At 48.3% G+C, this 72,089-nt stretch overlaps 1 protein-coding gene across 1 annotated transcript; it reads left to right on the plus strand.

The window, feature by feature from the left end:
- Positions 1–15,244: 15,244 nt before the first annotated feature.
- On the plus strand, positions 15,245–53,478 carry LOC144946729 (iroquois-class homeodomain protein irx-4-A-like; the record flags this gene model as incomplete). The annotated part of the gene is made up of 7 exons (XM_078875859.1): positions 15,245–15,472; positions 26,688–26,797; positions 44,298–44,577; positions 44,608–44,701; positions 52,265–52,434; positions 52,744–53,021; positions 53,466–53,478. Coding segments are annotated over 7 exons (1,173 nt in total), but the record flags the coding sequence as incomplete, so codon positions are not given.
- Between the last annotated feature and the right edge of the window lie 18,611 nt (positions 53,479–72,089).

The raw sequence follows: 72,089 nt of genomic DNA on the forward strand, positions 1-72,089 counted from the left end.
TCCCTTATCTACGCTTACGAAACGTGGACCCCCCTAATGGAGCATCTTCGCCGGTTGGAAACATTTAGGCTGGCCTGCCTACGATCCATCCTGGGTTTAACCTGCAGGCTGGATTGTGTGAGGAGCTCACAACTCCTTGAAAGATCTGGGCAAAGTCCCATCGGTGAGCTCCTCCGGCAGGCAAGGCTGTGTTGGCTGGGTCATGTAGCCCGCATGCCCAGCCACCGCATGCCTAAACAGCTTTTGTTCGGCCGGATCGAGGGGGCTAAACGGGCGTGGCACGGGCTAGAGAAGAGATGGAGTGATGTGGTACAGGAAGACGTGGAGCTGAGTGGACTTGCCGATGACTGGTACCAGCAGTGTCAAGATCGGCCTCTGTGGAGCAGGCTCGTGAAGGACGCTACTGGGCAGTTGGAGGCAGTCGCCCTCCAACAACAGCGGAGAGCGGAGGAGCGACGCTCACAACAACGAGCGGAGCGCCGGGTGGCTAAAGCACAGCATGTTGGTACAGTAAGGGGCACAGGTGGTGCATCAGCCAGTCATCTCGGTCATCTCGGTCAGTCGACCCGTGGCACCTGGGTCTGCCCCGTGACCTCCTGCCAGCGGGCGTTCGACACTTCACGTGGCCTCAAGGTGCACATGACCTGGCACAAGCGTCGTTGTGACGTCACCGCCACTTAGTGGCGAATGGCGGTTGTTGTTGTTAGTGTGTGTGTTAGTGTGTGTTAGTGTGTGTTAGTGTGTGTGTTAGTGAGTGTGTTAGTGTGCGTGTTTGTAGTGTGTTAGTGGTGTGTTAATGTGTGTGTTAGTGTGTGTTAGAGTGTGTTAGTGTGTGTTAGTGTGTGTGTTTGTGTGTGTTAGTGTGTGTTAGTGTGTGTGTTAGTGTGTGTTAGTGTACGTGTTAGTGTGTGTGTTACTGTGCGTGTTTGTAGTGCGTTAGTGTGTGTTAGTGTGTGTGTTAGTGTGTGTGTTAATGTGTGTGTGTTAGTGTGTGTGTTAGTGTGTGTGTTTCTAGTGTGTTAGTGTGTGTTAGTGTGTGTGTTAGTGTGTGTTATTGTGTGTCAGTGTGTGTGTTAGTGTGTGTTAGTGTGTGTGTTAGTGTGTGTGTTAGTAATGTGTTAGTGTGTGTGTTAGTGGTGTGTTAGTGTGTGTGTTAGTGTGTGTGTTAGTGTGTGTGTTAGTGTGTGTTTGTAGTGTGTTAGTGTGTGTTAGTGTGTGTTAGTGTGTGTGTTAGTGTGTGTTAGTGTGTGTTAGTGTGTGTCAGTGTGTGTTAGTGTGTTAGTGTGTGTTAGTGTGTGTGTTAGTGTGTGTGTTAGTGTGTTAGTGTGTGTGTTAGTGTGTGTGTTAGTGTGTGTTAGTGTGTGTTAGTGTGTGTTAGTGTGTGTTAGTGTGTTAGTGTGTGTTAGTGTGTGTGTTAGTGTGTGTGTTAGTGTGTGTTAGTGTGTGTCAGTGTGTGTTAGTGTGTTAGTGTGTGTTAGTGTGTGTGTTAGTGTGTGTGTTAGTGTGTGTTAGTAGTGTGTTAGTGTGTGTTAGTAGTGTGTGTTAGTGTGTGTTAGTGTGTGTTAGTGTGTGTTAGTGTGTGTGTTAGTGGTGTGTTAGTAGTGTGTTAGTAGTGTGTGTTAGTGTGTGTCAGTGTGTGTCAGTGTGTGTTAGTGTGTGTGTTAGTGTGTGTGTTAGTAGTGTGTTAGTAGTGTGTTAGTCGTGTGTTAGTAGTGTGTGTTAGTGTGTGTTAGTAGTGTGTGTTAGTAGTGTGTGTTAGTGTGTGTTAGTGTGTGTCAGTGTGTGTCAGTGTGTGTTAGTGCGTTAAGGGGAGCGGTAGTGTAGCTGTTAGCGCTACGCTGCACCACGAACCTGGCGTCCCGAGATCGATTCCCGCTCACGGCCAACACCAGTGACGATTATCTGAACTGGTCCTGGGTCTCCCTTAGGTCGACTCAGCCTCAAATGAGTACCCGGTACGGTGTGTAAACATCGCCACGTGGTGCTGGCCACCCACCCAACCCCTCGTGTACCGTTTCAGCCTTCATAAGTACTCGCTAACAACACTTGCCCCCGCAGTCTGTTAAGGCTACACGGGGGATCTTTGGCTTTGTGTGTACGAGTCTGTGACCACAATCGCTATGACCACAACTTCATTCACACCGTGCGACGCGTTTGCTGTGTGCGTCTTATTTTCAGGTGCGTCTTATCATCCGGACAGTCGGGTATCTGCGAGATCAATAATATAGGAACAATTGCTGTGGCATCCCCACAAGGCAAAGACAAAGATCCCCCGTGCAGCCTAAGCAGACTTGAGGGACAAGTGCTGTTAGCGAGCAGCATCTAAGCAGGCAGGCACGACACACAAGGAAGTTGGGGGGGGGGGGGGGCAAGCGCCACGCCCGACCGCCTTTGTCTCCCCAGTGGCGATGTTGACACACCGCACCACAAGACACACACACACACATATATATGCAGCTGCACATTTTGGGCTCGCTTCGGCTGCCACTTGCATATGCGATTAATAAATAATACTGAGCTCCCTTTAGCTCCCATCTCCGTGCCGCTCTAAATACAGAGTTCCAGACAACTAAAGACGATATCACTAAATGTGTGGATATGCAATCCATCTGAAAATGTGCGCGCGCGTGTGTGTGTGTGTGCACGTGGAGAGCGGTGGTGCAGCGGTTAGCGCGCTGCGATACGAACCCGGCGATCCCAGTTCGATTCCCGCTCATGGCCAACGCCAGTGACGATTCTCGGAGCCGGTCCCGGGCCTGCCCTAGATCGACTCAGCCTCAAACGAGTACCTGGTGCGGTGTGTAAACATCGCCGCTCGCGAGACAAAGGCGGCCGGGCGTGGTGCTGGCCACCCGCCCCCTCGTGTGCCGTGCCGACGGCACACGAGGGGGCCGTCGGCACGGCACACTCACTCACGGCTGTTGTCCCAACAGTCTGTTAAGGCTACACGGGGGACCTTTGTCTTTGGAGGGGAGCGGTTGGGCATTCCGTATTGTGAGCTATAAACCCGGTGCCTCTGAGTTCTATTCGCAGCCCGGACTGCACATCAACTCACGAATCATCTCCACCGGGTGCTGGGTATCTCCTAGGTCGGCTCAGCCTCAAATGAGCTCCTGGTGCGGCGTGTGTAAACACTGGGGAGACAAAGGCGGCCTTGCGTAAAGTTGGCAAGCAACACCACCTCCCTCGTGTGCCATAAGCGGTCTTAATAGGCGCTCGCTGACAGCGCTTTTCCCTAAAGTCTGTTAAGGCTATTGGGGGTGGGGGGGGTCTTTGTTTTTTTGTATAGGTACGTATGCACGTGTCTGCACGTATGCATGTATAATGCATACGTGCAGCTACAAAAAAAACCCCAATGCAACGGCTATACCCCGAATAGCTTATAGAGCGAATATAAGGGGCGACGGGAGGGAGGGAGAGAGAGGGAGATTGAGGTGGGGGGGGGAGATGGAGGGAGGGAGGAATGGGTGAGAGCTGTGGATGCATTGTGTCCCGAGTGTATGTACGCACGGATGTGTGTGTGTGTGTGTGATGGAGTGTGTGTGTGCGTGCGCGAGTGTGATTCGGGCGTGGTGCTCGCCACACCAACGCCCTCTCGTACGCCGTAGGTGCGGACTTAATAGGTGCTCGCTAACAGCACTTGCTCCGACAGCCCGTGTAGGCTACACGGGGGATCTTTGTCTTTGTGTATGATGGAGAGCCGCAGGGGAGACGTGGAGAGATCGCGCGTAGGGGCCCCGCATCTCGCATGCGTGCGCGTGCGTTACTGTATGCATTGCTGTGTACACGTCCGCGTATTCACGTGTCTGAGTCCGTGTATGAACGTGTACATGTCTGTGTATTAATGAGCGTGTTCACGTATGCACATCCACGTGTCCGTATCGATACAGTGTGTGGAAGTGCATTTTTGCCGCTTTGGTATTCGCGCGCGCGCGCGAGTCTGGAGCGGTGTCACATCGGTTGGCGCGCTGCGCCGAGAACCACCGAATGATCATCGGAAGGTGATTCTCTGAACCGGTTCCGTACCACCGCTGGGATGACTCGGCCCTCGTTGGAGTAACTTGTCCGTGCGAACGTCAGAAGGTCAGTACTGCGTATACACGCCACATCTGTGCATGCAAACGTGTGCGTGTGCGTGCGTGCGCGCGCGCGTGTGTTGAAACTCCAAGCTGGAAGAGAGCGGTGGAGGATGGAGAGAAAGAGGTGAGAATGAAGACGGGACGGAAGGAACGGAGGAGGAGGAGATGGAGCAAGAGGAGGAGGAGGTAGAGAGAGCGGGAGGGCTGAGAAGGGGGAGGACGGGACGGAGCCGAGGAGAGAGGGCAGCAGCAGAGGAGGAGAGAGCGGGGACAGAGGTGGAGGAAGGGAGACAGAGGAGGAGTGAGGAGGAGGAGGAGAGAGGGGAACAGAGGTGGAGGAAGAAGGGAGACAGAGGGAGGGAGATGTTCAGGGATGCGGGAGAAGGGGTTTGGAGAAAGTCAAACTCGGCAACCATTGGCGGGGGTGACGTCCCGGTGAGGTGGAGGGAAGACGGATCGAGTTAACACACCACACACACACACACCACGCGCACACACACACACACACCACACACACACATCACACACCACACGCACCACACAATTTTTTTTTTAGAACCGTGACGTCATGGCTCGCTCTCTCTCCTACCGTGATCGGCCGCGCGTTCGGAAAACTCCACCGTTCCACCTGTGTGGTGCTGGTGGTGTTGTGATCTCAAACTCTTCCTTAAACCTCCTCCTCCTCTAACTCACAGGGGTCGCGTCGGAAAAAATAGGGCACAAAAAGCCGCTACCGGCTATTGCAATCCATCTGGCTTTCTGAGAAATATTTTACAGGTTTCAGTTTTTTTCTAGCCAGTGGGGGGGGAGATTTTTAGTTTCTCGCTTGGATGCCAATAGAGAAGATATATTTTTTCAAGAGGGGGGGGGGGTGGAAGGTTTTTTATAATACATTTTTTTTTTAGTTCACAGATTAATTTCGCGCGTTGTGTGTGTTTGTGTATGACTTACAGCTGCGTCGGAGTTGGTAAATATATTTTAGTGTGTCCGTTTAATTATTTTTTAGCATATTATCCTTCATAACGAGAATCCGTGCTTACTTATATACACACACACGCGCGCGCGCCTTTGGCTGGCATGCCGAATTGAACAGCGTTCCAACATTTTTTTTCTCTCTTTCCGTGAATATAAATTATAATTTTTTTTGGTGCTTCTAAATATCCCAACTGGCAGAGTGGATTCGAGAGACATTATTTAGTAGCAAGTCAGCGCAGCCCCCGCTGTGCCTCCCTCTACTCTCCTCTCTCTCTCTCTCTCTCGCCGCCTTTGCCTCTCTCGGTTTTATTTTGCGAGTCTTTAAACTCAACAACAACAACAACGACGACGCGTTGTATAATGAGCTAAGCAATCTGAAAAGACGATGTCATATACACAGTTCGGATACCCCTACACCACTACTACACAGGTAAGTGTAATCGAGTTTTCGTATGACTTCGCGCACCGCTACGTCTGATTGTTTACAACGGGGTCGTAATCGTCTCTAGAAAAATCATTGCCAGCATCGGCATCACGGCATCCGTGTTCACTCCACTGCTGGATGAAGGCCGCTCGTCACGCCGTCTCTCGCGATCCTGCCATGTAACGATCCTACCGTGCGCGCACACACACGCACACACACGCGCACACACACGCACACACACGCAAACACAAACACACACACACGCGCACACACACACGCACACACACACACACACACGCGCGCGCGCCGATTTCATCGCTCCGTCTCCACGCGGGTGGTTCCCGTCCTCTCTGCCTCTCTCTCTCACGCGTCCCATACCTTGGATTGCACTCCGTCATCATCCTCGGAGCCCCTTGAATCGTCGTCGTTGTCATCATCATCAACATCCTTTGCAAGACCGCTTACTTTTCTTAACAGTCGTAATTGTGCACGTAATGTGATTAGCTAATAGTACGACGATGATGATGATGATGATAGTCATAATGAGAGTTGATGTTGCTGGTATTAGCAGTTGCTGCTGTTAGAATATTAAGGGGATTGATGGAGCAGACCCAGACGGGACCTGCTCAGAGAACCACTCGACACTGATGCTAGCCGGGAATCGAACTCGGGTCCCACCGGGTATGTGCAAGGAGCGCGCTCATACCACGGCACCACCACCGCTCCACATTAATTAAGCCAATTAACATCGCACCCCGAGCAATGAATCGTTTCGACGAGAACCATAAATGGTTAATGATTAGCTCCGGCGTATGTGCACGCAACGTTACAACCCTTTGTTCTACCCACCGCTGGATGAGGGCCTCTCTCCGCTCAGTGCCGGGGGGTCTTTTGACCATACTTCACCGCGATTAGGTCAGCGCGGATCGGTGACGTTGGAACTGCGTGCGGCACAGCAACGGATTTAATTTGGCGGTTCCGTGTCGCGTTCACGTTGATGGACTTGGAGAGATCGCGAGACTGTTTGGGATGAATAACGCGAGACGCGCCTCGACCGCTTTGTGAAGCACTTTGCAATGACGTCTTGACATTATCTGTGCGCGCGCGCGCGCGCGTGTGTGTGTGTGTGTACGTCTGTCTGTGTGTGTGTGTGTATGTATGTCTGTAGGTGTTTTTGTGTATGTAAGTCTGTGAGTGTGTGTGTGTACGTCTGTGTGTGTATGTATGTCTGTAGGTGTTTTGTGTATGTAAGTCTGTGAGTGTGTGTGTGTACGTTTGCCTGTCTGTGTATGTCTGTAGGTGTTTTTGTGTGTGTAAGTCTGTGAGTGTGTGTGTGTACGTTTGCCTGTCTGTGTATGTCTGTAGGTGTTTTTGTGTATGTAAGTCTGTGAGTGTGTGTGTCTGTCTGTGTATGTCTGGAGGTGTATTTGTGTATGTAAGTCTGTGAGTGTGTGTCTGTGTATGTCTGTCTGTCGGTGTCTTTGTGCATGTAAGTCTGTGAGTGTGTGTGTGTACGTCTGCCTGTGTGTCTGTAGGTGTATTTGTGTATGTAAATCTGTGAGTGTGTGTGTCTGTCTGTGTATGTCTGGAGGTGTATTTGTGTATGTAAGTCTGTGAGTGTGTGTGTCTGTCTGTCTGTAGGTGTCTTTGTGCATGTAAGTCTGTGAGTGTGTACGTCTGTCTGTGTATGTCTGTATAAGTTTTTGTATGCGTGTGTGGATGTGCGTGTGTCTGTCTGTCTGTGTATGTATGTCTGTAGGTGTATTTGTACATGTAAGTCTGTGAGTGTGTGTGTGTCTGTGTATGTCTGTAGGTGTATTTGTACATGTAAGTCTGTGAGTGTGTGTGTGTCTGTGTATGTCTGTAGGTGTATTTGTACATGTAAGTCTGTGTGTGTACGTCTGTTTGTGTATGTATGTCTGTAGGTGTATTTGTACTTGTAAGTTTGTGCGTGTGTGTGTCTGTCTGTGTATGTCTGTCTAAGTTTCTGTATGCGTGTGTGTGTCTGTCTGTGTATGTATGTCTGTCTGTGTATGTATGTCTGTAGGTGTATTTGTACATGCAAGTCTGTGAGTGTGTGTGTCTGTCTAAGTTTTTGTATGCGTGTGCATCTGTGTGTGCATGCGTCTGTGTGTACATGTGTTTGTGTACATGCGTCTGTGTGTGTGTCTGTCTGTGCGTATGTTTCCGTCGTGGGGAGCGGTAGCGCATCGGTTAGCGCCCTGCGCTACGAAACCGATGACCCCGCTTAGATTCCTACTCACGGCCACCACCAGTGACGATTATCGGAACCCGGTCCTGGGCGTCTCCTAGGTCGACTCAGCCTCAAATAAGTACCAGTTGCGGTGTGTAAACATCGCCACTGGGGAAACGAAGGCGATCGGGCGTGATGCTGGCAAAACCCAGTCCCTCGTGCGCCGTGCCAGCCTTCATAGGTGCTCGCTAACCAGCACTTGCCCCCAGAGTCTGCTAAAGCTACACGGGGGATCTTTGTCTTTATTGGTGCGTAAGTGCGCGTGTGCGTGTGTCGAGCGCGGTGGAACAGAGGTTCGGCGCAACAGCTACGAACCCGCCCCACACCTAAGTTCGGCTCCCGGTCACGGCTAACATCAGTAGCCCATGGTATTCAAGCAGGTAGGTCCTGGTCGAATCAGCATTCAATGAGTACCCGTCTGTAATAAGCATCAGCATGGGGGAGACAAAGGCGGCCGGGCGTGTTTCTACACCATAATTGGTGCTTGCTAACAGCATTTTCCCCAACAACCTCTGCAGACAATACGGGGATTGTTTCTTGTTGTGTGAGTAATGCCGCTGATGCTTATTGGTGTGCGTCTGTGTGCATGTACGTGTGTATATGCGTGCGTGTGTATATACATCTGTGTGTGTGTATATATGCATTTGTGTGTGTGTACATGCGTCTGTGTGTACATGCGTGTGTGTGTGCATGCGTGTGTGTACACATGCGTGTGTGTACATGTGTGTGTGTACATGCGTGTGTGTGTACATGTGTGTGTACATGCGTGTGTGTGTACATGCGTCTGTGTGTACATGCGTGTGTGTGTTTATGCGTCTGTGTGTACATGCGTGTGTGTGTACATGCGTCTGTGTGTGCATGCGTCTGTGTGTGCATGCGTGTGTGTACATGTGTGTGTGTACATGCGTGTGTGTGTGTACATGCGTGTGTACACATGCGTGTGTGTGTACATGCGTCTGTGTGTGCATTCGTGTGTGTACATGCGTCTGTGTGTACATGTGTGTGTGTGAATGCGTGTGTGTGTACATGCGTGTGTGTATGTGTGCATGCGTGTTTGCACATGCGTCTGTGTGTGTACATGCGTGTGTGTGTACATGCGTCTGTGTGTGAATGCGTGTGTGTACATGCGTGTGTGTGTGTGCATGCGTGTTTGCACATGCGTCTGTGTGTGTACATGCGTGTGTGTGTGTACATGCGTGTTTGCACATGCGTATGTGTGTGTACATGCGTGTGTGTACATGCGTGTGTGTACATGCGTGTGTGTGTACATGCGTGCCTGTGGAGCGGTGGTGTAGCGGTTAGCGCTGCGCTACGAACCTGGCGACCCGGGTTCGATTCCCGTTCACGGCCAACACCGGTGACGATTATCTGAACCGGTCCCGGGCCTCCCCTAGGTCGACTCAGCCTCAAATGAGTACCTGGTGTGGTGTGTAAACATCGCCACTGGGGAGACAAAGGCGGTCGGGCGTGGTGCTGTGTGTGTGCACATGCTTACGTCTAAGATTTTAGCGGCGTATTAACGGGAGCCACAGCCAGGCTTGCTGTGGGGACGCGTGTTGAGCCGGCGTGCTCTGTAAAAGCCGCGTGCAAGTGAGAAGCCTTGCGTCCTGTTTGACATTGACTTCGTGTTGACGCGGTGTGTGTCTGTGTGTGTGTGTCTGTGTGTGTGTGCGCCCTTGAGTGTGAGTGGAGATGATGATGATGATGATATGTTCATTATACTTATGATGATGATGATAATTGTAAAAGTAATTGTGCGTTGATGATGATGACAGTCTTACGATGATTATTAGCGTCTTATATGATGATTGATGATGAATATATGATGATGATGATGATTATACTGTATTATCGTGATGATAATTATATGATCATGATAAAGCTAATGGTGAGTTCATGATGATGATGACAATCTTACGATGATTATCATCTGATGTGATTATGATGATGGATGATGATTATATGATGAGTATACAGTACGATCATGATGATGAGTGTATGCCCGTTATACTTATGAAGATGATAATTGTAAAGGTAATGGTGCGTTCATGATAATGATGGCAATCTTACTATGATGATTATCATCTCAACTGATTATACAATACGATGATGATGATGATTATATTATCATGATACTTATGATGATGATGATAATTTATAGAGGTAATGGTGAGTTCATGATGATGATGACAGTCTTACGATGATTATTCTTGTCTTATATGATGATTATATGATAATGATTATTAAAGTTTTATAGTGATTTGGTGATAAATATATTTTGATGATCTGATCATGATCATCTGATGATGAAGATTTAATGGATTTAATGATGATGGTGATGACGATGATGATTGTGACAATCTGATGACGTTGATGAAGAGTTTATGATAATGTATGGTAATGTATTATGTTATAAAGATAATGATACCATGATGGCAATTAAAGTATTATCATAATTGACACAATGAACTGATAATGCTGATGAACATTTACTTTTGATTGATTATGCTCGTGATGATGATCACGATGAAATTATGTTATCATTTGATGATCATGAAAATTAACGGCTCTCTCTCTCTATATATATGTGACCCTATTGCCAAACGTCTCGCTATGATTTTCTCCCTCGCTCACTCTCTCACACAAAGACAAAGGTCCCCCCTACAGCCTGAACAGACTTCTGGCCAACTAACTTGTAGTGAACAAATTTCGATTTAAAGCTTTCGTGACTGCAGGGATTCATATCATTGGTTCTTTCGGTAAAAGTCACGTAGAAGGGAAATAATGTTTTATTTTATTATTTTATTATTTCCCTTCTACGCGACTTTACCGAAAGAACCAAGAATATAAATTTGGAGTGAACACTTTACGAAGGCCGGAACCACGCCCGGCCGCCTTTGTCTCCCCAGTCGCGATGTTTACACACCGCACCAGGTACACATTTGAGGCTGAGTCGACCTAGGAGAGGCCCAGGACCGGTTCAGATAATCGTCACCGTTGTTGGCCGTGAGCGGGAATTGAACTCTGGTCGCCAGGTTCGTAGCGCAGCGCGCTAACCGCTACACCACCGCTCCCCACAAACACACACACAGACACACTATACGCACACGCACACATATAGAGACAGACACACACAGTTACAGGCAGACACATACAGACGCACACACACACACACGGCACGATCGTAACGTTGGGATGATTGCTTACAGAAAGGGGAATGTGAGTATGCATTTCTCTTCGTTGTGTAGCGTATTGTACGTGTGCGCGTGTGTCGTATGTGTGTCTATCGTGTGTGTTGTCTCTTGTTTATGTGTGTCTATCGTGCGTGATGTGTTTAACGTGTGTGTGTGTCTAAGTTTCTGTGTGCGCGTGTGTCGTGTGTGTCGTGTGTGTGTGTCTAAGTTTCTGTATGCGTGTGTGTGTGATGTGTGTATCGTGTGCGCGTGTGTCGTGTGTGTATCGTGTGTGCTGTCTCTTGTTTATGTGTGTCTATCATGTGTGATATGTTTAACGTGTGTGTGTGTCTAAGTTTATGTATGCGTGTGTGTGTGTGTGTGTCTATCGTGTGTGTGTGTGTCTAAGTTTATGTCTCCATGTGCGTGTGTGATGTGTGTTTCGTGTGTGTGTCTAAGTTTATGTCTCCATGTGTGTGTGTGATGTGTCTATTGTGTGTGTGTCTAAGTTTATGTCTGCGTGTGTGTGTGTGATGTGTCTAACGTGTGTGTGTCTAAGTTTCTGTTTGCGTGTGTGTGTGATGTGTGTATTGTGTGTGTGTAAGTTTATGTCTGCGTGTGTGTGTGTCTAACGTGTGTGTGTGTCAAAGTTTCTGTGTGCGTGTGTGTGTGATGTGTGTATTGTATGTGTGTCTAAGTTTATGTCTGCGTGTGTGTGTGTCTAACGTGTGTGTGTGTCAAAGTTTCTGTGTGCGTGTGTGTGTGATGTGTGTATTGTATGTGTGTCTAAGTTTATGTCTGCGTGTGTGTGTGTCTAACCTGTGTGTGTCTAAGTTTCTGTAAGCGTGTGTGTGTGTGTGATGTGTGTATCGTGTGTGTGTGTATGACTAACGTGTGTGTGTCTAAGTGTATGTATCGTGTGTGTGTGTCTAAGTTTATGCCTGCGTGTGTGTGATGTGTCTATCGTGTATGTGTGTGTCTAAGTTTATGTCTGCGTGTGTGTATGACTAACGTGTGTGTGTCTAAGTTTCTGTAAGCGTGTGTGTGTGTGATGTGTGTATGCGTGTGTGTGTGATGTGTGTATCGTGTGTGTGTGTATGTATAACGTGTGTGTGTCTAAGTGTCTGTATGCGTGTGTGTGTGTGTGTTTGTCTAAAGTGTGCGGCTCGGGGCGTCACGGTGGCTAGGAGATGTTAACTCCCTCTCCTCTTATACGGAAGATCGTGGGTTCGATCCCGACCCTGACAACGCCTGCTGCCGCTGTATATTTGGAGTTTGCGGTGTCTCTCTCCCCGTGGTCGCGTGGAATGTCCTCCGCCTCCTCCGGTTTTTGCCTCCACATTTATAATATGTGTGCGTTTAGAAAACCTGGCTGCTATCAATGTCCACGTGATAAGCCACTTCGTTGAGCTATCATCTGTGGCCAGGTCGCTTCTGAAAAAAATAGCTACACAGCTTAGTGGGCTTTATCTGGTAAAATAAAAAAAGAGAGTTTAAGCCAGTTAGTGTGCGTGTCGTGCGTGGTGCTGGCCACCCACCCCCTCGTGCGCCGCGCCCAACTTCATAGCCGCTCGCTGACAGCACTTGCCCCAACAGTCTGTTGAGACTATACGGGGGCTCTTTGTCTTTGTGTGCGCAGTGATCGGTTAGCGCGCTGTGCAATAAACCACCTGGTCACCTGAGTTCGAATCCCGGCCACGGTTAACGTCAGTGATGAGTGGATACGTGAACCGGTCATGGGCCTCCACTCGCATCACTTGGTGCGGTGTGTACACTCATCAGTACTGGGGAGACAAAGGTGGCCGGGACTGGGGCTGGCCACACCACCCCCTCGTACCGGGCACTCTGCCGGCCTTCATAATTGCTCGTTTACAGCACTTGCCCCAACAGTCTAATGTGGCCTATATGGGTATTCTTTTTATGTGTGTGTGTGTGCAATGTGTACGCGCCCGTGTGTACACGCGTGTGTGTCTGTGTGTTCTTGCCCATAACCGTGCGTCTATTAACTTGTCTGTGTACATGCACACAACGGGGAGCGGAGTGCAGCGGTTAGCGCGCTGCGCTACGAACCCGGCGACTCGAGTTTGATTCCCGCTCACGGCCAACACCCGCTGACGATTATCCGAATGGGTCCTGGGGCTCCCCTAGGTCGACTCAGCCACAAATCGCTGCCTGGTGCGGTGTGTAAACATCGCCGCTGGGGAGACAAAGGCGGCCGGGCGTGGTGCTGGCCACCCACCCCCTCGCGTGCTGTGCCGGCCTTCATAGGTGCTCGCTAACAGCACTTGCCCCAACAGTCTGTTAAGGCTGTACGGGGACTATTTGTCTTTGGTTATAAGCGGTTGAGTCGCGGTTTGCGCAATCAACTACGAACCCGGCAACCCGAGTTTGATTCCCGCTCAAGGCCGACACCAGTCACGTTTATCTGAACCGGTCGTGGGCCTCCCCTAGGTCGACTCAGCCTCAATTTGGTGCTCACTAACAGCACTTGCCCCAACAGTCTGTTCAGACTATCCTGGGGATATTTGTCTTTGTATGTGCGTATGTTCTTGTATTTACTAATGTACCCCTACGTTTGGAACGCGTCCGTGACCGTCTATATGTACATGCACTCGCGTGTGTGTTTGCTTGCTTGCATGCGGAGAGCGGTGGCGCAGTAGTTAGCGCACTGCGCTGTCCGAACCGGGCGACCCGAGTTCAGCTACCGATCACGAAGGATTAAAGTGGTGAATAATTTGAACCAGTTCCTGGGCCCGGCCTAGGTCTACTCAGCCTTAAATGAGTGTCTGGTGCTGCGTGCTAGCATCAGCGCTGGGAAGACAAAGGCGGTCGGGCGCGGGGTTGGCCATCCAACCAATCACGTGCCGTGCCGGGCTTGATCGGTGTTCGCTAACAGCACTTGCCACCAGTATGTTAAATGTATATACGGGGGAACTTTGTATGTTGTATTCGTGTACGTACATTTTACAGGTACTACACAGGGAGTCTGTGTACCCAAGTACATGTGTGTGGATTATTCCTCCGTCTAATACATATTGCCTAAAAATCTATATAATCATCATCACCATTATTAGTACTTGCTCATAAAATCACTAATTGATGCTATCATACATCTAAAATCAATACCATCATCCATTATCATCGCCAGTTTTCATAATCATCATCATCATCACAATTGTACATTGCAAAGTATCCCTTTCGTAATCATTGCATTCAACATCATTTCAAAAGCAAGCCCACCATGTGTTATACAATCATCACGATCATTATTACTACCACCTCATCATAACACTCCTACTCATCACATAAATCATCATCATTCTGAAATCAAGTGAATCATCATTAGTACAGCGACATCATCATGATCAATAATGATCAACAATACTTCAAATATCATCAACAGGAGTACTACCACAGTCACCACCATCACCATCATCCTCACCACCACCTCAACCACCATCACTACCATCTTCACCACCACAACCATCACCACCATCTTCACCACTATCACCATCATCCTCACCACCACCTCAACCACCACCATCACCACCATCCTCACCACCACCTCCACAACCATCACCACCATCCTCACCACCACCTCCACAACCATCACCACCATCCTCACCACTTTCACCATAAATCTCACCACCACCATCACCACCATCCTCACCACCACCTCCACAACCATCACCACCATCCTCACCACTTTCACCACCATCCTCACCACCACCTCAACCATCACCATCACCACCATCCTCACCACCACCTCCACAACCATCACCACCATCCTCACCACTTTCACCATCATTCTCACCAACACCTCAACCACCACAATCACCACCATCCTCACCACTATCACCACCATCTTTACCTCCACCTCAACCACCACCATACTCACCACTCCGACAATCAATCAGCACCACCATCACCGTTAGTATGATAACTTGCATAGTGCTCTTTGTTGCTGTCCGCTTGGCGTTCCGTGCCGCCCGACCGCGATTTAAGAACGAGCATCTCCACCATGACGAGCACCATCAGCACCCACACCTCATCATGAAATCTCTCTCCTCCTCCTCCTCCGCACACTCAGCTCCTCGTTTCCTCGCCTCCCTCCTCCTCCGTCATCCCGGGCATCATCAGCGGCATCAGCAACAACAACAACAGCAGCAGCAGCAGCAACAACAACAGCAACAACAACAGCAGCAACAGCAGCAGCAGCGGCGGCGGTGGCATCATTAGCCCTCCCTGCTACGACAGCAACAACAGCAGCAACATCAACAACAGAGGTTCAAATTCCGCCCCGGTGGGCGGCACCACAGGTTCGACTCCGGGTTCGCGAGTGGCCACGGGACCGGCCACACCTCCTCCGCTTCACCCGTCGGCCGTGGCTGCCCCCACGGTCTGCTGCTCCCCGTACAACAGCCGACTGTTGGCCTCGGCGGCTGCCCGAGGAGACCTCACGGCCCTCGGGGTCTATGGGGGTTCGTACGCAGCGGCAGCCGCGGCACAGGGATACGGGAATTACGTCCCCTACGGAGCGGAGCCGTCTGCCTTCTACTCGCCGCTGGTGAGTGGTGCAAGGGCCGGGCGGGCGTGAGAGCGTGAGTGAAGGACTGGGTGAGTGGTTGTGTGAGTGGATGAGTGAAATGGTGAGTGAGTGGATGGCTAGGTGAGTGGATAAGTGAGTGGATGAGTGAATGGCTGGGTGAGTTGATAAGTGAATTGTGGCTGGGTGAGTGGATGAGTGAGTGGATGAGTGAATGACTGGGTCAGTAAATGGCTGGGTGAGTGGATCAGTGAATGGCTGGGTGAGTGGATGAGTGAGTGGATGAGTGACAGGGTGGGTGAGTAGATGAGTGACTGACTGGGTGAGTGGATGAGTGGATGTCTGGGTGAGTAAATGGCTGGGTGAGTGGATGAGTGAGTGGATGAGTGAATGGCTGGGTGAGTGGATGAGTTAATGTCTGGGTGAGTGGATGAGTGAATGACTGGGTGAGTGAATGAGTGAGCGAATAAGTTAGTGGGTTGGTGAGTGAGTGAGTAAGTGGTTGAGTGAGTGGCTGCGTGAGCGAATGAGTGGGTGAGTGATTACGTGGATGAGCGCATGCATGGATGGGTGATTCAGTGGGTGAGTGAGTGTACACTTTATGTGTGTGTGCGCGCTCCCTTGACATGTGCTGTTACTCGCTAACAGCACTTGCCCCAACAGTCTGGTAAAGGCTACACTAGGGGTCTTTGTTTGCGTTGGGAGGTGTGAGTGAGCGGGTGAGTTTGGTTAAAGTGCAGCCGTGTAATGTATGCGCATGAGTGAGTGCGTATTAGTGTGTTCTGGGCCTCCCCTGGGTCGAATCAGCCTCAAATGAGTACCTGGTGTGGTGTGTAAACATCGCCACTCGGGAGACAAAGGCGGCCGGGCGTGATTCTGGCCACGAAACCAAATGGTGTGACATTGCTGCCTTTCATAGGTGCTTGCTAACAGCACTTGCCCTCCCAGCAGTCTGTTGAAGGATATACGGGAGAGCTTTGTCTTCGTGAATTGCGGTGTGCAAGTGGTTTGGGTTGTGTCTTGTCAATTTGTAAGTTTGTATGAAGGGAGCCGTTGAAACAACGGCGGAAGTTTTTGTACCGTCGCAATGTTCAGCAGCAGTTGGCGTGAGATAGCAATTGCAGGGCTGCGCCTCTACCTGGTTAATAAAAACAACACAGTACCTTCTTCTTGGTTCTTTCGGTAAAGTCACGTAGAATGGAAATAATGAAATAATAAAAATAAAACATAATAAAATAATTCTCACGACGTTTCATTCAGACGCTGTCTCCCCGACAGACCTGGTCTTCACCTGAGGACGGCTGCTTGCGTTGTGGCCGAAACGTCGTGAGAATCATTTTATTATTTTTTATTTTTATTATTTTATTATTTCCATTCTACGTGACTTTACCGAAAGAACCAAGAAGATGAATCCCTGCAGTCACGAAAGCTTTAAATCGAAACACAGTACCTGTATAACCACAGTTGCTTGATTACCGGCTGGATCATTCAAGGAGCGTTGTCATTGTTGCTACGACTCAACCATCTCGAGTAATTCACGTCCAACGCGATGATCCGCGATGAGCTCATCTCGGGGTGAGATCGTCTCGTGTATCGTGTGAAAGCAAATACGTGAATGTCCATGTCGGGTGGTGGAGGGTTACAATGCAGTATTGGAATTTTACGACCTCACGATCTCACCAGAAAAGAAACGAACTGTGAATGCGTTGATAGAATTATCGGCGTACAATGTAAGGTGCAATGATGTAGGATTACACTGGTCAACAACAACAAAAAACATTTTATTCTGGCCTGGACTTTTGCAGCTGTTTTAGACTAATTTCAGGATGCTGATTCCAAATTTGATCTCAAATTTGCTCCATCACATCTCATTTTTATGCTATCGACATACCCCATTTTCATTGATTTTACCCGAAATTAACTCTGTCACTTATGATTGCAGGTTGTTGCGCGTCAGTGACTGCTTTAGTGTTAAAATATGGTGCTGTGTTTTTTAGGATAGTGTGTTTATAATATGATTTTATGTAGATATCCACATTTATTTAATATTTTTCTTCTGCAGTTTTTATTGAAAATGCAACATTTGATATCTCAAAATATATCAAACCTGATGTGATAGACAAAAACTGATTCCAGATTTGGAATCAGCACCCCAAAATTACCTTAAAACCATTGAAATACCTTATGCCAGAAAAAAGTGTGTTGACCAGTGTTATGGATAGGTGTAGACATTGTACTCTAATGTCAGTAGTGGTATCTTACGCCCTTAATCCGAGTGAGACATTGTAAGCCGGGCTATAGGCGGTGGCATGGCCCAGCGGCAGTGCACGGTTCGAACCGAGGGGCCGCCCTGATCAACACCGCTGACGAATGTGTTCAGTTATTTTGGTTCTGGTTGAACTGAATTGCAGAGCCATCCGAATGTAATCGCATTGACAAGACGTGACTTTGATGAAGAAAAACGCTAGCGATCACGATTCTGTCGATTATTCTGCGTTATTGATTACAATAGCAGGTGGGCCATTGCGTATGAACACGTGACGGTTCACCCGCGTGGGTGTTAGCAAAGCTTGACTCTGCTGATGAGTTACTGAATGTCGAAACCGGTCAAAGGTTTCGCAGTTTTGCAAAACCAATGCGGCTTCAGGAACAAGAGGGACTTGCAGAGGGTCGTGCGGCTGATGCAATGTGTAAACAAATGCACTACTTCGCAGGGAAACGCATTGACAACTCGTGTCGTTGCTAACATAAAGCAACACGTTTGACGCTGAGAGCCGTGAACAATGTTGAATAGTTCGGCGGTCACCGCCTCACTGCCATCTGCGAGTCGGTAACGCGACGAGATATTGCAGCACCACGTGATGGGAGGCGGGGAGCACCACGTGACGCCCTGCTGTGGGCGAGGCGACGAAACGTCGAGTGGGGACTGAGCGGCGACACTCGGGAGTTCGACGTTCGATCGAGCGATTGGTTGTTGTTGTTGTTGGTGGTGGTGGTGATTATTGAATTTGTTGTTGATTATTGGAATGTTGTTGTTGTTGGTGGTGGTGATTAATCAATTGGTTGTTGTTGGTGGTGGTGATTAGTGGATTGATTGTTGTTGTTGATGGTGGTTTTTCAATTGGCCGTTATTGTTGATTATTCGATTGGTTGTTGTTATTGTTGGTGGTGGCGGTGATGATGATTGAATTGGTTGTTGTTGGTGTTTGTTTGATTGGTTGTTGTTGTTGGTGATTATTGGTCGTTGTTGTTGTTGTTGGTGGTGATTATTGGATTGATTGTTGTTGTTGTTGATGATTATCCGCTGGGCACCTCTTAACGGACGCCTGACTGACGGCAGTTTTTTGTTGTTAAACTCGAATAGACACTGTCCACTTACTCGTTCTAAGGCCGAGCCGACCTAGGGGAAGACCCAAAAACCGGTTCGGACAGATCAGTCGTCACTCGTGTTGCCGGTGGCCGAGAATCACGGCTCAGATCGCCCACCCCCTGTTAGTGGTGGTGGCAGTGCGCTAACCACTGCGCCACCACTCCGCCGTCCCTTCGCTCGCGAATTGAATTCAATATCCGTCGAGAAACGACGCCAAGGGGCCCAGTGAAGCATTTCGCTTGGGACGTTTTTTTCTTTCTTCAGAGTAAAATAAAGAACGTAATGCGTTGCCTTTTTAAAGTACGCGTGCGGGCTTGTTTGTATATATACTCGTATTTGAGTGTTTGTAATTGTGTATACGTGTGTGTGTGTAAGTACACGCGTGTATGTGTGTGTGTGTGTTAAGTATACGTGCGTGTGTGTCAAGTATACGTGTGTATGTGTGTTAAGTATACGTGTGTACGTGTGTGTGTGTTAAGTACACGCGTGTGTATGTGTGTGTGTTAAGTATACGTGTGTGTGTGTAAGTATACGTGTGGATGTGTGTATGTATACGTGTGGATGTGTGTGTGTGTGTATGTACACGTGTGTATGTGTGTGTGTTAAGTACAGGTGTGTGTGTGTGTTAAGTACACGTGTGTACGTGTGTGTGTGTTAAGTACACGTGTGTATGTTTGTGTGTTAAGTATACGTGTGTACGTGTGTGTGTGTTAATTATACATGTGTATGTGTGTGTGTGTTAAGTATACGTGTGTATGTGTGTGTGTGTTAAGTATACATGTGTATGTGTGTGTGTGTTAAGTATACGTGTGTACGTGTGTGTGTGTTAAGTATACATGTGTACGTGTGTGTGTGTTAAGTACACGTGTGTATGTGTGTGTGTGTTAAGTACACGTGTGTATGTGTGTGTAAGTATACGTGTGGATGTGTGTGTGTGTGTTAAGTACACGTGTGTGTATTAAGTACACACACACACAGTTAGCGCGCTGCGCTCCGCACTCGGCGACCCGAGTTCGATGTCCCGCTCACGGGTACTCAAAAGGGTACTCGAGTACTCAAATGAGTACCCGGTTTGATCCTTCGACGCCCCCGTCCCGTGTGGTGGGGTACAATGTGAGTACTCTCACCTCTTGCCAGCGTGCTGTCGAGTGGCGTGAGATGGAAATTGCAGGGCATGCGCCTTCACATTCCCCACGTAGACTCGAATTATTAGAAAGGTTTCCAAGAAAACAAATAACGCCTAGGGGACCCCTGATGGCAGCGGTCCCTGTGCGGCACAAGGTGAACACAGCGACGAGTGAGAGAAGCATTAGTCTACTGGCAGGGCGCGTGGGCGATGTTGCTCATTGGGGTGTTCCAATGAAGTCATTGTACGTCGAGTGAAAGAGCTTCATAGCTCGTCGGATTCCTCCAGTGAACAAAGAAAAATTCATGATTTTGTCAGAATACACGGGGCAGTATTAATCAGGGCGGCCCAAAGTTGGAACCGCAAGTTCCTAGAACCAGCGGCCGGCGCGTCCCTCGAAACGAGTTTCAAGCCGCTGCGTTCATTAAGAGCCCTTGGCTTTTTGTCGTTAGCTGAATGTAATGCATTACTTTATATAATTTCTGCCAATATATACACACACACGCACATGTACATGTTGTGTATTTTAACTGGAGTGCTACCATCACACCGGGTCATGCATCGTCCGCGTGCCACGGCATATTTATTGGTTCTGTGTCTTGATTTTTTTTTCTGTGTCTTGATTTTTTTTTCTGTGTCTTGAGTTTGAAATTGGCATTTCTATTACAAAAGAACGAAAACTTCTCGTAAGCCAGAGAGAAAAAAAAACGCAACGTGAAATGTCAACTAAAGTTCTACAAATGCATTTAATTGTTTAATAACTTATTTTAAATATACACACACACACACATTTATCGAAAGACAAAGATCCCCCGTGTAGCCTGAACAGACTGTTGGGGCAAGTGCTGTTAGCGAGTAGTACCAATGAAGGCCGACACTGTGACACACGAAGGGGTGGGTGAACAACGCCACGCCCGACCGCCTTTGTCTCCCCAGTAGCGATGTTTACACACCGCACCGGGTACTCGTTTAAGGCCGAGTCGACCTAGGGGAGGCCCACGACTGGTTACAATCGTCCCTGGTGTTGGCCGTGAGAAATAATTGAATTCGGCACGCTGGGTTGTCGTGCAGCGCGCTAACCACTACACCACCGCTCCCCACAGTCCACCTACACATGAAGACATACATCAACATGCATACGTAGCCATGTAACCAGGGCCATTTAAGTTCCCTTTCCCTGGTCGTTTGTGCCGTCGATTACCAGCCCCCTTCTCTTATCCTGTGACTGCCTCCCTCCCTGTTTAACTTCTGTCATGTACGCATGTCATTTGCCAACCGTGATATAATCATGCCCAATGTGTCTGCACAGCGCCTTGGGATCTGGCTGCGTGCATACGCCGTGTCTCTGCAGTTGTGCATAGACTCGCACAGAGACCCATAGACTCGCACAGAGACCCATAGACTCGCACAGAGATCCATAGACTCACACAGACACCCATAGACTCGCACAGAGACCCATAGACTCGCACAGAGACCCATAGACTCGCACAGAGACCCATAGACTCGCACAGAGACCCATAGACTCGCACAGAGACCCATACACTCGTACAGAGACCCATAGACTCACACAGAGACCCATAGACTCGCACAGAGACCCATAGACTCGCACAGAGACCCATAGACTCGCACAGAGACCCATAGACTCGCACAGAGACCCATAGACTCACACAGAGACCCATAGACTCGCACAGAGACCCATAGACTCGCACAGAGACCCATAGACTCGCACAGAGATCCATAGACTCGCACAGAGACCCATAGACTCGCACAGAGACCCATAGACTCACACAGAGACCCATAGACTCACACAGAGACCCATAGACTCGCACAGAGACCCATATACTCGCACAGAGACCCATAGACTCGCACAGAGACCCATAGACTCACACAGAGACCCATATACTCGCACAGAGACCCATAGACTCGCACAGAGACCCATAGACTCACACAGAGACCCATATACTCGCACAGAGACCCATAGACTCGCACAGAGACCCATAGACTCGCACAGAGACCCATAGACTCGCACAGAGACCCATACACTCGCACAGAGACCCATAGACTCGCACAGAGACCCATAGACTCGCACAGAGACCCATAGACTCGCACAGAGACCCATAGACTCACACAGAGACCCGTAGACTCGTACAGAGATCCATAGACTCGCACAGAGACCTGTAGATTCACTTATAGACCCATAGACTCGCACAGAGACCCATAGACTCACACAGAGACCCATATACTCGCACAGAGACCCATAGACTCGCACAGAGACCCATAGACTCGCACAGAGACCCATAGACTCGCACAGAGACCCATACACTCGCACAGAGACCCATAGACTCGCACAGAGACCCATAGACTCGCACAGAGACCCATAGACTCGCACAGAGACCCATAGACTCACACAGAGACCCGTAGACTCGTACAGAGATCCATAGACTCGCACAGAGACCTGTAGATTCACTTATAGACCCATAGACTCGCACAGAGACCCATAGACTCACACAGAGACCCATACACTCGCACAGATATCAATGGACTCACACAACGACCGATATACTCAGAAATCAATACAATGTTGTACATTTATAGATGTTTATTACGACAGCAAATAACTTTTCACGATCGAAATGGGGTGCTGATGTTAAGGCAAGCAGTTGGATACTATACTGGTGCGCCTGAAAGCGACTTCAAAGTGTTTTATGTTCTTAACTAAGTTTTATTCGGGAAACACACATCGACCCAACGGCGCCCAAAACGCCAGGCGGCCAGCAACGGACAGTACGATGAAATATGTGAATTCATGGGTGTGTTCAATATCGCAAGGTTGTACGAAGTTGAGAAAGAGAGGATAGGAGGGGAATTCCAAAGCAGAGCGGTGCGGGGAAGAATCAGAACGAGGAGTGAGGTGAACTGGAGTGGTGAGCGGGTGGGTGGGTGAGTGGGTCAGTGGGTGAGTGAGTGGGTGAGTAGGTGAGTCAGTGAGTGGGTGAGTGATTGAGTGGGTCAGTGGGTGAGTGAGTGGGTGAGTGATTGAGTGGGTCAGTGGGTGAGTGAGTGGGTGAGTGAGTAGGTGAGTGGGTGAGTCAGTGAGTGGGTGAGTGATTGAGTGGGTCAGTGAGTGAGTGAGTAGGTGAGTGGGCAAGTCGGTGAGTGGGTGAGTGGGCGAGTGGGTGAGTGAGTAGGTGAGCGGATGAGTCGGTGAGCGGGTGAGTGATTGAGTGGGCGAGTGAGTGAGTGAGTAGGTGAGTGGGTGAGTCAATGAGTGGGTGAGTGAGCGCTTGAGTGGGTGCGTGAGTGGATGAGCGAGTGGGCTCGTGTTTGAATGGGTGGGGAGTGGGTGATTGAGTGAGCGAGCGAGTGGGTGAGTGTTTGAATGTGTGGGTGAACGGTGGTTGTTCACAGTGTGATGGATGGCAATCATCGAGTGAAGCTCACAGCTCCATGAACCATGGTCCTGTAATCGTAGCAGAGGTGTGGACTCGAGTCATGTGACTTGGACTCGAGTCAGACTCGAGTCATGAATTTGATGACTTGCGACTCGACTTGGACTTGCATAACAATGACTTTGTCCCACCTATGAGATGTGGACTCGAGTCATGTGACTTGGACTCGAGTCAGACTCGAGTCATGAATTTGATGACTTGCGACTCGACTTGGACTTGCATAACAATGACTTTGTCCCACCTATGAGATGCGGACTCGAGTCATGTGACTTGGACTCGAGTCAGACTCGAGTCATGAATTTGATGACTTGCGACTCGACTTGGACTTGCATAACAATGACTTTGTCCCACCTCTGAATCGTAGCGGTATGAAACTATACGAGGCACGGTATATACAGAGCACCAACACTTGAACCCAGCACACTGACCCTGCGCTTCAACTGTGGTGAACTAAATTGCGTTGCTGCGTGGACAGAGAGGACGGGGGGAGGTTCGTTGTTTCGATTGCCGCGTCGGACATCGCTTCGCCTCTCCCTCTGTATGCTGTAGACGCCCCACTACAATAACCGAGATTAATTATAATTGAATTACAAATTAATTATACACAATAGAGGGGTTTTTTTTAGTTAGATCGCGTAAATATATAAATGTGTCGTTAAACCCGCCACCACCCGACACAGCCAACGAATGAGGTTTGTGTCACGTAAACAGAACGTGTCCAATTCGTCACTAGTACAGCATCACCGGTGTGTTGGAGAGCCAAGCCACAACATTTACAATGTGTGGACGATGAGTGGAGTGGATATGGGTAGCCGAGGGAGCAGGTAAGTGGGTGTATGTGGAGGTGTTTGTATGGGTGGGTGGGTAGATGGGTGGGTATATGGATAGGCAGGCGTGTGGATGAGTGGATGGGTAGGCAGGGGATAAAGTAGGTCGGTGTATGGGTAGGTAGGTGAGTGTGCGGTTAGGCGGATAGGTAAGTAGGTAGATACGTGGAAGGGTGGCTGTTTAGAGGAGCAGTCGTATCGTGTTGATTCGAAACTTTCGTGACTGCAGGAATCCATGCTCTTTGGTTCTTTCGGTAAAGTCACGTAGGTAGAAAATGAATAGATCACGACGTTTCGATCGCAACACAAGCAGCCGTCGTCAGGCGAGACGGACGCAGCAGGAGAACGGCTGACGCCGGAGCTAAAAAAATACTTCGATTTAAAGCTTTCGTGACTGCAGGGATTCATCTTCTTGGTTCTTTCGGTAAAGTCGCGTAGAAGGGAAATAATAAACTAATAAAACATGTTTTATGTTTTATTTTTTCACTTACTCACTCACTAAAACATGCTTTATATTTAATTTTTATTATTTTATTATTTCCCTTCTACGTGACTTTACCGAAAGAACTAAGAAGATTCAAAAAAATACTTTTAATTTCCAAGCCTCTACGCATATCCCACCGATCTCAACATCGCCACGGCGAACAGGCTCACCGCACTCCCCCACTCCGTAAAGATGCACGGCGTAGACCTCCTTCGCTGCTATGCACGAACATTCAACTCAGCTGGTGAAAAGAACGCGTCCACTGGGCATTTAAAACAAGAAGAGACGAGTGTTGCATCTGCCGTTGCGTGGAGCGCGCTTGCCAGTAACTTCGGCTCATCCTGCGACAAGCTGATGAGAGCCAGGAGGTGGAAACTGATCCACAGCTCGCTTGCTTGAGCACAACGCGGCTTGATAACGTCTTTGTGGACAGTCGGCGAAGGCTGTAGGGCAAAATGCATTCACGTTACTACGTGGAGAGGGTACGTCACGTTAGTTGATGCGCACTTGACTGTTTCGTCTCATCGACACGTTGTGTTTCAGCCACCACACACTGTGGGCCACAACGCATGCTCACCCACTCACTCATCCAATCACTCACCCACTCATTCACTCACCCACTCACTCACTTACTCACCCACTCACTCACTCATTTAATCACCCACTCATTCACTTATTCACTCACTTATTCACTCACTCACCCACTCATTCACTCACCCACTCACTCACCCACTAAATCACTTACTCACCCACTTACTCATCCAATCACTCACCCACACACTCACTCACTCACCCACTTAATCACCCACTCACTCACTCACTTACTCACCCACTTACTCATCCAATCACTCACCCACACACTCACTTACTCACCCACTCACGAAATCGCTCACTCACTCACTTACCCACTTACTCAATAATTAACTTACTCACCCACTCACTCACCCACTTACCCTCCCACTCACTCACTCACGTACTCAATAACTCACTCACCCACTCACCCACCCACCCACTCACCCACCCACCCACTCACCCACCCAATCACCCACCCACTGACCCACCCACCCACTCACCCACTCACCCACTCACCCACCCACTCACCCACCCACCCACTCACCCACCCACCCACTCACCCACCCACCCACCCACTCACCCACCCACCCACCCACTCACCAAATTGCAGATGTGGTCACCTCACCTCTTTAGTCTGATTCTTCCCTTGGCACCGCTCGGCTTAGGAATTCCCTCTCCATCATCACCATCGCCTCGCTCCGCACCCAAACCCTTACGTTCAATAGCCTCCCGCAATTCACGACACGCGTTTACACGTTCATCATCGATTGCAATTCCATGAGTGCAGCGTGTTGCTGGCCGCCTGGCGTTTTAAGCCTCTGGGGGGGGGGGGGGGGTGGCACTGTGCTCGGCAATTGTAAAACAAACCAAACGACAACATTCATGAGTTCTTCTTGAAATTATTTTCATCGGCGACACTGCGTCGTCAGAATTTACGAGTGAATCCAACCCGAAAGGGGTTCTATGCAAGCTCAGAACGAGACAACGGGTTTATTAAAGAATCATCTAATCAATCGATTAATTCATATATTAATCGATTAATTAATTACTATCAGACCCCATGTGATATATAAAGTTCCGCGTCCAACTCTACTGGCCTCTGTCTGGTTTATGAATAAGGGTCGTCGCCCGAAACGTCGTTCATTATAGATGTTATTGTAATTCTCTTAGTAAAGCCATCGCGTTATTGGCGGACGTGTTGAGTTGCACTGTTACATCTCTACAAACAAAGACATACACACAAAGACAAATATCCCCCGGGTAGTCTTTAGTCTTTAGCAGACGATACGGGGAGTGGGGTGGGAGGGGTGAGCGATGATGATGATGATGGTGGTGATGGTGGTGGTGGGGGCATTGCACTCATTGTGTTGTTGTGCTGTTGTGTTGTTGTTGTGTCACTCCGCCCAGACCTCTCCGTATGAGATCAAAGACTCGAACGGATCTCTGCACACGGGACTTCCCCAGGCCACGGGATACTATCACTACGACGGGGCGATAAACCAGTACCAGTATAGCAGGTACACACTCCACATACACACAGCGCACATACACACACACACCACGTGCACACACAACACGTACACACACCACGTACACACACACCACGTACACACATACCACGTACACACTCCACATACACAGCGCACATACACACACACACCACGTGCACACACAACACGTACACACACACACCACGTACACACACCACGTACACACACCACAAACACACACACCGCAAACACACACACACCACATACACACCACGTACACGCACACACCACGTACACACACCCTACATACCCACCACAAACACACCACAAACACACCACCGCATACACACACCGCATACACACCACGTACACACACACATCACGTACACACACCACATACACACACATAGCAAACGCACACACACCACAAACACACACACCACATACACACGTCACATACACACTCACACCGCATACACACACCGCATACATACGCAACATACATACGCCACACACACACACCACATACACACACACCGCAAACACACACACACACCACATACAAACACAACACATACACACACACACCACATACACACGTCACATACACACATACACCGCATACACACTCCACATACATACGCAACATACATACGCCACACACCCCGCAAACACGCAGGACATTCACACACTCCACACACAGACAAAGATCCCCCATATAGCCTTTAACGGCGTTGGGGCAAGTGTTGTTAGCGGGTAACATCTATGAACGCCGACACGACCCACGAGGCGATGTGGTTACCAGCCCAACGCCCGGCCGCCTTTGTCTCCCCTCGTGTAGAAGTTTACACATCGCAACCAGGTACTCAAGTTGAGGCTGAGTCGACCTAGGGGAGGCCCAGGGCCTGTTCAAATTTGAATTTGATGCGTCGTCGCATACAAATTTCGACACACCCAATGTTCAAGTAACAATTTGTAATCGTCAATAATCATCGTTAGGATACGCATTTTAATAATTAGCACGCATTATTATTTTATAACACACGCAAATGTAACGCGTTCATATTGACACAGCACCGATATACAGACCGTACCGATACACGCGCGCGCGCACAGATAAAGACAAAGATGCGCCGTATAACCTGCGCAAGTTGTTTGGGAAAGTGCACACTCGGGGGTGGGTGGCCAACATCAGGCACGACCGCCTTTGTCTCCCCGGTGCCGATATTTTGACACTGCCTACCAAATACTCATTTAAGGCTGAGTCGACGCAAGGGAAATCCGGGACCGGTTCAGAAAATGTCGCACGGTTTGTAACGCACTGCGCCAACTACCACCACCACCACCACACATACCTCCAGATGCGCACGCATACTCGTGAGTAGGTACCAGAGGTGGGACAAAGTCATTGTTATGCAAGTCCAAGTCGAGTCGCAAGTCATCAAATTCATGACTCGAGTCTGACTCGAGTCCAAGTCACATGACTCGAGTCCACATCTCATAGGTGGGACAAAGTCATTGTTATGCAAGTCCAAGTCGAGTCGCAAGTCATCAAATTCATGACTCGAGTCTGACTCGAGTCCAAGTCACATGACTCGAGTCCACATCTCATAGGTGGGACAAAGTCATTGTTATGCAAGTCCAAGTCGAGTCGCAAGTCATCAAATTCATGACTCGAGTCTGACTCGAGTCCAAGTCACATGACTCGAGTCCACACCTCTGGTAGGTACACACACACACACAGACAAAGATCCCCCGTATAGCCTTAATACTGGGACAAGTGCTGTTATCGAAAACCCTATTAAGGTGAAAGAGCCATTGCTATGCACACACACACACACGTACACATGTAAACGTACATCATCATCATCATACAACTCATGTAGGGTGAAATGAATTGTAGAATATTAAAAAATATGATTCACTAACAAGCGTGATGATCACTACTCGGGAAATGCAGCTACCCTCTCTCTAGCGAAATACAAATCACTATAAACTTACACACACAGACACTAAACAAAGACACACAGGCGCAAATACAAAGATCCCCCGTGTAGCCTTAACAGACGCCTGGGGCAAGTGCTGTTAGCGCGCATATGAAGTCGGGCACGGCACACGAGGGGGTGGGTGGCCAGCACCACGCCCGACCGCCTTTGTCTCCCCAGTGGCGACGTCCACACGTCGAATCAGGTTCTCAATTGAGGCTGAGTCGACCTAGGGGAGGCCGAGGTCCGATTCAGATAATCGTCACTGGTCCTGGCCGTGAGCGGGAATCAAACTCGAGTCGCCGGGCTCGAAGCTCAGCGCGCTAACCGCTGCGCCACCGCTCCCTACACACACGCACTCAGACCCACACGAATGCACACAGGGAGACTGTGGGTTAATGCATCAGCCACGGATATCTGAACCGATCCTGCGCCTCCCCTAGGTCGACTCAGTCTGAACGGAGAACTCTAATTCCGGTGTATAAGCACCGGAAAGACAGAGACGACCGGGCGTGGTTTGGTTTACATTGCCCACACTGTACCAGAGTGGTGAAGTATGGCCATTTGGCACTCGCTCAGTCGCTCACTGCACCTGTACTCACAGCCTGCGGGCTGTCAATGGTATTGGCCAAACATCTGCACGTGAAAATGTGGTCATCGGATTCCTGGGTAAATCAGTCATTTCAATTATTTGTATTAACCCAGCAAACCCCAAGACATTCGCCAATAAAAAAACTACGGTCTTGAATGAACACGCAAAACGCCGTGTAAAATAGTCGACGTTTCGGGCAATGGCCCATCTTCATAGCACACGAAGAATGGCGATGCGAATTAAGCAGAGCCATTGCTCTGTACGTATCTATGGACCACAGCACGCGTGCTATGAAGAAGGGACGTTGCCCGGAACGCCGCCTGTTATGTATTCATCCCTCTTCTTGGTTCTTTCGGTAAAGTCACGTAGAAGCGAAATAATAAAATAATAAACATTTTACATAATAAAATAATTCTCACGACGTTTCGGCCACAACGCAAGCAGCCGTCCTCAGGTGAAGAACAGGTCTGTCGGAAAGACAGCTTCTTTGGCCGAAACGTCGTGAGAATAATTTTATTATGTTTTATTTTTATTATTTTATTATTTCCCTTCTACGTGACTTTACCGAAAGAACCAAGAAGATGAATCCCTGCAGTCACGAAAGCTTTACATCGAAATGTATTCATCCCGTGAAGGCCACGCTGTTGGTAGCGACTAATGTGTTGCGCTGTCGTACATTGTCCACCACTGCCAACGCAGCAGCAGCAACAGCATCGCAAAATAAGTTGTATAATTTTAATTCAAATTATCGTTATTCTCTGGCCAATGTGTCGTGACGCGTACCGCAAGATCCGACCGTGCCCGCTGCATTTGCTTCCGTTTGCCGAACGGATTCGTGATGAGGGTCGCACTCGTTACACACACGCACGCAGCACACACGCAGCACACACGCAGCACACACACGCACACGCACGCAAAGTGTTCGCCACAAGTGAACCACGATACCTCGCTGATCTCGTCGAAGGGCATCGAGCATCATCACGCGGACTCCGCTCAACAACGCAGCAGCTGCAGCAGCAGCAGCAGCTGCAGCAGCAGCAGCTGCAGCAGCTTTTGGCTGCTGGGCCATCGAAACAAAGGCGGCGGTCACCGCATCACCGCGCGCCGCTTTCAGACGCGCTTCTGCGGCCGTCTGGAACGCTGTGCACTTTTAAATGTAGATCAGCGGTCGACAGCGCGCGTCTCGCTAAGGACCGCCGCTCCGTTCTTTATCGAGGACCGCCACCGTCTCGTGTTCACCGTACGGTGCATCGCGCCTCTTGAAATATTGAGGGTTTTTTTTTTTTACCAAATTCGCAAAAAAATTCCTCCGCCTCTACTCAGATTTCTTCAGAACGAGCTCGCCTGTGCGTCTCGTTTGTTGTACACCCCCCCCCCCCCCGTCGCCACAAACTCCGATTAGCACGGTTGGCCACGTACGGTGCGAAAGAATTCCAATGTACATACAAAGACAAAGATCCCCCGTGTAGCCTTAACAGACTGTCGGGGGCAAGTGCTGTTAGCGAGCACCTACGAGGCCGGCACGCCTTTGTCTCCCCAGTGGCGATGTTTACTGCACATTGCACCAGGTACTCATTTTAGGCTGAGTCGACCTAGGGGAGGCCCAGATACCGGTTCAGATAATCGTCACCGGCGATGGCTGTGAGCGGGAATCGATCCCGGGTCGCCAGGTTCGTAGCGCAGTGCGCTAACCACTACACCACCGCTCCCCCAACGTGCATGCAACATACAAACACACACACGCAACGTACACACACGCAACACACACACACGTAGCTTACACACAACATACGCACGCACACACGCAACATACACACAACACACACGCAACATACACACACACACGCAACATACACACAACACACACACACGCAACATACAAACACACACACGCAACGTACACACAACAAACACACACACACGCAACATACACACAACACACACACACGCAACACACACACAACATACACACACACACGCAACGTACACACAACATACACACACACACGCAACACACACACACACGCAACACACACACACGTAACTTACACACAACATACGCACGCACACACGCAACATACACACAACACACACACACGCAACACACACACACAACACACACACAACACACACAACATACACACACACGCAACATACACACACACACAACATACACACACACACATACACACACACAACATACACACACACAACATACATACACACACACAACATACACACACACAACACACATACACACAACATACACACAACACAACACACACGCAACATACACACAACACACACATACACAACACACACACAACATACACACATACACACACAACACACACACACAACACACACATACACACACACAACATACACACATACACGCACACAACATACACACACATGCACAACATACACACATACACACAACATACACACACAACATACACACACACACAACATACACACAACGTACACAACACACACACAACATACACACACACACACACAAGATACACACACACAACACACACACAACATACACACACAACACACACACAACACACACACAACACACACAACATACACACACACGCAACATACACACACACACACAACATACACACATACATACATACATACACAAACACAACATACACACACACAACATACATACACACACACAACATACACACATACAACATACACACACACAGCACACATACACACAACATACACACAACACACACGCAACATACACACAACACACACATACACAACACACATACACAACACACACACACAACACACACACACAACATACACACACAACATACACACACAACATACACACACAACATACACACACAACATACACACACACAACATACACACACAACATTCACAACACACACACAACATACACACACACATACACAACATACACACATACACACAACATACACACACACACACGCAACATACACACAACATACACACACACAACATACACACACAACATTCACAACACACACACAACATACACACACACACACAACATACACACACACACACAACATACACACACACACACACGCAACATACACACACAACACACACACACAACATACACACACACACAACATACACACACACAACATACAACACACACACCACACTCAACATACACACAACACACACACACAACATACACACACACACACAACATACACACACAAAACACACACAACACACACACACAACATACACACAACACACACTCAACATACATACACACACACAACACACACACAACACACACTCAACATACATACACACACAACACACACATAACACACACACACACCACACACAACACACACACCACACTCAACATACACACAACCCACACACACAACATACACACACACAAACACACAACACACACACACAACATACACACAACACACACTCAACATACATAGACACACAACACACACACAACACACACTCAACATACATACACACACAACACACACATAACACACACACACCACACACAACACACACACACCACACTCAACATACACACAACCCACACACACAACATACACACAACACACACACAACATACACACACAACACACACACAACACACGCGCTGCTTTGGGTCACCGCGCCCGTGACCCCCCACCGTGACCCCCGGCCTTTGCGCCCGCGCCGTGCCGAGGGGCTTCGCACCTGCAACTCATTACCCCACAACCACCACCACCACAACCACCACCACAACCACCACCACCAGCAGCAGCAACAGCAGCAGCAGCGGGCACAGAGTCTCGCGAATTCGCCCCTCCCGCCCGTTCGCTTCCGCTCCTTGACAGCTCACAACGGTGGGAAGGGAAGTCGCGGTGTCTGGGGAGGTTGGGGAGGGTGGTGGTGGTGGTTGGTTGTGGTGGTGGTGGTGGTGGTTGTTGTAGGGAGTGTAGGGTGGTGGTGCATCTGTCGGTGGCCTCAGTCAGCCAAGCCCATGGCACCTGCTGGGTCTGTCCCGTGACCCCCTACTGCACCTAGCCTGGCACAGCAGTCAACCCACGGCACCTGCTGGGTCTGTCCCATGACCTCCTACTGCACCTAGCCTGGCACAGCAGTCAACCTACGGCACCTGCTGGGTCTGTCTCGTGACCTCCTACTGCACCTAGCCTGGCACAGCAGTCAACCCACGGCACCTGCTGGGTCTGTCCCGTGACCTCCTCCTCCTCGTGTCAACGAGGCTTCGATGCTACGCGTGGCCTCAAAGTGCACCTAGCCTGGCACGGGCGCCCTGGTGGCATCACCGTCACTTGGTGGCGAATGGCGGTTGCATTGGGATTCGTTGGGAGTGTGGTGGTGGTTGGTAGTGTGGTGGTGGTGGTGGTTGTGAGTGTGGTGGTGGTGGTGGTGGTTAGGAGTGTGGTGGTGGTGGTGGTGGTGGTTGGTAGTGTTGTGGTGGTGGTTGTGAGTGTGGTGGTGGTGGTTGGGAGTGTGGTGGTGGTGTTGGTTGTGAGTGTGGTGGTGGTGGTGGTTGGGAGTGTGGTGGTGGTGGTTGGTAGTGTGGTGGTGGTTGGGAGTGTGGTGGTGGTGGTGGCGATGGTTGTGATTGAGAGGTGATGCTGGTGGTGGTGGCGATGTGAGGAGCAATGGATGATGTTAGCGGTGGGGGGAGTGGTGTGGGTGGTAAGGGTGATGTGGATGGTGAGGGTGATGTGGGTGGTGAGGGTGATGTGGGTGGTGAGGGTGATGTGGGTGGGTGGGTGGGAGGAGTGGTGTGGGTAGTAAGGGTGATGTGGATGGTGAGGGTGATGTGGGTGGGGGAGTGATGTGGGTGGGAGGAGTGATGTGGGTGGGGGAGTGATGTGGGTCGGGGAGTGATGTGGGTGGGGGGAGTGATGTGGGTGGTGAGGGTGATGTGGGTGGTGAGGGTGATGTGGGTGGGGGAGTGATGTGGGTGGGGGGAGTGATGTGGGTGGTGAGGGTGATGTGGGTGGGGGAGTGATGTGGGTGGGGGAGTCATGAGGGTGGTGAGAGTGATGTGGGTGGGAGGAGTGATGTGGGTGGGGGGAGTGATGTGGGTGGGGGGAGTGATGTGGGTGGGGGAGTGATGTGGGTGGGGGAGTGATGTGGGTCGGGGAGTGATGTGGGTGGGGGGAGTGATGTGGGTGGTGAGGGTGATGTGGGTGGTGAGGGTGATGTGGGTGGGGGAGTGATGTGGGTGGGGGGAGTGATATGGGTGGGGGGAGTGATGTGGGTGGGGGGAGTGGTGTGGGTGGTGAGGGTGATGTGGGTGGTGAGGGTGATGTGGGTGGGTGAGTGATGTGGGTGGGTGGAGTGATATGGGTGGGGGGAGTGATGTGGGTGGGGGGAGTGGTGTGGCTGGTGAGGGTGATGTGGGTGGTGAGGGTGATGTGGGTGGTGAGGGTGATGTGGGTGGGGGAGTGATGTGGGTGGTGAGGGTGATGTGGGTGGTGAGGGTGATGTGGGTGGGGTTAGTGATTTGGGTGGGGGGAGTGATGTGGGTGGTGTGGGTGATGTGGATGGGGGAGTGATGTGGGTGGGGGAGTGATGTGGGTGGTGTGGGTGATGTGGGTGGTGAGAGTGATGTGGGTGGGGGGAGTGATGTGGGTGGGGTGAGTGATGTGGGTGGGGGAGTGATGTGGGTGGGGGTGTGATGTGGGTGGTGTGGGTGATGTGGGTGGTGAGAGTGATGTGGGGGGAGTGATGTGGGTGGGGGGAGTGATGTGGGTGGGTGAGGGTGATGTGGGTGGGGGGAGTGATGTGGGTGGGTGAGGGTGATGTGGGTGTGGAGAGTGATATGGGTGTGAGAATGGTTGCTAGGTGGTGTTTTCTGAAAGTGGTTAAGTGCTGATGATGCTGTTGGGAGAGGGCTTTGCAGGCTTCACTGCTGACGATATCGCTTCTGACGCTGCTGCTGCTGCTACTGAGAGTGATGTTTATTTGCTGTGAATGGTAGCCAGGTGGAGCTGGTTGCTGCGGATGCTATAGGTCGTTGCGAATGCTATGTTGGTAGTGGTGGGAAGCGATGTGTTGCGCTCATTACATACAAAGTGCGTGCCACAATTGAACCGCAATCGCTTGCTCATCTCGTGAAGGAGCAGACATCAGGCAGGCTCCTATCGTCTTCGCAGCGGCGGCTTCTGGCTGGGACATCGAACAAAGACGGCCACTGCACCGCGGCGCTTTCAGATGCGCTTCTGCGGCCGTCTGGAACGCTCTGCCTTCCGATGTTCGGAAGCCCCGTGGCTATGCAACTTTAAAATCGTCATCTCGATTGAAAACTCATCTCCGATTAGCACAATTAGCTACGCACGGTGCGAAAGAAGTGTTACACGTACATATACCCACACAAAGACCCATAGACTCACACGGAGACCCATAGACTCACACAGAGACTCATAGACTCACACAAAGACCCATAGACTCACACAGAGATCCATAGACTCACACAGATATCTATATAACCACACAGAGACCCATAGACTCACACAGAGACCTATATACCCACACAGAGACCCTTAGACTCACACAGAGACCCATAGACTCACACAGAGACACATAGACTCACACAGAGACCCATAGACTCACACAGAGACCCATAGACTCACACTGATATCCGTATAACCACACAGAGACCCAAAGACTCACACAGAGACCCATAGACCCACACAGAGACCCATAGACTCACACAGAGACCCATAGACTCACACAGAGACCCATAGACTCACACAGAGACCCATAGACTCACACAGAGACTCATAGACTCACACAAAGACCCGTAGACTCACACAGAGACCCATAGACTCACACAGAGACCCATAGACTCACACAGAGACCCATAGACTCACACAGAGACCCGTAGACTCACACAGAGACCCATAGACTCACACAAAGACCCATAGACTCACACAGAGACCCATAGTTTGTTGTGCTTCTCCCCGCACCTCCGGTTAGGTCGCTTGGCTACGTACGATGCGAAAAAAGTTCATCATACCTACATACATGTGGTAGTAATGGTGAGTACTATGGGGTGGTGGTGGTGCTATGGGTAGAGTGGTTGTTGGGGGTTCACGATGCTAAAGGTGGGGGGGGAGAGGGGGGTGACTTGGGAATTAAAGGGGAATATCGGAGCTGACAGCTCAGACTGCCGATCGCTTCAATATGCCCCACGTGGGTCCTTACGCACGTGTTTGTACACAGCCTTGCGTATCACACACACACACGCACGCACCGCACTGCACATTGCAATGCATACCTAGTGTAGGTAGGTGTATGGATGGATAGGCAGGCGTGTGTGTGTGTGTGGATGAGTGGAGTGGATATGGGTAGCCGAGGGAGCAGGTAAGTGGGTGTATGTGTAGGTGTTTGTATGGGTGGGTAGGTGGGTGGGTGTATGAATATGTAGGTGTGTATGTGTGTGGATGATGAGTGGAGTGGATATGGGTAGCCAAGGGAGTAGGTAAGTTGGTGTATGTGGAGGTGTTTGTATGGGTGGGTGGGTAGGTGGGTGGGTATATGGATAGGCAGGTGTGTATGTGTCTGGATGATGAGTGGAGTGGATTTGGGTAGCCAAGGGAGTAGGTAAGTTGGTGTATGTGGAGGTGTTTGTATGGGTGGGTGGGTAGGTGGGTGGGTGCATGGATAGGTAGGGGTGTATGTGTGTGGATGATGAGTGGAGTGGATATGGGTAGCCGAGGGAGCAGGTAAGTGGGTGTATGTGTAGGTGTTTGTATGGGTGGGTGGGTAGGTGGGTGGGTATATGGATAGGTAGGTGTGTATGTGTGTGGATGATGAGTGGAGTGGATATGGGTAGCCAAGGGAGTAGGTAAGTGGGTGTATGTGGAGGTGTTTGTATGGGTGGGTGGGTGGGTAGGTAGGTGGGTGGATATATGGATATGTAGGTGTGTATGTGTGTGGATGATGAGTGGAGTGGATATGGGTAGCCGAGGGAGCAGGTAAGTGGGTGTAGGTGTTTGTATGGGTGGGTAGGTGGGTGGGTATATGTGTAGGTGTTTGTATGGGTGGGTGGGTGGGTAGGTAGGTGGGTGTATGGGAGTGTAGGTGTGTGGCCGAGTGGATGGGTAGGCAGGGGATAAAGTAGGTGGGTGTATGGGTAGGTAGGTGAGTGTGCGGTTAGGCGGGTAGGTAAGTACGTAGATACGTGGATGGGTGGGTGTTTAGGGGAGCAGTCGTATCGTGTCGATTTGAAGCTTTCGTGACTGCATGAATCCATCCTCTTTGGTTCTTTCGGTACAAGTCACGTAGGTAGAAAAATAAAAGAAAATAAATCACGACTGTTTCGAACGCAACACAAGCGCTTGTCTTCAGGGGAAAATCGCGACGAGGGAGCTGCACGAAGCAGACGTCGCAGCTGTAGTGATTTTCACCTGAAGACGGCCGCTTGTGTTGCGTTCGAAACAGTCGTGATTTAAATTTCGATTTAAAGCTTTCGTGACTGCAGGGATTCATCTTCTTGGTTCCTTCGGTAAAGTCACGTAGAATGGAAATAATAAAATAATATAATAAAAATAAAACATAATTCTTATATTTTATTCTTATTATTTTATTATTTCCATTCTACGTGACTTTACCGAAAGAATGGAAATAATAAAATAATATTATAAAAATAAAACATAATTATTATGCTTTATTCTCATTATTTTATTATTTCCATTCCACGTGACTTTACCGAAAGAACCAAGAAGAGTCGTGATTTATTTTATTTTATTTTTCTACCTACGTGACTTTACCGAAAGAACCAAAGAGTATGGTAGTAGTGTCGTGGTTTAGCGTGCTGCGCTATGAACCAGACGACTCGAGTTGGATGTATGTTCACAGCGAACATCGCTGACGAATATCTCAATCAGTCTTTAAAATCAGTGCCAAGTGCGTTGTGTAAACATCGCCACTGGGGAGACAAAGGCGATTGGGCGTGGTGCTGGCCACCCACCCCCTCACACTATGAGATCTCTTTTACCAGTGGCAAAATATAATGGTAGGTTTTTACCCTTTTAACTGGTACAAAACTGACACCTTTATTCAAGGCATCATGTTTGCAATGACCACAACACAAGTAGTCAATAAAGCAAACAAAAAGAAGCAACTCTGATAAGGATAATAATATGCACTGTCATTGAAGTTGATTAGCCCACACCCGAGACGGCTTTCTTTAGAGCCTAGTCCCCATTGGTGTAGGGCCAGATGACACCAGAAGGCGTACAACTCAAAAACAGTGCAATATCAGAGTATTGAGAGTTCGGGGTAAACATTTACACTATGAGATCTCTTTTACCAGTGGCAAAATATAATGGTAGGTTTTTACCCTTTTAACTGGTACAAAACCCACCCCCTCGTTTGCCGCGACGGCAAAACAGCACTTGTCCAAACAGTCTGTGAAGGCTATATACGGGGGATATTTGGCTTTGTATGGGTGCACTTATTGAAAGATGCGTTTACAATGAATGCATGTATGTGGAACTTCTTTCGCACTGCACGTAGCCAACGGTGCTAATCGGAGGCGCGGGGCGAATGACAACAAACGAAACGCAAACACAAATTCTAAAGACACGAAGTTTTCAATCTGGATGATTTAAACGCGCACAGCTCTAATGGCATCGTAACATCGGAATGGAAGAGCGTTCCAGACGGCCGCAGAAGCGCATCTGGAAGCGCCATTCGATGCGGTGACCACCGCCTTTGTTCGATCGCCCAGCAGCCAAAAGCCGCCGCCGCTGCAGTGATGATGAGCCTGTCCTAGCTCATCCCCCCTCAACCAGTATATATACGGGGTAGTATCTCTTGGAATGTCTCATTTACTTGATACAGCAAGCGTGCTGTGACGGTTCCACCTGAAGACGGAAGCTTGTGTTGCCTCCGAAACGTCGTGATTTTTATTTTTATTTTATTTTACTTTTATTAATTTAAATATTTTTACCTACGTGACTTTACCGAAAAAATCCTAAGAATGGGACGAGCGGAGTTTCGCGCGACGATGGCTTCACGCTCCTTGGCGACATCAGCGAGGTATCGTGGTTCATTTCGTGGCGATCGCGAGTTTTCGACCTTGTGCGGTGTTCGTTCGGCAACCGGGAGCCAATGCAGCTTGGCGAGCAATGGGCAGACAACGTGCAGTGCCCGTGCCGGAGGACAATAATATTATTATTTTAAATTATTATTTTAAATGAAATTAAAATTTAAAAAAAAATCAATAATAATTACTATTTTATTTTTTCTTAATTTTAATTTCATTTTTTTACCTACGTGACTTTACCGAAAGAACTAAGAGTATGAATCCTTGCAGTCACGAAAGCTTCAAATCTAGAATTATTATTTTAAAGGCCATTTAACACATGAAGGCACGGTCCCCTGTCACGTGTTCCATTCTTATTATTGCTATCTCTACATTGAGGTATTTGTCAATGTACTCTATTATTGGATGAAGTTCCTTACCGGTTGTGTGGATTGCACGACCATTCTTCACCACGCTGGTGTGCGTGTGTTCGTGAAGGCCTTTTTGTGTCACCCCGCCACCCACACACCCACCCGATCTGGACAAGAGGCTTCTGGGAGGCACGCAGCCCCCGAGTAACTGCGGTACAGAATCAGAATATTGATTCATGCTGGAGGAATCCGATGAGCTATAAAGATCTTCTTCATAGTCATGTCCAGTCACCGGATAGAAGCCCCCCGTATCAGCCACGTGTCCAGCGAGACGTGTAACAACAACACGTGCACCCACGCGCACTGACCGACGTGGTGAAGTATGGTCAACCCCCACCCCACCCACCCCCCTACCTCCCCGATAACACTGGTCAACAAACAAAAAATATATTTTTTTCTGGCCTGGACTTTTGCAGCTGTTTTAGACTAATTTCAGGGTGCTGATTCCAAATCTGATCTCAGATTTGCTCTATCACATCATTTTTATGCTATCGGCATACCCCATTTTCATTGATTTTACCCGAAATTAACTCTGTCACTTATGATTGCAAGTTGTTGCGAGTCGGTGACTGCTTTAGTGTTAAAATATGGTGCTGCATTTTTAGGATAGTGTGTTTATAATATCATTTAATGTAGATATCCACATTTATTTAATATTGCAATATTTGATATCTCAAAAACCTGATGTGATAGACAAAACTGATGCCGGATTTGGAATCAGCACCCCAAAATTACATCAAACCAGTTGGAAAACCTCATACCAGAACAAAGTGTGTTGACCAGTGTCATCGACGGCGCTTTAAACCACAATCGCCAGTTAATTCTTGATCCACCGCCCGGGCGATCGACTGAGAATGTGAACGAGCAGCTGCGTTGGCCGCCAGGCATCACCGGGGTACGTCCAACCGATAGAGACGGAGCGCTGAAATCAATCCGCGTGGCAGGAGGTGCCAGGTGGATTTCAGCGTCTCGCGCTAACAGGCAGCGCGCAAACAGCTCACTGACCCAGCAACAGCAGCACGCGATCGTGATGATCACCATCATCATCATCCGCCGCGTCTGTCTGTGTGCGTGGGTGGGGGGGGGTAGATACGAACCCGTCGTCCCACGACTCCCTTCTCACGGCCACCAACACCAGTGACGATCATCTGAACCCGGTCCCGCGCCTCCACTAGGTCGACTCAGCCTCAAATGGGTGCCTGTCGCGATGTGCAAACTTTTACACCACTCGGGAGAGAAAGGCGGCCGGGCGTGGCGTTGGCCACCCGCCCTCTATTGTGCGGCCTTCATAGGAGCTGCTTGCTAGCAGCACTTTGCCCCGACAGTCTGTTTAGGCTACACGGGGGATCTTTGTCTTTGTGAGCAGCGCACGTCTCAATGCTGTTCGATCGTCTTTGTCAGCCCGCGCGCAGCACGGACGTGCGCGGTTGCCACCTTCTCGATCGTGCACACAAACCCGGACAAGAGGTCTTGATGAGCACGATGGGGTTGTTTTGGTTCAATACTAAACTAAGCTATTTTTATTTTAGCAGCTAAGGCGCACTCAGTTATATACATACGTAGCGTATTTTTCTGAAGCGACCAGGCCACAAATGATAGGTCAACGATGTGGGTTATCATCATGGGGGAATTTACATCAGCCAAGCACTCTAAACGGGTGATTCTAAATGTGGAACGGAAAAGACGGATACGCGCAAACTCCAAATATACAGCAGCAGGTGACAGGGTCGGGATCGAACTGATGACCTCCTGTATACCAGGCGAGGTAGTTAACATCTCCTAGCCACCGTGATGATGAGAGAGAGAGAGAGACACCGCAAACTCTAAATATATGGCAGGCGTCAGGGTCGGGATCTATCCGATGACCTCCTGTACACCAGGCGAGGTAGTTAACATCTCCTAGCCACCGTGACGATGATGAGAGAAAGACACCACAACTCTAAATATACAGCAGATGTCAGGGTCGGGATCGAACCGACGACCTCCTGTATACCAGGCGAGGTAGTTAACATCTCCTAGCCACCGTAGCGCCACTGTGCGTCAAACCGCAATAAAGTTCAACGCAGCAACGCCGGTGCCACATCTCGCTACAAATCGATTCCCGCTGCCACCCAATTCCAGGACCGTACCGGGTCAAAACCGGGACAGGTGACAACCCTAGATAGCAGCGTCTTGAAATCGCAGGATTGTGTGAAACGCCTTCCTTGAACCAGCAGTGGATCGTCCATCGCTCACGGTGATGAAGACGGTGGTGATGCCGGGTGGCGTAGGGTCTGACGACACTCATCAGGCGAGATCGCGTTTCAAGTTTGTTTTGTCAAACCGTGTGAGAACCTACGATACCAAGATGGGCGTCCCAATACCGTAACGACTCTCTGGGCATCAGAATCGCGATCTTGATTTTTCACGGAGAAATCCGATGATCTGTGAAGCTCTTTTTTTCACGGAGATCTCCAGTCGGGGCGAATCAAAAAGTTCGTCTTCTAGTATGGGGCTATGATTGCCGCTGTGTGAGTCGTCTAGCCTAGGGGCACCCCCATTGGCAGCTGCCCCTGTGCATCAGTCTTCCAGTCGGGAGCGATGATTGCCGCTGTGTGTGTGTGTAGTCCAGATTGAGCCATTCGTCTTTTCAAATATGGGCCACTGAAGTCGGCGCACGACTGCCTGCCTCTTGCGAACGACGTCTCGTGATCTTTCACGTTCGCTGTGCGGCTGAAGCAGATGGCGCAGAGACGTAATTGTCTTAGTATCAGCATCACGATCAGCATCATCATGATCACCACAGTCACGATCATCATCACGATCAGCATCATCATCACGATTAGCATCATCATGATCACCATCATCACGATCATCATTATCACGATCATCATCATCACAACCATCATCACGATCAGCATCATCATGATCACCATCATCACGAGCATCATCACTATCATTATCATGATCATCATCATCACGATCATCATGGACATCACCACCATCATCATCACGATCATCATGACGATCATCATCACGATCATCATCGACATCACCACCATCATCATCACGATCATCATGATCACCATCATCACAATCATCATCATCACCACCATCATCATCACGACCATCATCATCATCACGATCATTGTCACAATCATCATCATCATCATCACGATCGGAATCATCAGAATCTTTATTCAGACTACAGGATCAGCGAGTTACAGCAACCAACAATACAACAACACCCCGTTAGGAGTGCAGAGTGGAGGAAAAGTAAGCAAGTTAATAAACACAAATAACAAATAAAGTATACAAAAGTAAACATTGCAGAAGTACATACATTGCACCTCCGATGACCACGGTTGACTACGTACGGTGCGAACGAAGTTCAACACACACATACACACACACACCTTCCTGTCGATTCTTCAACACTTAACAGCAAGCTCCTACGTCAGCAGTCATCATGCTGTGTCTGTTTCACACCTGATGATGGTTGCTTGTGTTGCGATCGAAACGTCGTGATCTATTGTTTATTTCTACCCACGTGACTTTACCGAAACAACCAAACAGTATGGATTCTTGCAGTCACGAAAGCTTCAAATCAACACTTAAAAGCAAGTTTGGGGCAAGGCAGCAAAACAACAACAACAACAACAGCCACGGACCGCACTAAGACAACAACAACAACAACACACAAATATTAAATATAGGCTGCCAAGCTTGGTGGTGTTCATTCAGACGCTGTCTTTCCGACAGACCTGTTCTTCACCTGAGGACGGCTGCTTGCGTTGTGGCCGAAACGTCGTGAGAATTGTATTATTTTATTATGTTTTATTTTTATTATTTTATTATCTCCCTTCTACGTGACTTTACCGAAAGAACCGAGAAGATGAATCGCTGCAGTCACGAAAGCTTTCAATCGAAATTTAACACACACACAGTCCCTTGATTTAATAACAACAACAACAACAACAGCCACGGACCGCACCAAGACAACAACACCAACAACAACACTCACAGTCCCTTGATTTAACAACAACAACAACAACAGCCCGCACCAAGACAACAACACCAACAACAACACCACACACAGTCCCTTGATTTAACAACAACAACAACAACAAAAACAGCCCGCACGAAGACAACACCAACAACAACAACACACACAGTCCCTTGATTTAACAACAACAACAACAGCCCGCACCAAGACAACAACACCAACAACAACAACACACACAGTCCCTTGATTTAACAACAACAACAACAGCCTGCACCAAGACAACAACACCAACAACACCAACAACACAGTCCCTTTATTTAACAACAACAACAACAGCCACGGACCAAGACAACACCAACAACACCAACAACACAGTCCCTTGATTTAACAATAACAACAACAACATATACAGTCGAACCAATCGATCAAGCGGACGCGTCCTTTCGCCGTGAGCGCGTGCAGGTACGGTGGCGTGGATCTGAGCGCGGGCACCCGTCGCAAGAACGCGACGCGCGAGACCACGGCGACGCTCAAGGCGTGGCTCTACGAGCATCGCAAGAACCCGTACCCCACCAAGGGCGAGAAGATCATGCTGGCCATCATCACCAAGATGACCCTGACGCAGGTCTCCACGTGGTTCGCCAACGCTCGCCGGCGTCTCAAGAAGGAGAACAAGATGACGTGGTCGCCGCGGAGCCGGCCCGGCGATGAGAGCGGAGGGAAAGACGAATGCCGGAGGGATGTGGACCGCGAGCAGCAGCAGCAGCAGGAGGAGGAGGATGAGGAACAGGAGGCTGCTGCTGCGGCTGCTGCTGCTGCGGCGGTGGTGGTGGACAAGAGAGGCGTCGTGAAGTGTTTTGTGTCAGGTGAGTGAGTGAGTGAGTCTGTGTCTGTGTGAGTGTGTGTGTGGCCAAACCCACTCCCTCGTGTGCCGTTCCGGCCTTCATAGGTGCTCGCTAACAAAACTTGCCGCTGCAGCCTAAGGCTATACGGGGGATCTTTGGCTGTGTGTGTGGCCACCCACCCCCTCGTGTGCCGTTCCGGCCTTCATAGGTGCTCGCTAACAGAACTTGCCGCTGCAGCCTAAGGCTATACGGGGGATCTTTGGCTGTGTGTGTGGCCACCCACCCCCTCGTGTGCCGTTCCGGCATTCATAGGTGCTCGCTAACAGAACTTGCCGCTGCAGCCTAAGGCTATACGGGGGATCTTTGTCTGTGTGTGTGGCCACCCACCCCCTCGTGTGCCGTTCCGGCCTTCATAGGTGCTCGCTAACAGAACTTGCCGCTGCAGCCTAAGGCTATACGGGGGATCTTTGTCTGTGTGTGTGGCCACCCACCCCCTCGTGTGCCGTTCCGGCCTTCATAGGTGCTCGCTAACTGAACTTGCCGCTGCAGCCTAAGGCTATACGGGGGATCTTTGTCTGTGTCTGTGGGTCGCCGCAGTGCAGCGGTTAGCGCGCTGCGCTACGAACCCGGCGACCCGAGTTCGATTCCCGCTCAAGGCCAACACCGGTGACGATGATCTGAACCGGTGCTGGGCCTCCCCTAGGTCGACTCAGCCTCAAATGAGTACCTGGTGCGGTGTGTAAAATCATCTCCAACTGGGGAGACAAAGGCGGCCGGGCGTGGTGTTGGCCACCCACCCCCTTGTGTGCCGTGCCGGCCTTCACAGGTGCTCGCTAACAGCACTTGCCCCTACGGTCTGTTAAGGCTGCACGGGGGATCTTTGCGTGGGTAGTTCTAGATTTGAAGCTTTCGTGACTGCAAGGATTCATACTCTTAGGGTTTTTTTCGGTAAAGTCACGTAGGTAAAAAATGAAACTAAAAGTTAATAAAAGTAATAATGGGAATAAAATAAAATAATAAATCACGACGTTTCGGAGGCAACACAAGTCTCCGTCATCAGGTGGGACCGTCACAGCTAAAATTACTGCATCAAGTGTGTGGGTATACAGGTGTGGGTGGGTTTCTGCTTTGCAGTGCAAGCGTGTGGGGCGGTGGCGCAGTGGTTAGCGAACCACACGACGGACTCAAAGACCCGACCCAGGATGAGAATGATGGCGATATTTGCAATTGATGAGGCAGAATAAGGAGCTGGTCATGACGACGATGATGATGATGACATGACGATGATTTGAATAACAACGGTGGTGACGATGACGATGCAAACGATGATCATCATTAGGATTGTATATCGTCAAACTGTTAGGTCAAGCTGATACCTAATTAACCCAAACTCCAGTCTTCTCGGCCCCACCACGCGGTCACTAATTTGCTCCCCATTCAGCTCGTGCCAGGCTTTACGCGCCCGATGATTGGTCAACACGATCCAATGTGTTCGCGCTCAGCAATTAATGCTGACTGCGTTAACGCTGCCGATTCCCGTTCAGATTGAGACCTCGCTGTGCGTGGTGTACACGTGTTGCGTGTGTCTGTGTGTGTATACCGTGTGTGTATGTCTACACGTGTACTGTGTGCGTATGTGTACACGTGTGTCTGTACACGCGTTTACCGTATGTCTGTGTGTACCGTGTGTGTATGTGTACACATGTGCCGTATGTGTGTGTATGTGTGTGTGTACACGTGTTCCGGGTGTGTGTGTACACGTGTACTGTGTGTGATTGTGTACACGTGTGTGTGTAAGCGTTTACCGTATGTCTGTGTGTACCGTTTGTGTGTGTACACGTATTCCGTGTGTGTGTGTAAACGTATGCCGTGTGTGTGTACACGTGTACTGTGTGTGTACACGTGTTCTGCGTGTGTGTGTACACGTGTACTGTGTGTGTGTGTACACGTGTTCTGTGTGTGTGTGTACCCGTGTTCTGTGTGTGTGTACACGTGTTCTGTGTGTGTGTGTACACGTGTACTGTATGTGTGTGTACACATGCTCTGTGTGTGTGTACACGTGTACTGTGTGTGTACACGTGTCACTGTGTGTATGTGTACACGTGTTCTGTGTGTGTGTGTACACGTGTTCTGTGTGTGATTGTGTCCACGCGTTCCACGTGTTCCCACCACGTGATGCAGACAGCGCGCCACGTGGGACGAGTTTAACAATCATCAGGCGCGTTCAGCGGCGAACGAGTCGATTTGTATTTGAGAGCGGAGGAGTAACTTGGTAGACGCGGACAAAAGTAACGCAGTGGTGGGTGACCTGCGAGGACTCTGACCATGATGATGACGATGATGATAACGCTAATATGCGAATTGTGTTCTGACATTCAGAATCAGAAAATGTATTTAGACTGGAGGAATCCGATAAGCTATGAAGCTCTTTGTCACAGACGTCCACGAAAGGGGGTGGGTCAGAATATTACGGCAACAAACGATACCAAAAAAAACACGATAGCAGTGCACAGTCTAGGAAAGGTAAGCACACAAATAACACATTTTTATTATTTTACTAGGTAAAGCCGACTGAATTATCAGCTTCTTTTTCGCAAGCGAACTGGCCACAAATGACAGCTCCTACCAAACACGCATCGAAACCACTACCCTGCAAAATGAAAGGAAAAAAAAAATCACGTTTCATACCAAAATTATAATTTTGGAAAATTCACCGCATTCCAAACACTTCATTTCCTTGAACTTTCACCTATGCATCCCTTCTGTTTCCCCTACCACTCCCTCCCCCACTCCCTCGCACCCCCCTCTGCCCCCTACCCCCTCCTCTACCCCCTCGTCGCCCTACCCCCTCGGTAACATCAATTCCCTGCCCAGCTGAGAGACATTCCTCCGTTCTTATGACAGCCTTCTCCGGGCCAAGGAAGTGATTACGAACTCGCCGCTAATCGCTTTAGATATAAGGAGACATCAAACAACTCACACACACACACACACACGTGTGTACACACACACATAAACATACACATACATGTGTGTACCATACACACGCAAAGATCTCCCGTGTAGCCTTAACAGACTGTTGGGGCAAGTGCTGTTAGCGAGCACCTACGAGGCCGGCACGGCACACGAGGGGGTGGGTGGGTGGCCAGCACCAAGCCCGACCGCCTTTATCTCCCTAGTAGCGATGTTTGCACACCGCACCAGGTACTCATTTGAAGCTGAGTCGACCTAGGGGATGCCCAGGACCGGTTCAGATAATCGTCACTAGTGTTGGCCGTGAGCGGGATTCGAACGGGTTCGTAGGGCAGCGCGCTAACCGCTACACTACCGCTCCCCACAAATGTGCACACACACACACAGACACACACACACTACACACACACACACCCTACACACACCCAACACAGACACACACACCCTACACACCCTACACACACACACACCCTACACACACACACCCTACACACACACACACCCTACACACACCCAACACAGACACACACACCCTACACACACACACCCTACACACACACACACCCTACACACACCCAACACAGACACACACACCCTACACACACACACACACCCTACACACACACAAACACCCTACACACCCTACACACACACACACCCTACACACACACACCCTACACACACACACACCCTACACACACCCAACACAGACACACACACCCTACACACACACACACCCTACACACACACCCTACACACACACACGCACACACCCGGCTCGCGTCACGCTAAGGGGGTCAAGGTCAGGAGGTCGTAGACGGCACCACACCACGCCATCGCTTCCTTCCTTCTGCCAACTCCGTATTAGTCATCAGACGCACGCGACAGAGCATCGCCACGCGCAGTGGGGACTTTCTCCAGACACACCTGCCTGCGTGTGTGTGTGTGTGCGTGTGTGTGCGTAGGGTGTGTGTGTGCGTGTGTGTGCACGTGTGTGCGTGTGTGTGCGTGTGTGTGTGTGCGTGTGTGTGTGTGTGCGTGTGTGTGCGTAGGGTGTGTGTGTGTGTGTGCGTGTGTGTGTGCGTGTGTGTGTGTGCGTGTGTGTGTGCGTGTGTGCGTGTGTGTGCGTAGGGTGTGTGTGTGTGCGTGTGTGTGTGTGCGTGTGTGTGTGTGCGCGTGTGTGTGTGTGCGTGTGTGTGTGTGCGTGTATGTGTGTGTGTGTGCGTGTGTGTGCGTGTGTGTGCGTGCGTGTGTATGCGTGTGTGCGTGTGTGTGCGTGCGTGTGTGTGCGTGCGTGTGTGTGCGTGTGTGTGTGCGTGTGTGTGTGTGAGTGAGTGTGCGTGTGTGTGCGTGTGTGTGTGCGTGTGTGTGTGTGCGTGTGTATGTGTGTGTGCGTGTGTGTGCGTAGGGTGTGTGTGTGTGTGTGCGTGTGTGTGTGCGTGTGTGTGTGTGCGTGTGTGTGTGCGTGTGTGCGTGTGTGTGCGTAGGGTGTGTGTGTGTGCGTGTGTGTGTGTGCGTGTGTGTGTGTGCGCGTGTGTGTGTGTGCGTGTGTGTGTGTGCGTGTATGTGTGTGTGTGTGCGTGTGTGTGCGTGTGTGTGCGTGCGTGTGTATGCGTGTGTGCGTGTGTGTGCGTGCGTGTGTGTGCGTGCGTGTGTGTGCGTGTGTGTGTGCGTGTGTGTGTGTGAGTGAGTGTGCGTGTGTGTGCGTGTGTGTGTGCGTGTGTGTGTGTGCGTGTGTATGTGTGTGTGCGTGTGTGTGTGTGCGTGTGTGTGTGTGCGTGTGTGTGTGTGCGTGTGTGTGTGTAGTGTAGCGGTTAGCACGCTGCGCTATGAACCTGGCGACCCGGGTTCGATTCCCGCTCACGGCTAACACCAGTGACGATTATCTGAACCGGTCCTGGGCCTCCCCTAGGTCGACTCAGCCTTAAATGAGTACCTGGAGCGGTGTGTAAACATCGCCACTGGGGAGACAAAGGCGGTCGGGCGTGCTGTTGGCCACCCACCCCCTCGTGTACCGTTCCGGCCTTCATAGGTGCTCGCTAACAGCACTTGCCCCGACAGTCTGTTAAGGCTATACGGGGGATCTTTGTCTTTGTTTAGACTTAAAACGTCCGTGAGTGCAGGAATTCATATCCTTGGTTGTGTCGGTAAAGTCGCGTAGATAGAAGGCAAACATCGAAATTGAAAGCAACAAAAAAAATCCCCACGACGTTTCGATCGCAACACAAGCGGCCTTCTTCAGGTGGAGAGAAAATAAAAGAGAGAAAAGCGCTTGTGTTGTGTTGCGATCGAAACGTCGTGGGGTTTTTTTCCTTTTAATTTCGATTTTTGTTTAATATCTACGTGACTTGACCGAAATAACCAATAATTACTAAACGTGTTGTTTATATATATATCTCGCGGTTGCCGATTCATAAAGCCCAAAGCCCCCCCCCCTCCTCCCCCCCTAAACAAAACGCCAAAGCGGCCAGCAACAAAAAGCCTCTATCGGAAGTGAATGGCTTCTTGAATTGAGCGCGTTAACACCGCGACGTATCAATGCGCGTCTTGGGGGAGGGTGGGTGAGTGACGCCTGAAGGGACGATTCACGACTCCCTCCTTCCATCTGATCCATCCGCGCGACAAAAAATCAATAATAATAATACGTAAGTTATTGGGTTTTTGTTTTGTTGCACGTCCCTTCTGAGAGTGCGTAATTTCAACGACACTGGCTTTGTAAGAACTTTGGAAAAAGAGATGGTGATGATGATGAGAGGAGGGAATTGCAAAGTAGATCGGTGCGGGGAAAATAGCAGAAAGATAAATGTCGTGACGTGCAATGTGGTGAGCGAGCGGGTGAGTGGGTGAGTGGGTGAGTGAGTGGGTGAGTGGGTGAGTTGGTGAGTGAGTTAGTGAGTGGGTGAGTGGGTGAGTGGGTGAGTTGGTGAGTGGGTGAGTGAGTTAGTGAGTGGGTGAGTGGGTGAGTGGGTGAGTGGGTGAGTTGGTGAGTGGGTGAGTGAGTTAGTGAGTGGGTGAGTGGGTGAGTTGGTGAGTGGGTGAGTTAGTGAGTGGGTGAATGAGTGGATGAATGAGTGAGTGGGTGAGTGAGTGGGTGAATGAGTGAGTGGGTGTATGAGTGGGTGAATGAGTGGGTGAGTGAGTGAGTGTGTGAGTGAGTGGGTGAGTTAGTGAGTGAGTGGGTGAATGAGTGAGTGGGTGTATGAGTGGGTGAGTGAATGGGTGAGTGAGTGGGTGAATGAGTGAGTGGGTGTATGAGTGGGTGAATGAGTGGGTGAGTTAGTGAGTGAGTAGATGAGTGAGTGGATGAATGAGTGGGTGAGTGAGTGGGTGTATGAGTGGGTGAATGAGTGGGTGAGTGAGTGACTGAGTGAGTGAGTGAGGGTGTTGTTGTAATCTGCTGTTTGTACTTCGCTACCATTTCGGCCACCCGAATTCGATTCCCGTTTACCTTGTTGTACACTTTATGAGCATCGCCACTGGGAAGACAAAGGCGGTCGGTGGTGCTGCTGGAAACACCACGCAATCTTGCGCAGCGCCCTGGCGGCTTTAATAGGTGCTCGCAAATATCCCTGGGTCCAGTGGTCTAATTGGACATTTGGATTCTTCACGACGTTTTTCGGGAAAGAAAAACAAAAGAAAACGAGTGAGCCATTGTTTTCCGGCGTCACGGTCTAACATTTGTCACGATTGATGAATCACTCGCTAATGACTTAATTAGAGGGGGGGGGGGGGAAGCCACGTGGCCACGTGTCTCCCCTACCGGCAGACCCAAGTGCACTTTGCCTGCCCCGTGCTGTGGCAGCTGCCCCTGTGCGGCGGCGGGGTGGTGGGTGGGGGGGGTCCTCGAGATGCACTGCATGGCAGGCGGTGGTGGTGGTGATAGTGGTGGTGGTGGTGATGGTGGTGGTGATAATGGTGGTGGTTATGATGATGGTGGTGATAGTGAAGGTGGTAGCTGTGGTGATGATGATGGTGGTGGTAGCAGTGGTGGTGGTGATGGTGGGGATAGCGGTGGTGGTGATGGTGGTAGTGGTGGTGATGATGGTGGTGATGGTGGTAATGATGGTGGTAGTGGTGGTGGTGGTGATAGTGTTGGTGGTAGCTGTGGTGGTGGTGATAGTGGTGGTGGTGATGGTGGTAGTGGTGGTGGTGATGATGGGGATAGCGGTGGTAGTGGTGGTGGTGATGGTGGAGATAGCGGTGGTGGTGATGGTGGTGGTAGTGATGGTAGTGGTGGTGGTGATGGTGGTGGTGGTGGTGATGGTAGTGATGGTAGTGGTGGTGGTGATGGTGGAGATAGCGGTGGTGGTGATGGTGGTGGTAGTGATGGTAGTGGTGGTGGTGGTGATGGTGGAGATAGCGGTGGTGGTGATGGTGGTGTTAGTGATGGTAGTGGTGGTGATGGTAGTGATGGTAGTGGTGGTGGTGATGGTGGAGATAGCGGTGGTGGTGATGGTGGTGTTAGTGATGGTAGTGGTGGTGGTGGTGATGGTGGCGATAGCGGTGGTGGTGATGGTGGTGGTAGTGATGGTAGTAGTAGTGGTGGTGATGGTAGTGGTGATGGTGGTGACGGTGGTAGCAGCAGCGGCGTTGGTGTTTGTCTCTCAACAGACCACAACGGTGAGAAAGAGCACGGCAAGGGGCACGTCCTGAGCGATCTGGAAGACCTCGACGACGTCGATTCGGACCACCTGGGTGATGACGAGCTGGAGGAAGGTGGACACCTCCAAGCGAAGCGCTTCCACAAGTCCCAGTGCAAGAACTACCCACCGCTAGCGGTGGTGGACGCATCATCCATCAACACCTCCTCCATCGCCGCCTCCAACACGTCCACCACGAACAACAACAACAACAACATCATCAGCGGAGGAGGAGGCAGCGGCGTGCAACAGACTTCCGAAGGCATCAAAAGCGTGTTCGCTCTGAGTTGTGGCGAGCCACAAGACAATCTGCAACTTTACGACTCTGCCGATCAGCAGCAGCAGCATCAGCAGCAACAACATCACCACCACCACCATCAGCACCATCACCAGCATCATCAGGTGGTGAGCGGCGGTGCCAAGTCGCTGTTGCCGATTGCGTCGGAGAAGCCACGGATTTGGTCTCTGGCCCACACGGTCTCCAGCTGCGACTCCAAATACCCATCGTGTGCAGCGCTTCAACAGTTGCAGCAACAGCAGCAGCAGTCGCCTCTGAGCGGCTCGCAGGCAACAGCAGGCACGCTGCTGCAGAGACACCAAAAGTTCCACGCAACCTTGTCGCAGTTGTCGCCGCCGTGTTCCGAGCCCGTCGGCTCGTGGCGGCAAGTTGCCGCGGCCGCGTCTCCGGAGCAACTTTTGTTGAAAGCAGCCGAACAGAACGGACTGGGGTCCTACCTTCTCGCTCAGCAGCAGCAACAGCAGCAACAGCAGCAGCAGCTGCAGCAGCAACAGCTGCAGCAGCAACAGCAGCAGCAGCAGCAACAGCAGTTGGCACAGGTTCAGCACGGGCTGTTGTCGAGGGCAAGTTGCCAAATGTCAGGACTGCACATGGGAGCTCAACAGCATCAAGAGTTGACTTCTGCCAAGAGCCAAGCGGCCGTCAATTCGCATCGACACTCGACGACGGAAGTTGATGCGATTAGAAGTAAGATCCAGGGAACCGAGACGGGGTTTGCCTGGTCCGCGAGACCATAGTGCTCATCCTCTCCCGCCACCGCGTGTGTTAAAGACGAAGGTCAACCGAATATATAACACGGGTTTTTTGGCCTTTTTGAGATCGCGTTAAAAAAATATATAACTGTGTCGTTATACCCGCCGCCACCCCGACGCAGCCAATTGGTGTGAGGTGTGTCGCGTAAGCGGAGCGTGGCCAATTCGTTACCAGCCATAATCCACAAAAAACATTGTATTCAAGCGATCTAAGCACGAAAAAAAAAACTCCTATATTACGGACGATATTGGTCGAGAAAGCCGACTTCGTGTCACCCGTATAGCCTACGCAGATTGTTGGGGTAGAGTGCCTGAAGGCGATCGCTTGCAAAGTCGCGCCCGCAACGCAATGCGCGGCGAAAAAGCCATCGAGCGGAGTTCGATTCATCGGCGAACATCGCTGGCTCTTGTCCCAGCCGGTCATGGGTACGCAAGCAGGTTGAACTTCTTTTGCACCGTACGTAGCCGACCGTGCTAATGAGTACCTAGCAGAGGTCGCAACCGGGTACCCGATACCCGTACCCTACCCGATAGCCGTCTACCCGTACCCGGCCGGGTACGGGTAGCCGTTTGCGACCCTGGTGCGGCCGGGTACGGGTACGGGTAGGCCGTGAGTCACTGGTGAGTAACCGTTTGTCACTCATTTCGGGTAGCGTAGGGTACGGGTAGGGAACGGCTACCCGTACCCGGCCGGGTATGGGTACGGGTACCCATTTGCGACGCTGGTGCGGCCGGGTACGGGTACGAATAAGGAATCAAAACCCGTTTGCGACCTCTGGTACCTGGTGCCACGTGTACAGTCACATTGCACTGGGGAGACAAAGGCGGTCGAGCGCTGTGGGGGCCACCACCACCTCCTCGTGTGCCGTGCCGGCCTTAATAGGTGCTCGCTAACAGCACTTGCCCTAACAGTCTGTTAAGGATATACGTATGTGTGTGAGTGTGTGTGTAGGTCAAAGTTGCCTCAATGCCGCCAATGTAGATTGTCCAATTACAAGTGTTGTTAGCGAGCACCTATTAAGAATAATATGCTATGTAGTGTGTAAGTGTGTCTGTGTGTTTATACGTGTGAGTGTGTGTGTGCGTGTACGTGTGTGTGTGTGTGTGTCTTTGTGTCGTGGTGTGCGTGTGTGTCTGTGTGTGTGTGATGTGTGTAAACGTGTTTTTGTGTGTCAGTCCTGTTTGCGTGTTTGTCTTTGTTGTGTTTATGTGTCACTGTTGTTAGTGTTGTGGGTGTGCGCGTGTGTTTTCATGTCTATCAGCGGTGTTCTGTGTGTATGGGATTGTGTTTGTGTATTTTTCTGCGTGTATCTTTGCTTGTGTGTGTGTGTGTATCGTTGTGTGCGTTTGTCTTTGTGTATGGATGTGTATTTATGTTTGTCAGTGTTGATACGCTTGTGTACTCGTGTTGTGGGTTTGCATACGTGCTTTTTGGGGCAAAGATCTGTAAAAGATTTATGTGGGTATGTGTGTATATATATTACGTGTGTGTGTGTGTAAGCGTGTATGAACCTAGCTTGGCCAACCCCTCGATCAACTCAGCCTAAAATGAGCATCGCTGTGGTGGTTAGTTACATGTGGTAGTGAACTGCGTTAGAGAGACAAAGGCGGTCGGGGTAGTCAATACACAACACGTGAATTGAGTCAAACCTGAACCAGTCTTAGCAATGTGTGTCGTCAGGGCCTTTAATAGGTGCCCGCTAACAGCACTTGCCCCAACAGTCTGTGTGGGAGCTTTGTCTTTGTGTATCATTACAAGCCTTATAGGCATATCTTGGTGTATTGACATTCATACGTACACATATATATACACACACAAACATACGCTACTAATGTTTGCTAACGAAAAAAATGTTAATCGTTTTAATTTAAAATTAAAACTATGACGGATACGACAGTTAACTTATGCTCCACTAGTTTTAATGATATTGCTCGACGAAATTAAATTTCCTTTTTAAATATCTACGTGCCAATAATAGTAGCATTTTCAATCAAGCATACGATACCAATGTACATTTTTTAACACGGCGTGTACATGAACTTGACACAATATTATAGTGTGTATTAAACGTGTTTCTTTGTTACCGTATTCACATGATTATAAGTCAATCCGGAAATTAAGACGCATTTCCCCAAACTCGCTGTCAATACGGTAGTCGTACGAAACCTGGTCCTTAACACACACACACACACGCACACTAAGCAGATAATAAGACTCACTTAGCGGATAATAGGACTCACTCCGTTAGCGGATAATGAGACTCACTCACTTAGCGGATAATGAGACTCACTCGCTTAGCAGATAATGAGACTCACTCACTTAGCGGATAATGAGACTCACTCGCTTAGCGGATAATGAGACTCACTCACTTAGTGGATAATGAGACTCACTCGCTTAGCGGATAAAGAGACTCACTCACTTAGTGGATAATGAGACTCACTCGCTTAGCGGATAATGAGACTCACTCGCTTAGCAGATAATGAGACTCACTCGCTTAGCGGATAATGAGACTCACTCACTTAGCGGATAATGAGACTCACTCGCTTAGCGGATAATGAGACTCACTCACTTAGCGGATAAAGAGACTCACTCGCTTAGCAGATAATGAGACTCACTCGCTTAGCGGATAATGAGACTCACTCACTTAGCGGATAATGAGACTCACTCGCTTAGCGGATAATGAGACTCACTCACTTAGTGGATAATGAGACTCACTCACTTAGCGGATAATGAGACTCACTCACTTAGCGGATAATAAGACTCACTCACTTAGCGGATAATGAGACTCACTCACTTAGCGGATAATGAGACTCACTCGCTTAGCGGATAATGAGACTTACTCACTTAGTGGATGATGAGACTCACTCGCTTAGCGGATAATGAGACTTACTCACTTAGCGGATAATGAGACTCACTCACTTAGCGGATAATGAGACTCACTCGCTTAGCGGATAATGAGACTTACTCACTTAGTGGATAATGAGACTCACTCACTTAGCGGATAATGAGACTTACTCACTTAGCGGATAATGAGACTCACTCACTTAGTGGATAATGAGACTCACTCACTTAGCGGATAATGAGACTCACTCGCTTAGCGGATAATGAGACTCACTCACTTAGCGGATAATGAGACTTACTCACTTAGTGGATAATGAGACTCACTCGCTTAGCGGATAATGAGACTCACTCACTTAGTGGATAATGAGACTCACTCACTTAGCGGATAATGAGACTCACTCACTTAGCGGATAATGAGACTCACTCACTTAGCGGATAATGAGACTCACTCACTTAGCGGATAATGAGACTCACTCGCTTAGCGGATAATGAGACTCACTCACTTAGCGGATAATGAGACTCACTCACTTAGCGGATAGTGAGACTCACTCACTTAGCGGATAATGAGACTCACTCACTTAGCAGATAATGAGACTCACTCGCTTAGCGGATAATGAGACTCACTCGCTTACCGGATAATGAGACTCACTCACTTAGTGGATAATGAGACTCACTCGCTTAGCGGATAATGAGACTCACTCACTTAGCGGATAATGAGACTCACTCGCTTAGCGGATAATGAGACTCACTCACTTAGCGGATAATGAGACTCACTCACTTAGCGGATAATGAGACTCACTCGCTTAGCGGATAATGAGACTCACTCACTTAGTGGATAATGAGACTCACTCGCTTAGCGGATAATGAGACTCACTCGCTTAGCGGATAATGAGACTCACTCACTTAGCTGATAATGAGACTCACTCGCTTAGCGGATAATGAGACTCACTCACTTAGCTGATAATGAGACTCACTCGCTTAGCGGATAATGAGACTCACTCACTTAGCTGATAATGAGACTCACTCACTTAGCGGATAATGAGACTCACTCACTTAGCTGATAATGAGACTCACTCGCTTAGCGGATAATGAGACTCACTCACTTAGTGGATAATGAGACTCACTCACTTAGCGGATAATGAGACTCACTCACTTAGCGGATAATGAGACTCACTCGCTTAGCGGATAATGAGACTCACTCACTTAGCTGATAATGAGACTCACTCGCTTAGCGGATAATGAGACTCACTCACTTAGTGGATAATGAGATTCACTCACTTAGTGGATAATGAGACTCACTCACTTAGCGGATAATGAGACTCACTCGCTTAGCGGATAATGAGACTCACTCACTTAGCTGATAATGAGACTCACTCGCTTAGCGGATAATGAGACTCACTCACTTAGCTGATAATGAGACTCACTCGCTTAGCGGATAATGAGACTCACTCACTTAGTGGATAATGAGACTCACTCACTTAGTGGATAATGAGACTCACTCACTTAGCGGATAATGAGACTCACTCACTTAGCTGATAATGAGACTCACTCGCTTAGCGGATAATGAGACTCACTCACTTAGTGGATAATGAGACTCACTCACTTAGCGGATAATGAGACTCACTCACTTAGCGGATAATGAGACTCACTCACTTAGGGGATAATGAGACTCACTCGCTTAGCGGATAATGAGACTCACTCACTTAGTGGATAATGAGACTCACTCACTTAGCGGATAATGAGACTCAGTCACTTAGCGGATAATGAGACTCACTCACTTAGGGGATAATAAGACTCACTCACTTAGCGGATAATGAGACTCACTCGCTTAGCAGATAATAAGACTCACTCACTTGGCGGATAATGAGACTCACTGATTTAGCGGATAATAAGACTCACTCACTTAGCGGATAATAAGACTCACTCACTTAGCGGATAATGAGGCTCACTCGCTTAGCGGATAATAAGACTCACTCACTTAGCGGATAATGAGACTCACTCGCTTAGCGGATAATAAGACTCACTCACTTGGCGGATAATGAGACTAACTCACTTAGTGGATAATGAGACTCACTCACTTAGCGGATAATAAGACTCACTCGCTTAGCGGATAATGAGACTCACTCGCTTAGCGGATAATGAGACTCACTCACTTAGCGGATAATGAGACTCACTCACTTAGCGGATAATGAGACTCACTCGCTTAGCGGATAATGAGACTCACTCGCTTAGCGGATAATGAGACTCACTCGCTTAGCGGATAATGAGACTTACTCACTTAGCGGATAATGAGACTCACTCACTTAGCGGATAATGAGACTCACTCACTTAGCGGATAATGAGACTCACTCGCTTAGCGGATAATGAGACTTACTCACTTAGTGGATGATGAGACTCACTCGCTTAGCGGATAATGAGACTTACTCACTTAGCGGATAATGAGACTCACTCACTTAGCGGATAATGAGACTCACTCGCTTAGCGGATAATGAGACTTACTCACTTAGTGGATAATGAGACTCACTCACTTAGCGGATAATGAGACTTACTCACTTAGCGGATAATGAGACTCACTCACTTAGTGGATAATGAGACTCACTCACTTAGCGGATAATGAGACTCACTCGCTTAGCGGATAATGAGACTCACTCACTTAGCGGATAATGAGACTTACTCACTTAGTGGATAATGAGACTCACTCGCTTAGCGGATAATGAGACTCACTCACTTAGTGGATAATGAGACTCACTCACTTAGCGGATAATGAGACTCACTCACTTAGCGGATAATGAGACTCACTCACTTAGCGGATAATGAGACTCACTCACTTAGCGGATAATGAGACTCACTCGCTTAGCGGATAATGAGACTCACTCACTTAGCGGATAATGAGACTCACTCACTTAGCGGATAGTGAGACTCACTCACTTAGCGGATAATGAGACTCACTCACTTAGCAGATAATGAGACTCACTCGCTTAGCGGATAATGAGACTCACTCGCTTACCGGATAATGAGACTCACTCACTTAGTGGATAATGAGACTCACTCGCTTAGCGGATAATGAGACTCACTCACTTAGCGGATAATGAGACTCACTCGCTTAGCGGATAATGAGACTCACTCACTTAGCGGATAATGAGACTCACTCACTTAGCGGATAATGAGACTCACTCGCTTAGCGGATAATGAGACTCACTCACTTAGTGGATAATGAGACTCACTCGCTTAGCGGATAATGAGACTCACTCGCTTAGCGGATAATGAGACTCACTCACTTAGCTGATAATGAGACTCACTCGCTTAGCGGATAATGAGACTCACTCACTTAGCTGATAATGAGACTCACTCGCTTAGCGGATAATGAGACTCACTCACTTAGCTGATAATGAGACTCACTCACTTAGCGGATAATGAGACTCACTCACTTAGCTGATAATGAGACTCACTCGCTTAGCGGATAATGAGACTCACTCACTTAGTGGATAATGAGACTCACTCACTTAGCGGATAATGAGACTCACTCACTTAGCGGATAATGAGACTCACTCGCTTAGCGGATAATGAGACTCACTCACTTAGCTGATAATGAGACTCACTCGCTTAGCGGATAATGAGACTCACTCACTTAGTGGATAATGAGATTCACTCACTTAGTGGATAATGAGACTCACTCACTTAGCGGATAATGAGACTCACTCGCTTAGCGGATAATGAGACTCACTCACTTAGCTGATAATGAGACTCACTCGCTTAGCGGATAATGAGACTCACTCACTTAGCTGATAATGAGACTCACTCGCTTAGCGGATAATGAGACTCACTCACTTAGTGGATAATGAGACTCACTCACTTAGTGGATAATGAGACTCACTCACTTAGCGGATAATGAGACTCACTCACTTAGCTGATAATGAGACTCACTCGCTTAGCGGATAATGAGACTCACTCACTTAGTGGATAATGAGACTCACTCACTTAGCGGATAATGAGACTCACTCACTTAGCGGATAATGAGACTCACTCACTTAGGGGATAATGAGACTCACTCGCTTAGCGGATAATGAGACTCACTCACTTAGTGGATAATGAGACTCACTCACTTAGCGGATAATGAGCCTCAGTCACTTAGCGGATAATGAGACTCACTCACTTAGCGGATAATGAGACTCAGTCACTTAGCGGATAATGAGACTCACTCACTTAGGGGATAATAAAACTCACTCACTTAGCGGATAATGAGACTCACTCGCTTAGCAGATAATAAGACTCACTCACTTGGCGGATAATGAGACTCACTGATTTAGCGGATAATAAGACTCACTCACTTAGCGGATAATAAGACTCACTCACTTAGCGGATAATGAGGCTCACTCGCTTAGCGGATAATAAGACTCACTCACTTAGCGGATAATGAGACTCACTCGCTTAGCGGATAATAAGACTCACTCACTTGGCGGATAATGAGACTAACTCACTTAGCGGATAATGAGACTCACTCGCTTAGCGGATAATGAGACTCACTCACTTAGCGGATAATGAGACTCACTCACTTAGCGGATAATGAGACTCACTCACTTAGCGGATAATGAGACTCACTCGCTTAGCGGATAATGAGACTCACTCGCTTAGCGGATAATGAGACTCACTCGCTTAGCGGATAATGAGACTCACTCACTTAGCGGATAATGAGACTCACTCACTTAGCGGATAATGAGACTCACTCACTTAGCGGATAATGAGACTCACTCGCTTAGCGGATAATGAGACTCACTCGCTTAGCGGATAATGAGACTCACTCGCTTAGCGGATAATGAGACTCACTCGCTTAGCGGATAATGAGACTCACTCACTTAGCGGATAATGAGACTCACTCACTTAGCGGATAATGAGACTCACTCACTTAGCGGATAATGAGACTCACTCACTTAGCGGATAATGAGACTCACTCACTTAGTGGATAATGAGACTCACTCACTTAGCGGATAATGAGACTCACTCACTTAGCGGATAATGAGACTCACTCACTTAGCGGATAATGAGACTCACTCACTTAGCGGATAATGAGACTCACTCGCTTAGCGGATAATGAGACTCACTCGCTTAGCGGATAATAAGACTCACTCACTTGGCGGATAATGAGACTCACTCACTTAGTGGATAATGAGACTTACTCACTTAGTGGATAATGAGACTCACTCACTTAGCGGATAATGAGACTCACTCGCTTAGCGGATAATGAGACTCACTCACTTAGCGGATAATGAGACTCACTCACTTAGCGGATAACGAGACTCACTCACTTAGCGGATAGTGAGACTCACTCACTTAGCGGATAATGAGACTCACTCACTTAGCGGATAGGGAGACTCACTCACTTAGCGGATAATAAGACTCACTCACTTAGCAGATAATGAGACTCACTCACTTAGCGGATAATGAGACTCACTAACTTAGCGGATAACGAGACTCACTCACTTAGCGGATAGTAAGACTCACTCGCTTAGCGGATAATGAGACTCACTCACTTAGCGGATAATGAGACTCACTCACTTAGCGGATAATGAGACTCACTCACTTAGCGGATAGGGAGACTCACTCACTTAGCGGATAATAAGACTCACTCACTTAGCAGATAATGAGACTCACTCACTTAGCGGATAATGAGACTCACTCACTTAGCGGATAATGAGACTCACTCACTTAGCGGATAATGAGACTCACTCGCTTAGCGGATAATGAGACTCACTCACTTAGCGGATAGTGAGACTCACTCACTTAGCAGATAATGAGACTCACTCACTTAGCGGATAATGAGACTCACTCACTTAGCGGATAATGAGACTCACTCCCTTAGCGGATAATGAGACTCACTCACTTAGCGGATAATGAAACTCACTCACTTAGCGGATAGTGAGACTCACTCGCTTAGCGGATAATAGGACTCACTCAACTAGCGGATAATGAGACTCACTCACTTAGTAGATAATGAGACTCACTCACTTAGCGGATAATAAGACTCACTCACTTAGCGGATAATGAGACTCACTCACTTAGCGGATAATGAGACTCACTCGCTTAGCGGATAATGAGACTCACTCACTTAGCGGATAATGAGACTCACTCACTTAGCGGATAATTGGACTCACTCGCTTAGCGGATAATGAGACTCACTCACTTAGCGGATAATGAGACTCACTCACTTAGCGGATAATGAGACTCACTCGCTTAGTGGATAATAAGACTCACTTACTTAGCGGATAATGAGACTCACTCGCTTAGCGGATAATAAGACTCACACACATGCATTTATTGGATAATAAGAATCAAACGTCACGTTCGCTGTACTATATGGGGGCAAATGCGTCTTATAATCGAGACAAGACGGTTCTAATAGTCAAACCTGTAATCGCGAGCAGCAGATAACCTGCAAACACACAAATAGCTTTGAACTGAAATCATTATATATGGACGCGAAACGTCTGTTAAGACCCGATGTTGCTGTAAGATACATTTTAAAGGATCTTCTTCCCCTGCCTAATGTCAGGCGTGAGTGAAAACGGTTATAGGTGTTTGTTTTAAGGTTTTTTGTTGTCGTTTTTATTGTTGGTGTCACGGTCTGCATCCCGAGGATGAAAGCGTGAATGAGTTTGCGTTGTTCCGATCTGTCAACGTGTAACGTGTCGGGCTAGAGCACGACAGCTCCCGTAAGGATGATAAAATCGCGTACGAAACTTGAGCATTTCCAAAAGTTCCATTGCTAATTGTTTTTTTTACCTTTTATCTGGCAACAAAACTGACCCCTTTTTTACAAGGAGTCATGTTTGCATAGACCACAATACCTGCGGTCATAATGCAAACAAAAAACATAACTCTGATAATGTATGCACTGTCCTTGAAGTTGATTGGTCCACACCCGAGACAGCTTTCCTTAGAGCCTAGTCTCACGTGGTGTTGAACTAGATGACGCCAAAAGGCGCACAACTCAAAGACAATGCACCATCAGAGTATGAGAGCTTGGGGTAAGCATTTACACCATTGGTCTATGCAAACATGACTTCTTGTAAAAAAAAAAGGTGTCAGTTTTGTTGCCAAATAAAAGGGTAAAAAAAAAACAATTATCATATTTTTTTACTGGCAAATGAGGTTCCAATTGAGTTCCACTGCTGTTAGGGAATTGCATCTGGAAGAATATCGAGCCAAATTTATCCGAGGGTTTCCAACAACAACAACAACAAAGTTGGGAGACTTTCAAAGTCACCGCCTCCCGCGTGCCTCCCCTGCCGGTCGAGGTTCGCCCTGCCCGGCAGAGACGCTATCCGAGCACCGGTGTCTCGTAGCGGCCTACACGCTTCGTGCTAATTAATTATAGCTGCCCAACCCCCTTATCAGTACCCTACCGTATTACAGACCAACTCATACCGTATTGGTCACCCCCGCGTGCCCTTATAAATCTCAATGTTCATCGTACAAAGTTCAATCACAAGGGAAAAACAAACATACATTTTCTTGGTTCTTTATAAAATAATAAAAATAAAACATAATAAAATAATATTTTATTAACATAATAAAATAATATTTAATTGTTTTATTTTTATTTTTTATTACTTCCCTTCTACGTGACTTTACCGAAAGAACCAAGAAGATGAATCCCTGCAGTCACGAAAGCTTTAAATCGAAACATACATTCTTTTATTCCCGTATTGAAACGGCTGTACGCAGTATGGACCTGAAAACTCAATTTCCCTGCATAAGAATACGGGTAAACCTCATGCGTTGACAGATACGCGACTATACACTACACTATACACTACTATACACTACAACATACCTCTTCTTGGTTCTTTCGGTAAAGTCACGTAGAAGGGAAATAATAAAATAATAAAAATACAACATCATAAAATACAATTGTATTTTATTGTTTTATTTTTATTTTTTATAATAAAATAATAAAAAGAAAACATAATAAAATACAATTGTATTTTATTATGTTTTATTTTTAATTTTTATTATTATATTATACAATTGTATTTTATTATGTTTTATTATTTTATTATTTCCCTTCTACGTGACTTTACCGAAAGAACCAAGAAGATGAATCCCTGCACTCACGAAAGCTTTAAATCGAAATACAACTTACCTGTCAACCCCTTATTACAGACCATTTCAGATCTTATTGGTCACCCCCGTGCCATTATAAATCTCAACGTTCATCCTACAAAGTTCCATCACATGGGAGAAACACAAACATATGGACACAAAATTGCTGCCGTACTGAAACGGCTGTACGCTGTATGGACCTCATGTCCACGTACAAGGATACGTGACACAGTATGGTTAAGATGATTTACATACAAGGAAAAACCTCGTGTTGGAAAAGCCTTGCAGAGATCCATGCGTGTGCGTGGATTTTATTCCTTTTTTATACTTTCTGCTGTAGCCATGCACTCATTTAGTGCTATAACTGGGGGAGAAAAATAATTGCTGACAAAATATTGTTCTCTCGGTGAATTGCATTGTTCTAATTAACAACTAAAAAACCGACGGGCCGATAAGGCAATTCATCCTGTGTCTAGGTGGTATATTGTTGCATAGTTGTAAAGTTAATATACAAAGGCGTTGGACACACACGATGGTGAACATTGTAATGTACGATTGAACCACACGACGTTTCATTCTGCCAATCGGCTGGTTTAGTGAATGACCCGTAAATACAGGCGTTTTTGGGTTAGATCACGTAAATATATAAATGTGTCGTTAAATCCGCCACCACCCGACACAGCCAACTAGTAAGGGTTGTCACGTGAACAGAATGTGGCCAATTCGTCACTAGTACAGCACTAACCGGTGTGTTGGAGAGCCAAGCCACAACATTTACAATCCGCGTACGACGTTTCGACAGTAATTACAACTAGCTTCATCAGGCGACAGCCAGATTTGTGAAGTCCACCTGTTTCGCTCCTTATATAGAGGCCGAGATGTGATGACAACACTTGCACGGCATTGGCACAATGCTTAGTGAATGAAATTGGCAGTGTTTAGTTAATTAAATTGGCACAATGTTTAGTGAATGGCATTGGCACGATGTTTAGTGAATGGCATTGGCAGTGTTTAGTTAATTAAGTTGGCACAATGTTTAGTGAATGGCATTGGCACGATGTTTAGTTAATTAAATTGGCACAGTGTTTAGTGAATGAAATTGGCACAATGTTTAGTGAATTAAATTGGCGCAGTGTTTAGTGAATTAAATTGGCACAGTGTTTAGTGAATGGTATTGGTGCAATGTCATTCAATCAATCGGGAACACCATTCACATTTAGACGTATTCTTTGACTTATGAAAAAGGCTCTCTAGAAAGTGAGACGCAACGCCCCAGATGCTTGTACCAGATTTCAATATACTACAATAAATACTTTAAATCTGTGTAAACAGATAAGGCCACACACGTGTGCCTACCGGATTATAAGACTTTTGAATAGCGGGTTGTCGGCTTTGCGTCTAATATTCCGGTATTTTATTGAAGTTTCTGGTGTGTTTTTTTTGTCAAACGACATTGAACAACAGTATTAATGTTTCAATTATGTGAATGACAATTATATATATATTTAAAAACAAAACAGTATTTTTTTGCGTGAATAATCACGTAAAATAATGAATAGCAGCTTTTACCTATCAACACTTTAACGATTTTTGACTTAGATTGAAATGCGTCTTAGCATTGGCTCTGTTGGCGGTCTGTCTCAGTCAGTGACACAATAATCCTCGTTATTTATCATCCATAAGTTGGAAGTGTATCAAGTTATGTGGATAAATTGACAGAATTGGCTTCCACATAGATAAAAAAAAAACGTGGGAGATCCAAGCTAGAGCGAAGATCAAAAGGACTTTGGTGTTTGCAAACATGCAAACGAGTTTTGTCATGACAGATCCCCGTCGGCTTCCGAACCGCTAATGGCATAAAACATTTCGATTTAAAGCTTTCGTGACTGCAGGGATTCATATTCTTGGTTCTTTCGGTAAAGTCGCGTAGAAGGGAAATAATAAAATAAGAAAATTTTAACTAATTTAGGAAGCTGTCATTCCTACAGCTTTGGTCTTCACCTGTGGCCGAAACGTCGTGATAATTTTATTATGTTTTATTTTTTATTATTTTATTACTTCCATTCTACGTGACCTTACCGAAAGAACCAAGAATATTAATAAAACTTAATTATTTATACAGCAGCAGGAGAAATCCGATGAACTATAAAGCTTTTTTTTTCGCAGACGTCCAGTAGGGGACACGGGGTCAGATCGTGACAACAACAAACAATATATATATAACAAACAAAAAAACACACGCACCAGGAGAGCAAAGTATAGGAAAGTTAAATAAATGTTATACAAACAAAACTAAAATATGTTTTTTTATCTTACCAGTGGCAAAATATAGTAATAGGTTTATACCCTTTCAACTGGTACAAAAACTGACACCTTTATGCAAGGGATCATGTTTGCAATAACCACAACACAAGCAGTCAAAATGCAAACAAAAATAAACAACTCTGATGATGATAATGATATGCACTGTCCTTGAAGTTGATTGGTCCACACCCGAGACAGCTTTTCTTAGAGCCTAGTCTCCATTGGTGTTGGACCAGATGACGCCAAAAGGCGTACAACTCAAAAACAGCGCACTATCAGAGTATTGAGAGCTCGGGGTAAGCATTTACACTATGAGACATCTCCTTTACCAGTGGCAAAATATAGTAGTAGGTTTTTACCCTTTGAACTGTTACAAAAACTGACACCTTTATACGAGGGATCTTGTTTGCAATAACCACAACACTAGCAGTCAAAATGCAAACAAAAATAAACAACTCTGATAATGATATGCACTGTCCTTCAAGTTGATTGGTCCACACCCAAGACAGCTTTTCTTAGAGCCTAGTCTCCATTGGTGTTGGACCAGATGACGCCTGTTTGAATTGCAATCTAAATGAATAGATATTTCTCTCCAATTCATAACTCATCTGTCTGTTCGTATTATGTTGCTGCAGTTTAGCAATTAATCAAACTCGTGATGATTGTATATATATTTTTTATCACTCAAGAATATGTATCATTTCACACAACTTTACTTCGCAATTAACAATAGCCAATCTATTCCGGTCCTAATTCGTTCAAGTGTATTATTGGTCTCCATTAGCGTAACATGATCGATACATTGAGTCGTTCTCAGCCCCATTTATCTTGCTTGTGTTGTGTTCACTAACCTGCCCTGACCAGCGTGGTGAAGTATGGTTAAACATCCCCGACGACCCGCACGACATGGGAGAGGCCCCCTTTTAAATCATCCAGCAGTGGATTGACAAAGCGTCTCATGCGAAGCGTAACCTGACATGGCAGTTAAATAAGTAGAAATCTATTTTTGCCATTCACGTTCCCTATTGCAATGCCACTCGTACGGTCAGAAAAGCCATTCACTGGCGATGCTGCCGCTGCTGCTGCTACTGCGTTGTCAGTGGTGCACAACCACAAACAACAACGACTGCACACATTCGTCAGCAACAACACTGTGGCATTCAAAAGACACGTATATAATAGGCGACATTTCAAGCAACGGCCCTTCTTCCCCGCGCGCTCTTAAAGAGGCTCCACAAGCGAGTGATCAGTTTAGCGAAAAACCAAAGCGTCATATTGGTTTGCGCAACTGGGTCAACGCCCGCTGCTTTGTCCACATCTGAGCGAGTCGTTGCGCAGCCAGGGGCAATGCACGCGCGTGTTCACCATTGTGACGACCAATCTAGCGGGTTAATTAAAAAAACAAAACGTCTCCACACAAATCGCCGAGCAGATCGACGCTGTCGAATCTGTCTCGACCGAACAGCGACCAGGGTGAGCAACTGCTCGCAACTGGTTGCAGACACGTCCACAGACACGCGACTCGGTTGCATGCAACCGGGGTAGAGCAACTGCTCGCAACTGGTTGCAGACACGTCCACAGACACGCGACTCGGTTGCATGCAACCGGGGTAGAGCAACTGCTCGCAACTGGTTGCAGATACGTCCACTGACACGCGACTCGGTTGCATGCAACCGGGGTAGAGCAACTGCTCGCAACTGGTTGCAGATACGTCCACTGACACGCGACTCGGTTGCATGCAACCAGGGTGAGCAACTGCTCGCAACTGGTTGCAGATACGTCCACTGACACGCGACTCGGTTGCATGCAACCAGGGTGAGCAACTGCTCGCAACTGGTTGCAGATACGTCCACTGACACGCGACTCGGTTGCATGCAACCGGGGTGGAGCAACTGCTCGCTGAAATGTGGATACGACTGCAGCGGTACCGAATGCTTTTAGATGTCACATCAAGTACTTGACAATACAGCGAAGACATATACTGTAGATGGAAACAGTACGTGTGTCGATGCAAAACGTGTGTGTGTGTTATGCTGTGTGTGTGTGTGTATATGTTGTTAAATATGTTAAAAACCACGCACGCAACACGCATTGCAATCACGAATTCACGAAGACACATTCTCGTTCATCGTCCGTTGGCGGCCCTCACCCAGCGGCAAAGCATTCCACGTTCGCAGGGCCGCGCCAAGTCCATCCAAAGTAAATTCACTTCAACAGCGACAATTGAATGCCCTGCCACACTCGTCCAATATAGCCCCCATGTCGTAATGACGATGATCAGTCAATGATGATGATCAATTAAAACGACGATCGGTCAATAACGATAATATAATTAATCGGTCAATGATGACGATCAGTCAATGATGATCAGCCAATAATGATGATCGGTCAATAATGATGATCGGTCAATAATGATTTATTTAACAACAAATAATTCAACACGATCGTCGACAACAACACTACCTTGTCAGGAAGGATATTAAATCGGCGATGTTTCGGGCAATCACCCTTTTTCAGAGCAGTCGCCGATTGCGTGCTATGAAGGCCCATTGTTACGTGCGCGTATGCACGTTGCACTTCTTTCGCACCGTACGTAGCCAACCGCGTTAATCGGAAGGACAGCAAGCGAAACGCAGCAAGGTCCACTGCGCGAAACGTCTTAACACTGGTCAACAACAAAAAAAAGTTTTTTTTCTGGCCTGGACTTTTGCAGCTGTTTTAGACTAATTTCAGGGTGCTGATTCCAAATCTGATCTCAGATTTGCTCTATCACATCTCATTTTTATGCTATCGGCATACCCCATTTTCATTGATTTTACCCGAAATTAACTCCGTCACTTATGATTGCAAGTTGTTGCGAGTCAATGACTGCTTTAGTGTTAAAATATGGTGCTGTATTTTTAGGATAGTGTGTTTATAATATCATTTTATGTAGATATCCACATTTTTCTTCTGCAGTTTTTATAGAAAATGCAATATTTGATATCTCAAAAACCTGATGTGATAGACAAAAACTGATGCCAGATTTGGAATTAGCACCCCAAAATTGCCTTAACACCGTTGGAATACCTTATGCCAGAAAAAAGTGTGTTGACCAGTGTTAGAAATGTGTGCGTTGAGGCCACACGGGTTTGTTTGACTTTACTTTCGAGGGTGTTTATTGCTGCTGCTGCTGCTGTAATTGTAGCCGTGCGTCTCTGCCAGCGGCATCAGAGTAGCTGGGAATAATTAATTTATTTAACGAGCAAAAATAATTACAAAGCCATCGAGTCGCATAGGAGAAACATCGCCTGGGTTTTTGTTTTTGCAAAGTGAGGACCGGGATTATGCTGACGATTTTGAGTTTGATGATAGCGGTGATGATGATGATGATGATAGTGATGATGATAGTGATGATCGTGATGTCAATATTGATAATGATATTGATGATGTGTCAATAATACATCATAACCGTTTATACAGACACGCTAACGTTTGTGTACATAGATACATGCATATATAAATACGCCGTCTTTTTTCTGCTTCTGCAAAGTGTAAATACTGTATACGTGTGTGTGTATATATGTGTATGGTAACATACATACACATATATACACACACGCGCGCATGTAGGGAGTGGTGGTGTAGCGGTTAGCACGCCGCGCTGCTAAACCCGGCGACCCGAGTTCGATCCCCGCTCACGGCCACCAATACCAATGACGATTATCTGAACCGGTCCTGGGCCTCCCCTAGGTCGACTCAGCCTCAAATAAGTACCTGGGTGCGATGTGTAAATGCGGCCACTGGGGAGAAAAAGGCGGCCGGGCGAGGTGCTGGCCCACCCCCCACTCCCTCGTGCGCCGTGCTGGCCTTCATCGATGCTGCTCGCTAACAGAACTTGCCCCGACAGTCTGTAAAGGCTACACGGGGGATCTTTGTCTGTTGTATGGTACCAATGTTGTGCGAGTTGGATGGGGTACTTCATAAGCCATCCACTGGGATTGGAGTGGCGGGGGAAGCCTCTGTATAATGCATCGCACACGGTATGCGCAAGGTACAATTGTTTATATAAACAAAACAAAAAGTCACCAAAAGTTTAATTTCGAAGTGTTTTTAGTTGCACAAGTAATTCACAGGTCCGGTGGTGGTGATGATGATGATGTTGACGATGTCATTGACGAGGAACAAACATTTGCATGAAAAAGTTTGCATCGCTTTTGATCATGAAAACAACACGCCGTTAAAGGACGCTGTACAATTTTAGTCTCGGTATGTTGGTGTAAATAAAATTAATAAATAAAAACACACACAAGACAATGCTTTTGTATAACTTTCACCAGACCTAACATTGCAATGTAGATATATTGTCTTCCAACATATATGTATAGAATTATAAAACACAACTGTGGTATTTCATAAAACACGTGAATCTGTACCGTGTGCTCCACTATGCATTTCAAAAATAGATGTCCGTCACAAAGACACGTTTATACGATGCCTGTTGTTGTTTTTTTACACGTGTAAAAATTACTCTATTTGACCGTATTTCTCGGATTATAACACGCTCCGGAAAGTAAGACGCTCCCATTTCCCCCTCCCCCCGAAAACGCTCGGTGTCAATAAAGTTATACGAACCTGGTGTCTCTCACACGCACACAAAATAAAGACAAATATCCCCCGTGTAGCCTTCACAGACTGTTGGGGCAAGTGCTGCTAGCGAGCAGCACCTATGAAGGCTGCCACGGCACGCGAGGGGGTGGGTGGCCAGCACCTCGCAAGGCCACCTTTGTCTTCTGAGTGGCGATGTTACTTATTTTAGGCTAAGTCGATCTAGGCGAGGCCCAAGGCCGGTTTAGATAATCGGCACTGGTCGGCACTGGTGTTGGCCGTGAGCGGGAATATACCTCGGGTGGAAATGCTCTAACCGCTGCGCCACCGCTCCCCCACACACACACAGATGCACTCTCCTTCCAGATCACAAGACGCGCCCTTAACATTCCCTTAATAATACGCAATGGGGAAGACTGCGTCTTAGAATCAGAATGCGCGTCGTCTCCGCATAGGTGTAACGTTGCGATCCTTGCCATCACGTCAAGATGCTGATCTCAGCCCGACTTTGCCACTCCAACCGCTGGACGAAGAACTTCCCAACTCCGTGTCGGATCGTTTGGCCATACTTCCCCGCGCTGGTCAAGTCGCGCGCACGCTCAAGGATGTTGAGCCGCCGGTCAGACCGGGGCACTTGCTCAGCCACTATTGGCCGCTTGGTATTTTTAGCCCGTGGTCGGGAGTCGAACTCGGGAGAGTCGAGTGTTTGTGTGTGTGGTTGTGTGTGTGTGTATATATGTGGGGAGCGGTGGTGCAGCGGTTAGCGCGCTGCGCTATGAACCCGGCGACCCGGGTTCGATTCCCGCTCACGGCCAACACCGCCAGTGACGATTATCTGAACCGGTCCTGGGCCTCCCCTAGGTCGACTCAGCCTGAAATGAATACCTGGTGCGGTGTGTAAACATCGCCACT

Source organism: Lampetra fluviatilis, chromosome 42 (assembly GCF_964198595.1).
Source record: "Lampetra fluviatilis chromosome 42, kcLamFluv1.1, whole genome shotgun sequence".
Taxonomy (NCBI): domain Eukaryota; kingdom Metazoa; phylum Chordata; class Hyperoartia; order Petromyzontiformes; family Petromyzontidae; genus Lampetra; species Lampetra fluviatilis.